Source organism: Hermetia illucens, chromosome 2 (genome assembly GCF_905115235.1).
Source record: "Hermetia illucens chromosome 2, iHerIll2.2.curated.20191125, whole genome shotgun sequence".
NCBI classification, from domain to species: Eukaryota; Metazoa; Arthropoda; class Insecta; order Diptera; family Stratiomyidae; genus Hermetia; species Hermetia illucens.
Window position 1 is genome coordinate 115,534,888 of NC_051850.1, and position 67,031 is coordinate 115,601,918.

At 42.0% G+C, this 67,031-nt stretch overlaps 3 protein-coding genes and 1 long non-coding RNA gene across 4 annotated transcripts; 2 read left to right on the forward strand and 2 right to left on the reverse strand.

The window, feature by feature from the left end:
- Nucleotides 1-17,659: 17,659 nt before the first annotated feature.
- LOC119648175 lies at nucleotides 17,660-18,474 on the reverse strand. Its single transcript, XR_005249029.1, has 2 exons — nucleotides 17,966-18,474; nucleotides 17,660-17,918 (listed from the first exon to the last, which is right to left on the reverse strand). It is a non-coding gene; the product is annotated as an uncharacterized LOC119648175 (long non-coding RNA).
- Nucleotides 18,475-18,751: 277 nt separating this feature from the next.
- On the forward strand, nucleotides 18,752-60,660 carry LOC119648539 (serine protease 53-like). Its single transcript, XM_038050306.1, has 10 exons — nucleotides 18,752-19,135; nucleotides 25,005-25,180; nucleotides 25,253-25,351; nucleotides 25,421-25,739; nucleotides 44,387-44,829; nucleotides 44,894-44,992; nucleotides 45,050-45,255; nucleotides 53,850-54,288; nucleotides 60,113-60,211; nucleotides 60,281-60,660. Exons 1-10 carry the CDS (start codon nucleotides 18,825-18,827, stop codon nucleotides 60,604-60,606), a joined length of 2,517 nt encoding a protein of 838 aa, XP_037906234.1. The 5' UTR covers nucleotides 18,752-18,824; the 3' UTR covers nucleotides 60,607-60,660.
- LOC119648174 (brachyurin-like) lies at nucleotides 25,743-33,457 on the reverse strand. The gene is made up of 4 exons (XM_038049754.1): nucleotides 33,170-33,457; nucleotides 31,662-31,834; nucleotides 31,504-31,602; nucleotides 25,743-26,355 (listed from the first exon to the last, which is right to left on the reverse strand). The coding sequence occupies exons 1-4, from the start codon at nucleotides 33,430-33,432 to the stop codon at nucleotides 26,039-26,041; spliced, it is 852 nt and encodes a 283-aa protein (XP_037905682.1). The 5' UTR covers nucleotides 33,433-33,457; the 3' UTR covers nucleotides 25,743-26,038.
- On the forward strand, nucleotides 44,365-45,443 carry LOC119648173 (brachyurin-like). Its single transcript, XM_038049753.1, has 3 exons — nucleotides 44,365-44,829; nucleotides 44,894-44,992; nucleotides 45,050-45,443. The coding sequence occupies exons 1-3, from the start codon at nucleotides 44,394-44,396 to the stop codon at nucleotides 45,373-45,375; spliced, it is 861 nt and encodes a 286-aa protein (XP_037905681.1). The 5' UTR covers nucleotides 44,365-44,393; the 3' UTR covers nucleotides 45,376-45,443.
- Nucleotides 60,661-67,031: the final 6,371 nt, after the last annotated feature.

Here is a 67,031-nt window from a genome sequence, read left to right on the forward strand (position 1 = left end):
CTTCCGGAAGCCAAACTGCATATTTGATAAATAACCACCACCATAAATTATTGGATATAGCCAACTATAGATTACCCGCGCGAGCACTTTGCCTAGTGTATTCAGAAGACAGATAAATCCATAGCATGTTAGTTCACCTATCGGCTTTCCTGTCTTCGGTCTGTCTATCTGTCTGTCATGTGCATTTTCCCGGAAACCAATTGACACGAAATTTGCCGAGAAGGTGGAGACTGAACGCCCGCATATGTCGTAAGTTACATCTTTCTACGTTGAGTTTCTCACACATGCAACCCCCCTTTAGTTTATCCTAAAGTCACAGAGTTGTTGTACATTCAGGAAAATAGAGTTCAATCCTCATTGGTTAAAGCTGAAGAATGTTCATATTACGCATTGTTGTATTGAGAGATCAATGACTGAGCACTTAATTAGATATATATATCCAATCGGTTGAAAATTTCTCTTAAGGTTGCTTTGCCAAATTTGTCTGACTTTTGAGTGAATGAGGACATCATCAGCAAGTTGTATCTGAACTCATCAACTTCAATCATTTAATTTATAGTCACTCATCAAATTTATTGCCTCCTCCGTAAAATGTTTGGTAGTTGGGAATCTGTAACTATTGAATTACGGGGCGATGCATACTTGGAACTTCACACTAATAACCTCCTCTTTCCTTTTTGCCTGTGCACCACACTATACAGTTCTAATGATCTTCAGTTGCGACTGCAATCTCGTAATATCAAAGGATAAGGATATCTGTCGCATCAATTATACAGTGGAATCAGAGCTTCATCCAGAGTAGGGTTTACCAAACCTCAAATCTACCTCAGCCATTCCAGAAAAACGAATCACCTTTGATTTATTGAATTTGCGAAATTTGGTTCGAAACTTAAAATATTTCTTCATTTTAATTACTTTTTTTAAGGCAACCTTTTTGCTTGAGAAATCGAGTACGAAAAATTAACCTTTTCCATGCTAGCCACCAGATGTTGCTGCCAAAAATCTTCCAAATATGTTTACTCACAAATTCGGTAGATGGCGCGGAAGTACCTTCCCAAATGTTGGGCTTAAACTAATCCTATCATAATCAAATTATGATTAGATAAGTAATCCGAGATATTTACAATTGTTTAGATAATTTCATTAACGAACCGGTTCTCTGTAATCAGTTTTCCGTACAAAAGGCAGTTATAACTGTTTTATTATCATTAGAAGCCATAATTTGATGTATTATTGGACAGGATATTAATGCGGAGAGAATGGAGAAGTAATTATATGATAGTATTGCTTTTATGACTTGATAAATCAGTTTTTAATGCTCTGGCTAAACCGAATGGCACAATTACTACTCTTTTGTAGGTGAAAACAAGTCGGGAAACCGGAAGCTGGACGCTTCAGGTTTTGTGTATTTCCTTTATAAAGGCATTTGAGTGTGAATTTGTCCCATTAGTACGTAACACGTAATATAAGCATATATTATGTGACAATTTCGGGTGATATTGACATTCAAATCTTGAATTTCCAAAGAAGTGACAACTTTGACCTATCATAACTTTATTAGTAATAGTGCGATTTCCACCAAACCTGGTAGGATCAAGCTCTATATTATAGCCTGCATTGGTGATGAGATGAACTTAAGCGGAGTTCTGCAGCCAATTACTGAAAATTATAGCAATACTATACTACTATATACTATTATTATATAGTATATATATACTATTATTATATAGTATAAATATACTATGTATCACAATCTCGGCAGATGCCGGATTTTACCTAATACTAGCACTAAGTGCCAAGCATTTAGGCTCGGACGATCCTGCCTACTTAAAAACTAAAAGGGGCACTGGTGGTGGTGGCCGGTGGTAGGTCAGTGGGAGAATCCGTCGAGTACTCCCCGCAACATCGAGCACGTATGCAGAATGGTGTACTTCTGCATGGCTTGAACCAGACTGTGCGAAAGTCCCAGGACATCAAGGGAAGCCGTCAGGGATTTAGGTACAATACCTGTAGCTGACAATATTATGGGAACTACAACCACCCGCTCGAGACGCCAAATTTCTTTGATTTCCCGAGCCAATGGCTCATAGTTCACCTTCTTCTCCACGTATTTCCGTTCAATGTTCCTATTATGGGGGATAGCAACATCAATAATATACGCGGAGCGACCCGTCTTGTCAACTAACAGTACGTCAGGCTTGTTGTGTGCTGTATGGCGATCAGTCAGAACTTGCCGGTCCCAATACATGCTGTAAGCAGAACTATCAAGTACTGCTTGCGGCTCATATCGGTAAACCGGACATGTCCCCGTGATCAGCCCATGCTTATATGCAAGGTTTTGATGGATAACCTTACATACAGCATTATGCCTGGTGATGTATTGCACCGGTGCCATAACAGTACAGCCAGAAATGAGATGGTCCAACGTCTCTAACGCCGAACCACACATTCTGCACTGGTCGTTCTCCACCCGTTCGTTCATGATGAGCTTTTTATAAGCTCGGGTGGCGACCACGCCATCCTGAATGGCACACATAAACCCCTCCGTCTCAGCAAAGAGCTCTCCAGCACACAGCCATCTGTTCGACAGATGCAAATCGACAAATGGCTGCCAAAGACAATTCACGTGTTTACCGTGCATTGCCTTCGACTTTCATTCATCGATCCGCTCTTGGTCCGACTTCACCCCACTCAGAGGATTGAAGGATCGATCCTTCAAGTTAAGTGGAGTCAGTCCACAGTCTGCCTTACAGACAGCCGCATGCAAGGGACTCGCCTGCTCTTTGCTGTAAAAATAAGCGCGTAGTGAGTCGACTTGGCGATGATGTTGTGCCGCCACGTCAACCACGCCTCTACCTCCAATGTCACGCGGCGGGTTCATCCGCTCCACGGCAGACTTTGGGTGATGCATTCGGAATTTGGACATAGTTGTCCGTATCCGCCGCTGGACGTTTTCCAGATCGGTCTTCGTCCACGGCAATATTCCGAATGCATAAGCCAGTGAAGGGATGGCGAATACATTCAACGCGCTTATTTTATTCTTCCCCGAGAGATGCGATTTCAGCACCAGCTTTACACGTCGCAGGAATTCGGACAGCAGAGCTTCTTTCAGATCACCAACTCGAGCATGGGTTCCTTGCAGAATTCCTAGGTACTTGTAGAAGTCTGTCTCGGTCATAGCTTCGATGTGGAGGTCACCAATGCTATGTCCGGCATGTGGCTCGTGATGACCTTTGCGGATGGCTTGGATTCGACATTTGTCTAATCCAAACTCCATCCGAATATCACGGCTGAACATGTCTATTATTCGCAACAGACTTCTAAGGTGGTCGTCAGTACCAGCATACAGCTTGATGTCATCTAAGTACATCAAGTGTGTCAGTTCGCACTTAGCACGTAGGCCATACTTTATTGCAAAACCATGCCCTCTAGCATCATTCAGTAGCCATGAAAGGGGGTTCAGTGCCATACAAAACCAAAGGGGACTCAATGAATCCCCCTGGAAGATGCCCCGCCGTATACGGATGGGCTCTGAGGTATTAGCACCCTCAGATGTACGGACTGATAAGGTGGTATGCCACCCTTCCATGACTGTCGCCAAAAACTTTATTAGTTTCGGATCAATGCGATACAGATGTAGGATGTCGATTAGCCAGGTGTGCGGAACGCTATCAAAAGCCTTGGCATAATCGATATAGCAACTGAAGAGGTTTCTCTGGCCTCTAGTTGCTTGTCCTACAACTACCGAGTCGATAATGAGTTGCTCTTTGCAACCCCTTGACCCAACTCGGCAGCCCTTCTGCTCCTCGGACAGAATGTTGTTGGTCTCGAGGTGCACATTGATCCTTCCACTAATAATGGACGTGATGAATTTGTAGAGGGTTGGTAAGCAAGTGATCGGTCTTGCGTCTGCGGGGTCCTGCACCGTGTCCTTCTTAGGGATAAGGTAGGTAATCCCTGTAGTGAGGAAAGGTGGAAATTCCTCCGGCCGACTCATGACCTCATTTATACTGCGTGCCAACCGACTGTGTACGCTGGTAAATTTCTTATACCAGAAATTCTGCACCCGATCCAGACCTGGGCCCCTCCAGTTCTTCGAGCTGTTTATGGCTCGTCGAACTTCCTCTTCGGTAACATCCGCGAAATTCATGCCAGGTGTATTGGCATGGCGGGTGCCTTCGGCGGTGATCCACTCAGCATGCTCAGCATGCTGGGCAGGTAACCCCCAAAGTCCACCCCAATACTCTTTCGCTTCCGTCACCGAGAACTGTATTGTCTGGGCGCTCTGTTGGGATTCGTTGAGAGATCTGAAAAAGCTCCGCTGGTTCCTCGCGTATGTTGCATTCTGGACACGTGTGGAATAACTTTCGCCATACCGTCGTAACCGACTGCACATGACAGAAAGTTTTTGTTTTAGTGTGTCCAGAATTTCAACAACGGGTGTCTCACAGGGGATGGCATAGTTCCGGTAAACCCTCTGCACTTTATTTCTCACCCGTCGACTGGCACTGCCAGTGCTGATCTGAATCAGTCTAGCAATGTCCTGCCTTAGTGAGTCCCGCCGACGTTCCAGACGAATTTTCCATGGTGGATCTCTTTTGTCACTCAAACCAATAACACGAAAGCGAATCTTCTGACCATGCAATCTGATAGCCGCAACTGCACTACAATATACAAGTGATTGTAGTTGCAGCAGCGACATATCAGCACACAGTCGAGATGCAATCTCATCATTGATTTGAGATAGAATTCCCGGAGTTGCTGGAGATGCATAGAGCCTGGGAATACCTGGTCTATGCAAAGGATCCATATCCGAGAATTCCATACACGCTCTTTGGAATTCGTCCCGAACCTCAGCGGAAACCTCAGCTGGACGGTGGAGAAGAGTGCTTCGGCGAGTACTGAACCTGTTGCCTGCAGTGCGGCGTGGTGTTGTTGATGCCGCCGCCTCTGCCCCCATCGACTCTCGGTCACCAGTTTCCCCGATGACTTCAAGTCGAACACGCTCCCTGATGGTGGCTGGGATTGTGTCGCTGCGAGTAATAAAGCGGTACTGGTCTGCGACTCGCTGCACAGTCACGTGCGCGAATTGCGGGAAACGCTCGACGAGTCTCGGGTGCAACAAGGGGCGGTAAGATGTTGTACCCGCCCCCGCCGTTATTTCGTAGTAGGAGCGGATGATGAAGAGGTTCATTTCTTCAGTCCATTTCATCCGCTTCCTACGCGAACCTGCTGAAGTGATCGCCACAGATTGTGGCGAAATAGCTGCAACAGGCGGAGCTGTGCTCCTGGTCGTCGTGGCGCCTAGACGTCGAACCGCCCCACGACTAGCGGTTTCGACGCCGTGCTGTCCATTACGAGAGCCCGACCCAGTCACCAAGTCAGACGACTCCCGCCGGTTATCCGTACCGGACCTGAAATTTCTCCTTCTTCTCATTGTTGGTGGTGCATTTTATCCCTAGCTGCCAGGTGTTGAGATAGCTTCCTTAGTGAGTAATCTGCAAGACTGCAAAGTTCCTGCACTTTCCTCACCTACCCCCTGAGACGCTGCGATGGCGTACAGCCATTCAGACTGAAGCTATCTATCCCTCCTCCTTTCACAACTGGGCTTGGGACCGGCTTCGGCGGAGTTTATTATATTACTATTATTATTATTATTATTAACTTTATTTGAAGGAATGTCGGTATGGATGATATTTCGGAGTCTAGCCACCATATAGTGGCAGCCTCTTGATTTTTAGGTTGGGCAGTTTTTGACAATGGGCCGTTAAATAAATGCTCGCTTTCGACTCCCAGAACTCCCCACGTTTCCAACAAATGTAAAAATTAAGACAAGCTTCGGAAAGTACTAATCGAGACTTTCCATTTGATATCCCACATGACTATATTTGGTGAAAAAAAATTTACACCTCTCTTTTGCATGTATGGCGACCTCCCCTTAAATTCAATGTAACAGGACATAACTAACTGTATACGTGAGCGTGGTGTCAATCGCTTCTACAGTCTTCGAGAAAAATGCGTGTGACGGACAGACAAACAGACAGATAGTAAACCAATTTTAATCAGGTTTTGTTTTACACAAAACCTTAAAAAAAACTAACTAACTTGATTAGATCACCATTGAGCTAAACTTAAAGAGTAGAGTTCAAATATTCTTTCATTAATCGACAAGGCAAACTGCGAATTTCGAAACCGTTTTGCTACCAAAACATAAACAGCGCCCCGACAAACCTCACTGGTTGGTTATCGAGAATGGCTTATCATTGGTTTCTGAAATGTGTATACCCTCATCGAAAACGGTAGCGAGAGTCCCCAGAACGTTTGTTTTTTCCAACTCGACCGGGAATTCCAACGATATGAGCTGCTCACTCTGGACCTAAGCGGAGTAAGATGGTGGGACTCTGAGGAGTACTCTTTTCCCTTTTGGCACTGTACTCTTGTTCTTTGAAAAGTTTAATGATAGCAGACGTGAATCCAGGGTACTAACAGGTACAGAATTGCGTGCTGTCATGACCTAGGAGCTTATTTCTGACAAGGTATTGAATGTTAGATCCCGGTGCAAATGAAAGACATCACAGTCATACCATACTATGCGCTAACGGGGATTTCCGATATAGAAAACAAGGACGCTTTCTATAAGGAACTATATGCTCTGGTAACGGTCGAACATGTAAGGGATAGACATGGGCTTGGCAACCTGAAAATAAGAGTGAGATATGTTTGTAGATTTCTACAAGTTTCAAAGCCTCGACATAGGTGAAGAAAGCCAGTAATAAGGTCAGCTAGTTTTCCCGATCAGCAGCATATTTATGAATTATTTTCCGAGTACGCATAAAAAAAGGGTTTTAAAACGGTTTTAAATATTATATTAAATTATCATGCACGCCAAACTCTACAGTATCAAAACTACTAGAAGAATAGAAAAATCATACTAGAATTTATCCAATGTTGTCTGCGGGATCTACGCCGCAAAATAAACAAAGAAGATACACATACAGCAATTATACAGGTATCATGTTGCTGAGTATATTCTTCCCTATCTCGGATAACTCCATACGGCCGAAAGGCACTCCTGGCAAATCTGTAACGGATCACCCTGTGGCAAGTTAAAATTCACTGCAAAAACTGTTGGAATATGACAATCAATAGGACCTTCTCTTCATTCTTTTCAATGCCGCCTCTGGTAGCATAGTCAGGGTAAATCACGGATATGAGAGAATTGTGCGAGGCCCGACAAAAGTGACAGGATTTCTCTCGAGTCCTTCTAAAACCAGACTTTCTAAACGACCTTTAAAAAAAGTAATCCGTGATGCTGATATCAATATCGGGATTATAGGAAGAACAAGGAGAACCTTCGGAACAGTTTTGGACCCCTGCAAAAAGATGGAAAATTCCGTAGCGTAACCAGGAAATTTAGGAGCAATACCTTCTTCACCTAATCTATATGAGTGAGACCAAGACGCCAGACAGTTTTTAGTGGCATGGAATTGGTGGCCCTCGGTGCAAAACCGGGATATCTGGAGGTCCTCATTAAGCAAGCCTAGACTGGATCCCAATTGTTCCGCCATTGGTGATGATAAAAAACAAAATGATCTTAGACAAACACAATCGTCTCCTTAGCGTGCCTCAATATCCAAGACTTCTCCTTATATATTATATAAAACTGATATATCCACCGAGAACAGCTTGGTGACTGTGACGACTCCACACAATACAACAATCTTTGGCATACATTCAGACCCGAAAATGGAAGCGCATTTAAAGATACTTAAACATCGACCCAAGATCAGACCACCCTATCTATGTAGATTATAAAATTCGCGCACTTTCGGTGAGATTTCCTTGGGAAGAAACTCACTCTTATTCCTCCACCTACGAGTGAAAAATTAAAATCCTACACATATAAATTGCTAAGTAAAATTCTAATACCCCGTTTAAGTAAAGTCAATTTATTACATACCATCAATATTGACAATTAAATCAGGAAATCACACATTATCTACTGTTTTATCCCACATAATAGTTCTAGGGCGACCCATTTCTCCTCCCAATCTCAAAATGGGATAGTGGTTTCCGTTGCCTGGCATAACGCGTAATAGGGTTATCACTCTTTCTTGCGTGTGCGACCCATCCATTGCCACTTCTGCGTCCACAGGCACAGTAGATCTACTATAGGCAGTACCCTTACAAAAATGACCCCAGTTGCAAATGTGCTTGCAGAAGCTTATCTGTACACATCAGAGACGCTAAACAAGGAAAAGGCATAATCTTCGTCAAATCGTATTGGTAAGAGAGAGATCGGTGAGCTTTTGCTATTCTGGTACTACGGCGTGCTCACCCATATAGCAAAAAGTTGTTTCACGTATTCACTTATACATAGGCAAAAACTTACCAATCTCATCAATACATTGGCAAGTCCGGGCGGTATGTCAAACACAGCTGATCGGGTTTTCGGTACATCTCGCTCATGCTCAAGGGCAAAACAATTTGAAATCGTGTGTACTCGCACTGATTTCCCCCCTTGAGGGGCAAGGGGGAGTGAGGTAGCTGTCTAGTATCTAACTGTGTCCACAGGTATCTGTCATTATCTCAAAGCTGAGCACCAAGAGGAGAACACGCAGACATGTGTTGATGAAATCTTTACCCTTCCATCTAACAGTCTTCTTCTCTTTCTTCAGCATTTGGTTTCGCCATTCGGCAATCTGGATACAGTCGCGAGGCTTCTAAATCCCCATCCAGCGTATAAAGCCACCGTTGTTTTAGCCCGCCTTTTGGCCACTTACCATCGACATGGATGCTCAGACCATCGACCATTGGCGAGTGAATTCTCGTTAATGCGAATTATGTGACCATCGAAGAAACTTTCCATCTAATAGCAGTGATCAGTTTCAATGCGGTATTTCCTCTTAGCACTAAAAAATATTGACGCAAAATAACCTGAACTTGATGTTGCATTCCCAATTTTAACAACACAGCTCAAGCGGATTGGGCTCTGTTGACACATCGAGTGACATGAAATTCGGTGCCGCCTTCAGTAGAAGCAACGCTACCTTGATATTCATATTGATCAACCCCTTCGATCTTTCGTCCATGATTGCAAATAAGAAGAGAGCAATGATCCGCAAGACTGAAAACTGATTATTTTGGTGTTTATCTTCAGCCCGATTATGTTTCCCTTCTTCCCCAAACCGAAAACCATTTGACCAAGTTCCCTGACTCGATGAGTGGGCGAGCAGATGCCATCAACATAATCGAGGTGCTCGAGAAAGAACTTTTTCATTCATCTTCACATCTCCCGGACAAGGCAGAATAACTGGCATCTACCATGACGAGAAGTAATAGCTGGTGGACTCCACTCTTTCTACTGTCGCCCTAATGAAGCTAATAGTACATCCGAAATGCCCCTCCTGCGCGAAAAATCCCAGATGCACTACCTGTTCATGCTATGGAGCTATGGTGTAAACCCCACACCCAAAACCTACCCCGAGCACATGTTTTACTGGATGACTATTCTCCAGGAAACCGGTCCCTGTCCATCGCATCTCTTGCAACGCAGCTACATCAGCCTTATATCGGGAAAGGGTCAGCAGCTTTCGGTCTTTACAGGGAGCGCACGTTCCATGAAAAAATGCGCAAATTGTTAATCCGTTGTCGTTGTCGGGTTCGTCGTTGTAAAATCCATCCTGTCCGAGGCTCCTTTCGTGGCTTCGTAACATCGGTTTTCAGCGTAGGGTTGTCAGCCCTAGCCAACGCCCAACCTGAAGGACCAGATGGTACATTTTGTCCCGTTTTTAGACTCGGGAGACTCGCCTTCATCCTCCGTCTGCAATTTTTCATGAGGGAAGAACTCCCAGCGATCACCATGTGGAGGTGGAGTTAGGGTTTGGTAGGAGAGCTGTTGGTGTTGATTCAGCGGGCGTTTCCCAGATTTATGCTCCATCGTGGGTACCAATCCAAGTTTCGCCCTGGAACCTATACTACCCTTTGACCGCTATATTAGTATATATATGAGAAATGCAGAGAATATATATATTTGAAATGATGATGATTCTAGGATAAAGCTTAGGAAGGTTCACAGTCAATTTCTGGAATATATACTTAGAATAAATATAAAACTATACCATGTGCATGGACCAACATATTTTGGATTTCGTAGTTTCTCAGAACGACTCCTGGAAGTAAAAAGCCTTTTAGACCCTCTTTCCTCCCCTTTTTAACAAATGTCAAAACTAATACCGGTTTCGGCATTTCACACCCCATATGACTTTGCCTGGCGATAAAAAAAATGCACCAACTCCTTTTGAGTGTACGGCGACGCCGCTCCCCTTAAACTCAACGTACAACTATGCTACTTACTGCATGCACTGAGATTCACAGGCCGGACCTAATTTCATATCAATAGGAGTAACCGTTTTTGAGATATAAGGTGGGACAGACAGACAGTTGTTATGACACACAACACAATATTTTAATTCACTCGAAAAACTCACGCGCAGGTGTGCAAGAATTCACTGGCGATGCCCGGAAAAGTGAGGTTATATCCAGATTCCATTTGACCATAGACAAGATAGTTGCATTTTATTATTGATAATGATACGATAAAGAATCCCATCAAAATTTACCTGACAGTTTTTATTTTTTATTTTAGAATAAGTTAACTATAAACATGTCAATCCATGTATGGTTAAGGTAGTCTTCATACCGTAACCCGCGAAAGATGACTATTCAAACCCGAAGAACTTCAGACAGATAAACGGCACATCACTCTCGCAGGAATATCTGGAGAGACTGGTTCAGGGTTACAAAGAAGGAGCTAGTTCGCATTCAACAAATAAAAACCGACATGCTCACCAACCTCTGGACCAGTTTTTCATTCCTCTGTGTGCTGAGCTGGGATAAGGTGAAACAACAGATCTATGTGGAAACAACCGATTTGAGGGGCACAGCGCATTGGAAGAGTTGTCCTTCAATCTAGAGAAAACCGGGACGAATCAAATGAATGCGTGGTGAGATATTCTGAAATCTTCTACAGCGATGACTCAAAAATTGAACACGCTTTTGGAACAGGAGTCTACCTTTGTCTTCCAGGCTGAAGTTTATATGATCCTAGGGGCAGCAATCTGGGTGATTTACGGGCGGTTCAAAGGCAGGTACATAGCAGTCTGAAGAAATGGTCACTGCTGTTAAGCAGCTCTTGAACCTTGAAAATCTTTTCGGGGATGTAGAAATCAATTGAACTGGAAAAAAAAACAAAAAAGTACTACCGGTTTCGTCCAGGGCAGAGGCAACTCTTCTGATGCTGCCTCACCTCTGCCCTGGGAGCAGCGTGACCGAAAGTGGCAATAGGTCGAAAAACGCTCCTTTATATAATATAATCGCAAAAACACGACAAGGTTGCGAATTATATGGAATTTAAACCACCAGTAGTTTGAGTTTTTTTTGGTTTTTGAATGCTTGGGTACTATGCTCCAAACGAGGGATCCGCGGACCAAAAACGTGTGGGAGTAAGTTGCTCTTCATTCATTCCATAACCTAAACAACTGAACTGTACTTCTAAATTCGATACGGTGGAAGTGCTTTGGATGACTGGAAATTAAACCTCAGATGCTTTAGCAAAAGAGGGTTTACTTTCCTCATGGCGAGACCGGAATCTGTAATTTAAGTGTCAGTAGCATTAGCTAACGCTGCTACTGAAAACTAGGAACAAACTTCCCAAAATAGCAGGTGGCAGAGCCTTAATGCTGCTAGACACACCAAACTATTTCTCTCAGAATCAAACAAACGTACAGCAAAATTTAACCTGTCGAAAAGCCGAAGGACTTGTATAAGTATTGTGGGCATTCTGACTAGCTGAACATATGTTCCGAATAGGGATTCTCCAAAATGATACATGCCCATCCTGAAATCAGGAAATGGAAGCCTACGGACGCACCACAAATCAGATTTTTAGTGTTGCAGGAAGTAACATCACATCCACTAGCGGAAATGTGCAATGCCTGTTTGCTCAGAGTTTTTGCATCTCCCTGACTTCTTACACATCAAACACAACCCATCTCAAAGTCAAAATGCATTCTACTTTTGTACAGTCGAAAAGAAATCCATTCTACTGATTATGTGATCATTCTGATTCTGAAATTAAGGTCACAGTTATGGGCTTCCCGAAATTGTGATTTATAATTGATTGCTGTCAATTGTCGGGCTCAACCAAAAAGTTAAATTTATAAAATACCAATCCATCTCAAAAGATAATCTTTTCCGCTAGTCATAGCAGAACTCTGCAAAAAAACAAAGTCTGAATTGTAATCAACAGTAAATACTATAAACTCATTAATTAATGTTTCTAAATCTCCTCTGATATCACCTGCTACATTTCATTTCTGACATATATACCTGAAACGAATGATCCCATATCTGATCGAAAATCTAAAGCTTCCACGAAGCGATCATGTTCAGTTTGATTCAGTTTAGTTTTTCGAGTTGAAGCGGTGTAGATGCAATGAAGTGCTCAATTCTATTGGTGACGATCCTTCTGGGGTTAGTGGCAGCCCTCGCGAGTGAGCCGCCTCAAAAAGTAGATTGGAGCAAGATAAAGCCGATAGATGTTATCCCAGGAAAGTATGATCAGTGGAAAACAAAGCCTGGAACCTTAGCGAGAGGTGCAGGAGGAAGAATTATCGGTGGCGTAGAGGTAAAACCAGGAGCATTTCCACATCAGGCAGGACTTCGAATTAACGGTCAATCATTTTGCGGTGGATCGTTGATAAGTAACTTATACGTTATAACCGCTGCTCACTGCACAATTGGGTAGGTCACATTCTCGAAAACAGAATGTTAATTGTGTTCGAATATGATCAGAATGATTTTTAGGTAGAAAGAAAGTGATGAAAAATAAGTGAAAGAGTTGAATTCACTGAATAACTTTAACCATAACAGTCGAGCTAAAATGTTCTTTGCTCTCATGTCTTTTCCGCTTTTCTTAAAACCAAACGGCAACTGTCAGCCTCATAGAATTCTCTTTCTAAAAGTCCTTTTATAAAAAACTGGATAACCCCCAACTGTTGTGAAAAGCTTTTCCAATGATAGTTACGAAAATATAAGCCAAGGGATCATTTCTAAAAGTAAACAACTTTGCTTTTAATTGTTTTTAATGTTCTTTAAAAAGTGTCACAAAGTTATAGCTGGAAAAGGTTTATTGTCAAAATAGTGCTGAAATGACTCGCATTACTCCAGAAATATAATGTAGAATCGATTGTCAGCCTATATTTTATGTGGGAAAAAGCTGATTTGTCTATCTGAAATGCATAATTAGCCTTCTTCCTTGTTAAAACGGAAATAGCAGAAAAGGGCCCTGAACTCACAAAACTCCAACTAAGCAACCAAACCTTACGTCACAACTCTATCATTCACTTGGGCGAACCTACTGACATCCCACGTTCGGCCGACTAGCCAAATCTCGAATATCCCCGACTTCCAACATTTTGCAAATACTTCTAGCAATTCATCCAATTACTTACCGGAATGTCGTCGGGATTCACTAAGGATTCAAATGCTAGCAGATGGGTGAAACATAAAGGGCAGAGGTTTTACAAGAACTATGCCATCCCCAGTGAGGCAACCGTAGTTGAAATTCTGGACACACTAAAGCAGAAACTTTCCGTCGCATGCAGGCAGTTTCAACGGTATTGGAAAGTCACTTCAGGCGTGTTCAGTATGCAACTTACGCGGAGAACCAGTGGAGTTATTTCAGTTCACTCAACGAATCCCAACAAAGCTTCCAAACAGTGCAGTTTTCAGTGACGGAAGCGAAAGAATATTGGGGTGGACTTTGGGAACTACCCGCTCAGCAGGCTGAGCGGAGAACTGGAGGGATACCGGTCTGGATCGGGTGCAGAATTTCTGGTATAAACAATTTACCAGTATGGCACACAGCATAAATCAAGTCATAAGTCTGTCGGAGGAATTTCCATCCTTCCTCACTGCGGGAATTACCTACCCTGCCCCTAAAAATCACATAAGACCGATTACTTGCTTACCAACTCTCTACAAATTCATTCCGACCATTATTAGTGGAAGAGCCAATGCGCACCTCGAGACCAACAACGTTCTGTCCTAGGAGCAAAAGAGTTGCCGAGTGAGGTCAAGGGGTTGCAGAGAGCAACTCATTATCAACTCTGCAGTTGTAAGAGAGGCAGCTAGAGGCCAAAGAAATCTCTTTAGTTGCTATATCGATTTCGATGTCCTACGTCTATATTGCATTGATCCGAAACTGATAAATATTTTATCGACAGTAATGGAAATCTAAATGTAATCTCGCGGTGTTTCTAACGATAAAATTATTTTCAATAATTGGGTTTACTTTTCACTAGTATTATTTATTAACCTTGTAAATACCGATATTTTGGGAACCACTTGTTCCCTTCGTGAGCTACACCTTCAGCATAAAAAAACACCACTTCGATTTATGCAAGACCCGTCCCTTCATCACCATTGAGATCCGAGTTCAAACAGCATCTGGTGGTGATCCGAAACCAGTTGGCTTATGATGAGGTTTCTGTTTAATGCTTTTGTTTCATATTCAAGACAGGTTCAGATGTTCGACCTTCAACATTCTGAGAAAACATTATTCTGCTGTCAATCGAATTGTGTATATGTTTGCTTGGACGCTATTTTTCTGATAATTTGTTCCCATTCTATTCTCGGGTCTTCTAAAAGTATCTCCCTTTTAGGGTGAAGTAATGGTGAAGTATTAGTGATTTTTCATATTGTTCAGAATGAGTATATTTTAAAGGCACCAACTGTGAATTCTGCCATGCGGGCTATTTTTGAAAATTTTCCAATACTTTCAGCGGTTTGATTGCCTCCAAATACTTGCGTAAAGACTTTCTCATCCTTTAAAAACCATGACAAACCACCAATAACCGGAATACATAATGAAGCGAAAACTAAAGTGTAGTCTCTGGGACACTTTGCTCCAATGGACTTCTTTTTAAGAATAATATGGGCCTTCACCTCCTATAGCACGTCAAAATTAGGATGATCACTGGGTTCTGGCTATAAACAAGGCACATGGAAACTTGATCGATGTCCTTAAATACAACGAAACTAATTTGGTTGAGATATCATTTCGGGCTACCGCTTTTTTCTTTTCGACCGACTTCAAATTGAGTCACACTATCTAGCATGTCAAAGATCAGTCTCTGCATGGAAGGTTCGAGTTATTATCAACAGTTATAGCTCCCCCCTCCTCAGTGTAACTCCTACTACGTAAGCTGTGGACTATTTCGCTAAGTATGGCCATAAGCCCTATATAGGCCATAGTACATCAACCACACCTACTACACTGTTAATGTTTTTCAACTCCCAATAATGTCTTCCATGAGGCTTAGACTCTTTCTCCACAGTTCTTCGCCATGTATGCAACTATAAGACGACCAACTGATAATTGTGTTTAAACAGTGCTTCTTGCATTCGGCCCATCTTTCCTACCTCTATCTTTGTCTAAGTATAAGTTTGTGCCTAATTGGGATCGCTCGGATCTTGCTTTTGTAGAGTTCATATATTTTTTGTTAACCATTCAATGCTTTGGTTCTTCTATGGTAGCCCTACTTCGTCCTACTTAGACCCTGAGGCAAACATCTGTGCGCCTAATGTCTAAGGCAGACTCAGACATTTGTCTGATGCAGAAGCAGACAGCAAAAGACATTTATCTGAAACAGACATTTGTCTGTCTTATATCTAATACAGATATAGCTATTTACCTGGGACAAACACAGAAGAAAAAGATGTCTCCGCTTTCAAGTACTTTCTCCTTCCCAAACAGTTCGTCAGACTGGGAATATCTTTCGAATTTATATGTATGATATATACTTGTGGCGCGGCAGGATTCGCGGCATTCGAAATTTATTTCGAATGTTGCGAATGCGAACGAATAGATGGCGCGGATCTGTCCACTTTGCGGAACACGCCACGGGAGTGGGGGACCGGCGAGAAAAGTGTGCCATGAGTTGGGGGCAGAAAAGAAACAGATGAAGCGAGACTTCTTCTTCTGCCTCTAAGGTTTTTGATGATTAAGTTGCCAACCGCTGACTAAGTCGGTCACATTCATTTTACGTTTCATTTTCATTTGTACAGTTGACTTGTAACCAAACATATCATCTTAAAGTAAAATTTGTATTTCAAATATATATTATAAAGAGTAAGCTCGAAGGTAAATTTAATTACAATCGCCCGAAATACAGAGAAACCTTTGCCTTGTTTGAGTGTGTTTTGATTTCAACGCGCGTATCTGCATTGCACAATTACTGGCACTACCAGAGCAGTTAAATACTTTTCTATCTACACCTGCCCTTTGGTTTTCTTATTCCCTCTATTTCAAACTGAATTCTCCCGTACGGATGGCATTAACACCCTCCGAATCATTGTAGAACATTATGCGAAGTCCAGATCACCATTCCATCGATTTCGAAATGGCCTTCCGATAACATGAAAAGGGATTATAAGTGGAATCCTCTATTCAGAAGTGAGAAACTAATAGCTATTATCAGAGAGACATATGTCATGGCAAAATGTCAAGTATTCCAATGAGGTAAAATCTGCGGAGTGGCTGCAAGAAATGATGTATTCTTCACCGATAGCTTCTCTTATCATTATCGGTACATTCTCCATGCTGCCTTAGCTGGAGGACATACAGGTATTTAATGGATGAAGTTATCTTTCTTCACACACCTCGACTACGATGATGACATATGCTTCGTATTTGATCGTGTCATAATTTTTGGACATATAGTTCTGGATCTCGGGAAGAAGGCAAAGAAATTTGAGCTAAAGATAAACACTACCAAAGTCAATTTTCTCAGTCTAACAGGCTATCCCTCTTTACCTACATTAATGGACATAACGTCGAAGATATATGCCAACTTGATGTCAACCGATGTATTAATAATGCTAAATGCGTCTGAGCTGTCAATTCATGTCGGCGTCCTATCAGCAGGATATCCACGCCTAAGGCAATAACTAACGATAAAATTGGTTAGCGTACGGACCAGATACCCATGAACGTATTGATCAGAAAACAGAAGTGGCAGTGGATAGGTAGCACATTATGGAAGGAGATCAACTCCATTATGGAATACGTTATGCAATGAAACCCATTTTTGCAGGATGGCCAACGAATGAGTTGGACCGTGGAGAAGTAATGCAAGCTTCCCAGATTATTGTGAGCCCTTTGCCGGGAATCGACAGCAATGGCGTATGTGTGGGCGACGCGCTATAGAGGGTTCGATAGTAGAACTTTTAATAGAGGTTCTACAGTTGATAACAAAGTTATGTTAGATCAAATTTGTTTTTTATTGCACCCAAGGACATCACAGACTGACAGCGTTATATCAAAGTAAATATTAAATGAGGTACTATTGATACATATGCCGCTAGCTATAAAGTACTGCAAACCATTCCAAAATGTCAAAACTGATCCTCACCTATGTATTTGCTAAAGTTAAGTGTTGTTAAAAGTGGTTGATACTTAACTGGTGACCACGCCTTATCTTAACTCTTCTCATAAGCAATAAAGATTTTTAAAGTGTTATTCTTAACTCCATGCTATTAGCTACTATTGTGAAAATATTTACCACCAAAGGTTCTCAAATAAAAAAACTTCACCAAACATCAAAATTCCATTTACTTCCAGAAAGTTTGTCATAGTCCAATATCAGAAAAAAATACAGTTCTCTGAAATTTTACCATCTTACCCAAGGAGGAGTTAGCTCAATCACGCTGGCAAAATTAAACTGGAACAACTTCAACAAGGAAACGGATGTTCGGTGCTACTGGCCAACGTACGAAAACTAGTCCTTATTTACTTTGTCTGCTAAAAGTGATACTCGCTTGCTGGTTTCCAAACCTCTCTCTCTCTCGTGGTGCTGGAATTGCAGTCTCAGTAGGTAAAAGGACATTGGAGGAAAATTACCTTCGGATTTGGAATCGCTCGAAATTTTAAGAATTATATAAAGTTATTGTGACCTGAAACCATGCCCTCATCAAATATATTGCCGAGGAGTAAGTTTTACCTGCATGTTATTATGATGATCATTCCACATGGACTTTCGAAATGTTTCCATTGTTCACTAAGAAGTATTGAGTATGGACTAGAGTTAAGACGTGAACTAGAAGGTTCTTGTCGGTTTTCACCATGCTGTCGGCATTCCTAGAACTAATCCTCGCATCCACTAGTGAGAGTTCTTCCATTGTTCAATTCCATACGGCAATTTTTCCCCTTCCATGGTGTTAAAGTCATTAAGTTTTACGTCAGTGCAAATCTGCTTTTGACATGTAAGGTGGCAACTTTCAAAGGATGAATCACTAAAATGGCACTTTCTGGATATACTTCTGAACACAGTATTGAGAAGCAGGAATGATGTAAGTGGCTCACTGCTGAAATTCAACTGGTGTTCAGGTGGGCTTCCCAATATTGCAATTAATGACATTTATATAATTTATAACCAATTAATGTTCCTATAAAAACCCAATTAAAAAGCTGTCTTACTTTTATTTCTCCTAATAAAATGTTACCCTTTGCCATCAACCTTATCTTATCCAGCATTCCTCATCAACCGCTACATAAAACCGTATCTAAATTACACCAACCAATAAAATCGATCAAGTTATTAATTAGCGCTTCCAAATTCTCCTTGATATTATCTACTATTAAATCGACTTTTACTCAAAAATAATTATTGCAAACGATCAAATATCGATGAATCTATAAAGCGGTCATTACATTTTTAATTCACCTTAGTTCCTTAAGAAGTTGAGGCGTTTCAAGTGCCATGAAGTGTTCAATTCTACTAGTTTATATCCTTTTTGGATTAGCTTCAGTCCTTGCTATTGAATCACCTCGGAAAATAAACTGGAACAAAGTGAGGCCAATTGACGCCCTTCCAGCCAAATTTCATCAGAAATGGAATACGAATCATGCAACCCTAGCAAGGAATCCAGAAGGAAGGATAATCGGTGGTGAAGAAGTCAAACGGGGAACATACCCACACCAAGCAGGATTGATAATAGATATTTTTTCATTTTGCGGTGGATCATTAATAAGTAACTTATATGTTATGACCGCTGCTCATTGCACTTATGGGTACGTACTAACTCGTTAGTATAACGAACCAACAATTTTAACTGAAACTACAAGATCTTTTGTAAAACAACAAAAAAATGTATTTAAAAGTGGCGAGTTTCGCGAGTGGATTCGTTATCGGTGCAATCCAGACCTTTTCCGAGTCGACAAACTCGATGTAGATCAAAATTTCTATCAATATTATCTTATTTCCTACTTCATATTACTCCATTGTATAGGTGTAGAGACTCATTTTCTTCAGCCAGTTACATCCAAGCGGATTTAAAGACCCATGACAAGCCCCAATCTCCATCAGAATGGCTTTTATTTGCCTAGTCATTTATCATCACGAATAAAGACCTCAAATTGAAAACAAAAAATTGACAAATAGTGATCGAGAGGTCCACTTGCTCTTTAATACAATCCCCCAAAAGCGTCAATCAACACACGTCCTGATACCACTCTGTGGGTACCTTCAAATAGAGAGATAAATGAGTCGGAAACGTAGTGACTAGTTACTCATACAAAGCAGAATTAGTTCAAAAACTCGAACGAAATACGCAACACTGCACCGTCGTTTGATTCGTTCCCGTTCTTATCCTTGGATATGATAACACGCTATCCTGAAGTAGTAGTCCGAAGAAGTATACCATCGTCATGGATCTTGCTTACACCTCGTCTTTGAGTAGGAGGGTGGGGATTCTCCTCCCGTCCGTACTCGTTACATTGACCTGACTATTGGAGTTTTCGAATCTTAACGTGGATAGTGGTTTCTGATTGGTCGTCAAATAGGTATCACATTGACTCTCACTTGACATAAAATTCTCCGGAAGGTCCGAAATTCCAAAGGATTGATTTTTAGATCTCCGCCCGGGTTCACGAGACGTGGGGGCGGCTCATTACTCTAACCCAAGACAGACAGGATCAAAGTTTTACAAATATGTTGTGAACCTTGTTTTTCCGTGTTTTACATTATTACTGACAGCACATTGCAACATGTGCACAACATCGATCTGCTTTTTTAGGCCTCGTAACAGAGTTTACGAACTTTTTTCAACAAGGCTCATCATAATTAACAGCCCAAGAACCGGTTTCTGTTTATTTACCTCAGAAACGTTGTTTCTGCTAATTCAACACCGAGCTCGATGTTATCAGGCACATTAACGGTACTCGATCCGCATTCACTGTTTTGCCAAAAATTTGGAAAATCAGATACTTCAACTTGAGATTGTCTTACGTTTTTTGTATGTTACTATATTGGAACAATACGTAGAAGTGTGAACACCACCGATACTGGAAAGCTTCAGGTCTTCATTAGCACCTGCCTCCGCTGTTTTATAGGAATACTCTGGCCTGAAGCAATCTCGAACTAAGAATTACTTCGGTTTATGGGCCTGGTACGGTAGCAAGTTAAGAATGCAATGAAATGCACTATCCCACGGACAAACAGATCGCCTTGAAACACATACCACAGAGCACGGGAGATAGAGTAGGATTTTCAGTAAGGCCTGAAGGGAGCGGAACCACATCTCCACAAATCCCCCTTGGTATCTGGCTTCATCCATGTACATACACTGCAGGCAAGTAGGTACATACATTGCAAGCAAATACTGTGCTACTCTCCCTAGATACTCCCTAATTTGATTGCGGATAATATTTGACCCTCCCCACCCTTCTGAGCTCTTCAAATTTTGCTAACATATAAGGCAGGAACAGTTTTATCACTTCTCACTTTTTTCACTCCTAAGCTCTTATCTTACTGTAGATGACAGTTGCCTCTGGGCGAATTCACAACCCTCTGAACTTGAGTTCCGTTTCTGAGAATTCCGCTCCTAAAAGGTGAGCGCAATGCTCCTAGAAGATCCTCTACTATTTTGCCAATTTTACAGTTTGTCTGTCTGGGGTGTGGTCATCGGGACAAAAAGTTTCTATCTGTCTATCCGTCCATGCAAAACAAATTATTCTCCGAATAAAACCGTCTGAGATTTCGAATTGAAAATCCTGGTTAGTAATTTATAAAGAAGGTTTTAGTTGGTTGAGTAAGGGCTAAAACCATTTTAAAAGCGGCACCCATTTTCAGAAACCAACTGGTAAATAAAGTCAATAATACCTTATAACTACATTCTGGAAGCTTACTGAAAATTCCAGCCCAAATTCATCCCTGAGCACAATAGGTTATATAGCAAAGTTTGGTTTAAATCCTTATATTACTAAAAAAAACTTAAAGAAGGTAAAAATTGTGTTTGTAGCCTGGGACGCCAAAGAACGTCAGTATCATATCAAAGTGAAAATCGTATATCTGAAGAACCGAGCTTCCGAATTTCGACTTGTAAAAGTTCTGCGTAGGAAAAAGTGTCTGTCTGTTTATCTGTCTACCTGTTTTCTTTTTTTTATTATTATTTTTATATAAAGATAAAAAGCTCCGAAAGCCACATAGTGGAACTTTAACCCACTAAAACCACCTCTCCTCACCCACTATACCACACGGAAGTATATAAAGGTATTACATCGTGGAGCGAAACTCCTCCTACATACCTACCTAATTTCCGGTGGGGATCCGAGCATTTACAAAGTGATCGTCTCCACGTGTACGGGTCTACTGAAGAGAAGTTCAAGCTGTTCAATCTCACTTACAAATCTCAAGCACACGAAGATAATATCCTCGGCGTCCTCATATTCACTTACACATTCAGGAACAAAAAAGGAATCATTATATCCAAAATGTATCCGCCATTCCCGGTTAAAAAGTGGTTCAAGTAATAGTGGACATCAACGACTGCGCATTGTCCAGTCTGTCCATTCACCTGCCTCTGTCTGAATTATCCCAACTTTTCTGCCGCAGCCTGATTGTGCACGTTCTCTCCTCCCTTACAGCTGTACAATGATTGCATTTCCCCAGTCAAAATAAGATGACATACTCCAGATAATTTCCTCCTATACGCATGACCATTAAGGGCATTTATCCAAACGGGTGCTTCAGACAATAGAATCGATAAGCACGTTGTGGCTAGTTCGGGTCTTTCAATACTAAGCATCATGCCAGTTAGCGCAGCTACAACTTTCCCTGCTTTGTTAATCGATGATCCAGCATAACACCGCGGTAATTGATGAAATGTTTCCACTCTATCACACGCTCTCCTACGCAGAACCTTCGAACTTTTTTCAACTGCTGATTAGTATAACCTCAGACTTGTGCCCCGCCAATTCTAGTCCATGTAACAGCCGTCATTCCCCGTCATTCCTTGACCAGACAACATCCACAAGATGTTTCTCTACTATGACAACATGTCTACTATCGCAATGTTGTCAGCATAGCCAATAGGATAGCTGGTAGTTTGATGCGTAGCACATGGTCATACATCACGTTTCAGAGTTTCAGTTGGCCAGCACCGATCTTTGAGACACTCTGCCAGTTACCAAATATTCAACTAATTAATTGGCTTCGGGACCTTATCATGTGCTGGTATTGCACTATGTTGAAAACACTCATCATATCGGGGTATTAATAGCACAGTATCTTTTAATACAACCGTTTAACGGAACCTTGTTCCTACAATTGCTTCCTCGACTAGGCTGAACATTGCGTTAATAGCATCCACCGTTGATCGCCCAACGCGAAGACCGTATTGTATCATGCCTCCTGTTTCCCCTACCTTGGCATAGAGGCACTACAGGCTGCGACTACGTTTCTGGCAATCTTCTCAGATATTTCGCTCGCTGAACTTGTGGGAATGGAGCTTTCCTTAGAAGGCTCAACAAATATTTCCGCATCATCTTGAACTCTCCTGCTTCGGCCGACATGACTTTGTACCTCTCGGATACCCCATTCTCCTGCTCTCTATTAAACTAAACAATATAGCTCAATGGCCGCTATGCATGTGGTGTTCACTGACCCGCCAAGTAATGTCTCTCATCAACACACTACTTACCATGGTAATATCTACCACTAAGCTTATTCCTCCCTTTAGGGAAAGATATATCAATTTAATCTTATTTTTGACATTCTTCAGAAGGGAGGGAGTGCGGAGGCTATGATCATTTCTTTGAAGGACCCATTGCAATTACCCATCTCAAAATTTGTAAAAATCATTAAACAGCCCTTATACGGTGCACAGGCCCCAAAATACCCTACTACGATTTCTCGTAAAATTACAATATAAGTTACTTATTAATATGCATCACATACCTATGTCCAAAAAATAAAACCAATTTTCATTTATTTAAAATGGATTTTTCATCTAAATATGTTTGATCGCCTTCAAAGTAATCCCTTCTGAACACACTTACGCTAACGTATTTTAAAATCCTCCAAACAAGCATTAAAGTCGCCTTCCAGGATGGCTTTCAGAGCGCATAGCAATCCACGTATTATCCCTGCTATTGTCTCAAAACGATTCCCCGCAGTGATCTTTTGAGTACAAACTGCCTTCATCCAGATCGAGCGGGCAGCTATCGGCGCGAGATCTTGGGCTGCATATCAATAAAGGCAAGACAAAGTATATGGTGGCAACGTCAGCACCGAAAACCAACCAACCAACGACGTCAAATGCACTGGTCAAACGGGAAGAATAAAGAAAGGAGAATACAACTTTGAGACCGTTGATAATTTCTCCTATCTAGGGTCGAAAATCACAACCGATAACAGCTACGATGATGAAATCCACGCACGGTTGTTGTCAGCCAACAGAGTCTACTTCAGCTTGCTGTTCCGCTCGAAACGTCTCATCATAGGGTCAAAGCTCTTACTGTACAAGACAATGATGTTGCCAGTCCTCATGTATTCCTCGGAGACTTGGGTTCTTAGCAAGAAAAATTGCGAACTCTTGATCATCTTAATCCGTATGGATGAGGATGATCCATCCCGGAAAGTCTTTAAGGGCAATATCTATGTTAGAAAAAGGAGACGAGGCAGACCCTGCCTAAGATGGAGCGATGGCGTAGGTCAGGACGCCAGACAGCTCTTAGGGATATCGAATTGGTGGTCCTCGGCGCAAAACTGGGATGTCTCGAGTCCCTTATTAAGGCGGGCCTAGACCGGATACCGGTTCTTGCGCCGTTGATGATAATGAAACATCAATCCAACTCTCATCCGTTCATGACCAATTGATAGTCAAAAAGAATCTCTTCCCTGATCTTAGCCGCGACTTAACACATTGAGGGCCCGAAATATCATTCAAAATGGTATTAACACATCCTTTCAAAATATCAACAGCATCAGCAATCTTTCTGTCATTCGGCGACTGACAAGCACAAGTTCGCCGATTTTCTTGGGGTTCTGTTCATCGATAGAGGTTGAAGGTCGTCCGGAACGCTCCTTACCTTCACCACTTCCACGACCTTCGTTGAACTGTTTATACCGCTTGTGAACAAGCATGGTCACCGAAAACTTGCTGAACGTTTCTCCCCCCCCCCCCTACATTTCATTCCAACGACAAAATCGAATGCAGTGTTTTTGGGCAATATAATTTGACATTGCAAAAATCGCCGAAATCACCTTTAGCGCTGTAGAAAACCAAGTGTAATACAAAAAGTAATGAATACTTTGGCATGAAAATTGCCACAAACCAGCTATGTTATCTACAAATGGAGAAAAAAACACACAAAACCTTTCATACCTGAAGCGTTGAACTTCCGGTTTTGGTCTTATTTTTCACATTCAGAGCCTCCAGTTTTCTTTACGGTAAACTATTTTTCTAAGCTTTACTCAACTACAGGTTTGGGTGACTTCACTCCTTAAATTAACGCATACACTCTCTACCGCGGGGAGATCCGTTGTGTGAAAAGAATATGCCAGTTGATCCAATGTGTAACATGGATCGGATAATAAACTTTTCAGAAAACATATAAAAACAGAAGTAGAATTCAATACTATTTTTATGTCGGATTTCAGCGCTTATACGGTAGATGTTTATCTGGGAGCGCATAACATTTATGAGGATGAAGAAGAGGGTCGATTGGTGTTAACATGTCCTTATGAAAATCTGATCGTTCATGCTGCCTACGATCCTTACTCCATTTCTAATGATATATCGCTGATCATGCTTCCTCAAAGAATTACTTTTACAGGTAAATTGTTTAATTATAGTGTTGTTGAAACTACTATTTGAAAGAACGTTCTATATTGTTTTAAATCCGCAGATAGAATTCAACCCATTAGATTGCCAACTAGAAGCGAAGCACTGGACGATCTAGAGAATTTGTACTTAACAGCTTCTGGATGGGGAAGAGATTCAGACAGTAAGCATTTTTATGTCAATATTGGAACCTAAAGGAAGACCCACTTATCCCTTTATCCTCCTCTTTTAGGTGCAACGTCTATCTCACCAGTCTTGAGGTCTGTCGAATTGCAAGTGCAGCCCGTACCTATCTGCAAACATTTCTTTTCGGACATAATTTTACCATCTAATATCTGCACAAATTCGGGCCGAGGACAAGGAACCTGCAGTGGAGATTCTGGTGGTCCACTCATATTCAATAAGACCAATACCGACAAATATATCGTTGGACTAACATCATTTGGCAGCTCAATATCATGTGTCGATGCTGGCTGGCCATCTGTTTTTACATATGTTGGGGCTTACCTAAATTGGATTCGAGACAACACAGATATTATCATTGAGAATTAGAAAACTGAACGTAATGATTCAGATAATAAAGTAATTTATTATACCTAAAAACTTCTCTTTAATTATGTCAGTATATATTGCGTAATTTTCAAATAAGAATCATCTTTTACCGGGAAAATGTGACGTCCGAACAATCTAAACCTAAAAACAAAGAATTTATTGCCTTCTTATGTAAAGCCATAAAATCATAAATTAAACAATAACAGAATTGCAATTATTTAGAATTTTATTACTGCTCGCCGGGTAACAAATACAATTTTATATAAAAAGATTAAAATACCGATAAGTTCTATCGATATCAGTGGCTTATCGTTATGTTCGTGACTTCTTCAATCCAATCCAGATAACGATCGAGCCTTGTGAAAACGTCAGGCCAACCAGAGGCACAGCCCATTTGACTTATGAACGATCCAATTCCTATAAGTACGGAGGTACCATCACTTCGTTGGTAGACCATTGGTACGCCCGAGTCTCCGTTGCATATCCCTCGACCTAATCCAGTATCTGTGCAAATGTTCGTATCTCGTATCCTTTCTGTATAGAAATGTTGACAAATTTCCGGAGGAAGTATTCGAAGTTTCACATACTGAAGTGTAGGAGTTAGCCCAAAAGCATCTGAAAATATAATAGAAATAATCGACTACCGAATATCACTCAAATCATTTACTGAAGTTTGCCTTAATCCTTTATTAAGCAAGAACAAAGATTGGTAGCTCAGGTAGAGCCTCTCTCAATCAGTTGACAAGGAAGAAAGTCACTAGCAAGCTTAAGATTCTGTTTTACACTTTCCTCTATCACTTTCGAAATTCATGCCTTCCTATGTATGGACCAACTTAGTAAAATCTATTGTGAATCTATCTAACCGTCCTGTATGGAGGTATTAAATCTGCCATCAAGGATGTTCCTTCATGCGGATAAGGGAATGTTCTCCTCGGGTCTCGCACCTCGAGAGGCGATACGGAATATAATATCGGAGTTGGCAGAGCAGCTCATCAGGTTATTACAAAGTGTGACAAGAGTACACATATCTAGGAATATGTGGCGTTCCTACAGGGAGGGAGATTGAGGGTGTTGAGTCGTGACGGATAGTCCACCCGGGAAAGGTTCTCTTTGAAAAAGAGAATCCTGGTGAATTTACGTTGTGCAGCTTCTAAAGCGCGATAATCTAGATTGCGAAAGGGGGACCAGAATACACAGCAATATTCAGTTGAAAAGTGTTCAGGAGGGCTGAATTGAGGTAAAGTCGGAGGAGGAACGCAGAATAAAACCAGACATTGGAAGCTAGGTTGATGATGTCAATGAAGTGAGAACTGAAACGAAGTTTTTTACAACCAGGTCTTGAACGAAGATTGGTAGTAAAAGGGGTTGTCCGCCAAGAGAGTAGGGAAAAGATGTTGGCGAGAGTCTGCACTTGCCGACATTCAGAGCAAGCTTGTTAACCAAGCACTAACGGACCAAAGAGTAAAGGTTGGACTAGAGGAGAGCACAGTCCAGTGGATTCGAAACAGAGGTGGATAACTTAAAGTCATCAGCGTCCGGCTCCGTCGCTACTTGGCTGTTAAAATCCCCAAGTGTGATTTTTATATGATACTTTTGGGCAAGCTTCGAGGGTTCGTTCTACTGCCTCGTAGAAGGTATCCTTCTCCGACTCTGCAGTCTCCTCTGTAGGGGCGTGAACGTTAATGAGGCTTATATTTCTAAATTTGCCTCGCAAGCGAAGAGTGCATAGCCGTTCGCTTATGTTTTCAAAACCGATAACAGCAGGTTTCATTTTGTGGCTGACTAAGAAACTGTGTCCGAATAGCTCAGTGGTTAGAGCACTGAGTTATAATATCATACTATAAACTAACTATAAAAACTCAACAGGGAGGTAACACATGTTGGAATGGGGAAAGATTCATGTACTGATCATACGGAACTCTATTGAGGCGGGATGTTTTAAGGGTTTACCACAGGGGGAGGTTCTTTCTCCTTTCTTTTGACTCCTAGAAATGAACTTCTTGCTATGGCTCCTGAACTATACTAGGTTTTCGGCACAAGCATTTGCTTCCGTGGCATTTTACGCCGCCATATGTCATACTGATAATATTTTCGGAATGATCCTCCTGGGTAACACAGATGTACCTAATGTTCACGCTGTCGAAATCGATCAAGAGCGAATGAAGCGATGAGCCAAACTTTACCCATGGCTCTACAATGATTCGGCAGGTGTTAATGTAATCAATACAGAGAAAGCTGAAGCCGCGGTGATCTTTCATGCTCTAACACACTTCAAGGCCCTGATCCAACATGGATTGTTGCGCCAACGATTATTATTATTCTTTTGAACCTTTTGAGCATCTTTGTACTGTCATCAGCGTGCAGTTAACTTAAGCTTCAAAGCTTGGTTATGGAGAATGCTAACTATTCTCCTCTGTTTTACTAAGTTCACGTTCTATCATGGTGGGCTACCGTTTTTTGTCATACTGTCGGTGTAATGGTGGTTTGATATCCATCATTTCCCATTTATGACATCGTATAGTTCACGTCGTAGATTCTTTTGCTTATCATCCAGGGAAGAACTTTATAGACTACCACCCTCCCCCTCCCCCTCTCGCAGCGCCGTCCTCCTTTACTCCGGAAAGCCTAGTTATTCCAGACCGCAAAGTCTATTGACCTCGGAGTCTGTTCCGCCGGAAATGCCGGCTCTTATTAGGGAATGTGACAATTGTGCAGTACTACACACCAACGGAAATTTTTATTTTAGTAGAAAAGAATGGTTCCTACGAGCAATTGCGCGCAGTGTGGGAAAGGTTTACTGAAAGTGATATTTTAGTCATGATCGGTGATCCCAACACCTTTCTCGGACATGCGAAGGAGAGGTATGGACTTGGCGACAATAACAGTAACTGTGAAAGGGATGTAGATTTCTACGACTTTTATCGCCTCATCTCTGGGCGCACTGTTCGAGGACATGGTATACCACGAGGCCACTTGGGCTTCCACTGCCCAAGAACAAACAAAGAGAATTAAGGAGTTGTCTTCCGAATTTGGATAAGAAATTGACCTCAAAAAGGATTTTTGTTGATGATTTTTCTCACCTAAAGCAAAGAATAGTCATTAAACACTCACAGATTCTTTTGGATTAGGGTTTTTTACCGGAGGATCAGTCATAGAAGAGGGATAGGATTCAAAAAAGTTTTCTTTCTTCTTTTATTCTAAGGGGCCATCTATGATAGCATAACCAGGTAAAACTGTACACAGCCACCAGAGAATTCAGTATACCGACAAACCTGATTAGACTGACTAGGCTAACCCTGGTCAATGAGGCAAGATAAAAACAGTAGGATTACTTTTGAGATGTTTCACCTGAACAACCACTTAAGACAAGGGCTGCTATATCTTGCATCCTTTTTAATATGGTCCTGTAAATGGATCTGTGATGCCGATGTAAATGCGAGAAACACTTTCCTTTTTGAGTCCAATTCATCTCCGGCCGGGATGCCTACTCTCTTTCCATACCGTTCTGCATCAAGTGCACCTACCTACTCGTCTTCTTAATATGGGACCTATTCGCTTTCACTTTCGAGTGAAGGGAAAAGCTAGACTCCGCGCAGTCTTCCAAAATTATCCATATTGTGTTGATGTGATCAACGCAAGAAGGTCTGCTACGCCAAGGAGCACGCAGATCCCCCTCCAATTGTCACACGCAAAACAGGTGTCCTTCTTTGGAAATTTTAACGATCAGCTCCTTCTTCCACTCTCTGGAAAGGTTCCATACGAGCGAAAGTAGCAGATCTGCAGTAACTGCAGATGCAGCGATAAATAACTCTGCGAAGAGACCGTCAAACCCAGCGGCTTTACTCCGTTTGAGTGTATTGATGTCCGAAATGATTTCACTTCTACTTGGGGAATAGTCCGCATGCTCCTGCATTGGTTAAGCTACATTTCATTCACAAGAGGAGGAACTTCACAGGATGTGATACGGATCAGAACCATCGTGAAGCGTCCTTTCCACTTCTTCAACTGCTCGTTATCGTTGACGAGGAGTCAACCGTTTACCGAAGGTTTACGACAACATGCCACTTCTTTTGTGATGCGGTATACACTTTTGAAAGTATTGCGTTCTGTGGCATCTTCCGTTTCCCTGACCAGGAAAATAACATATTCTCTTTTGTCACGGCGCACTTTTGAAGTTCAAAGCTGTTTGAGGTGTTGCAGCGTGCCATTCCTACCACGACTGGAAGTGGTCAATAAAGCGTTCCATCCCTTCTGTTTATTGAAGGTCATAGCTCTCCCATCCCGTCAAAAATAGCGAACGATAATGATAAGGCAATAGAAGCTGCGCGAATTCACAAGCCTCCTACCATTATCGTTACTCTCGCCAAGACCGTGCATCCTGATAACATACCTCAGTAAAGTGTCAGATCCCACCTAGGCGTTCAGATAAACTATCACGAACACAATGTCACCTCATAGAAAGCAACCTTCTCCACTATACCCAGTGGTGCGTAGCACTGTGCAGTTGGGACGCTCCTTAATGTGGACCGGAATCTTGCAGTCAGAAGTCTGTCAGAAATCGGCTCCCAATTCAAGAGAGCGCCCCTTGCGGTAGCCGTCAGAAACGACTCGACCCAGCAAATTTTACCGACTATTACTTTGTTAGTATTAGTAGGATTTCCAAGAAACTTTTCAGTATTATTCGCCGTGATAATCCGGTTACTAGGATAATTTTCGAGTGGGTTTCCCACTCAATTTAAAAATAATAGTATACTATTATCTTATATATCTTATTTATTCAAGTACCAGACATCGAAATGGGAATTACATATTGGAAGTTGCGTCACCATCAATTAAACTAGACTTTCCAGTTGGGTATTTCTGGAAATGAGTCCTGTCTTGGTTCTTTTCAACCAATATCATATCTACTACCAAAAGAAACCTTTCATTCGTGAAATAAATCTGTAAAATAATGTTCAAGGTAGCCATAATGGAAGATCAGACTGCGGAATATTTTCATTGAAGCTAACAATGGTCTGTTACAGACATAAACAAATATGGCGAGCGTTCTCCTAGCGGAGAAGATAAGCATGGGAGGATCGCATCGTTTGAATCTATTTCGATAATTCGTTAGCATTATTAGCATTAAACAAAAACACCATAGCCTGTTGATGTGAGGTACCAGATTCTACTTAAACTCACTCAACTCAAAAAAACATTACTGATGTCAATACAAGGTCGCTTGGGCATCATCAGTAATGAAGGGGTGATCAATTGGTTCGCTAATGGCTCCAGAGCTAACTTTCCGCATCAAGTCATCCACTGATAAGAATACTCTCAAGGGCAAAGTTGCAAGGTTGCTCACCATCGAATAAAGGAAATTGAACTCATTCAACAGGCGAAAATCTTTCTGGAAGAACATGACGCCAGTAGAACTGAATTTTTCCTGTCCCTTTAAAGGAAGACCTTGAAAATATTAGTATAGTTTCCAATGCAACATTGCCCCCTAAACTATAATGGGAAAAATCGGGGTAGTGCCCTTAGTTATCTACAAGGAAGGAAGTCTGACTGCTTTGAGCTACAAGTCCTTGCTCGATAGCCTATATCCTCAGCTGTTATTTCGTTCTTTCCACATTACAGCTTGATTTTTTTTCACGAGAGTTATAATCACCCTAAATTGAAAAACAGCTCTATTATGGATTATGATTGGTGGGGGAGTCATGCAAAAGTAGTGCAGTAACATATTGTAAAAAAATATAATGTAAATTAAAAATCATTACTTACCATCGTCATCATACCCCCACCCCGAAATCGTTACATATTCACTGGAATAATCTACCTTTTGATCCTGGCGGGATGGTAATGCAATAGGGTTTATATAACCTGTAAGTCCACAATTCCACAAATGAAGACGTTCCTAAATTCAAATGCGATTAAATTACTATTCAATTCGATGGGCTCAGGAAACTCGATTAGAGCAATATCATTGGACCTAATTTCTGCATTCCAGTCTGGGTGAAGCAGGCAAGAATCACGATGGAGAACCCATTGTACCCAGTTTTCGTCCTCCTCTCGAATGTTATGAACCCCGAGGTAAGCAATCATATAGAAGATTCTGAGTAAGAAAACAAAAAGAAATTGTTATCAAACAAGCTCCATGCGATTGGAAACAATTGAAATATATTTCTCATATTGGAAGAAAAGGAAAAGTATCCGCCTTCATGTGTCCCACATTTTGTTTAGTCACTAATCTATTAGGTAGTTGCATATGAAATGACCGATTTGGCAATCAAGTGAAGTTAGTTGCGATTTTGCTGTATCAAACCAAGCTGGCGCTGTTGGTGGCGAATAATGAAGTATAAATACTCCTACATTTGATCAAGAAGTGATTTGAGTTTTGATCATCATTGTGATAACAGTGGATAGAACATTAACAGCGCATTTGGAACTAATACGGTAAGCGAACGACCACACTGCGGTGGGTCGAAAAATTCATTTCAAGCGACGTAAACCTTCAAAGTGAGCCACGTGGGAATCCAGGACCATTGATTGACAACGACGAGCTGCGTTTGCTAGTCGAATCCGACACACGTCAGTCTGTGAAAGACATTATTCAAAAGTTTCCCGGAACTTGCAACAACTTGGAAGGGTGAAAAAGCTCGACAAATGGGTTCCGCATGCCCTTACGGAGTAAAACATGGCGCTTCGAATGGAAGTGTGCAGCTCTTTACTCACCTGCAACCGGAGCGATCCCTTTTTGCACAGAATAGTGTCATGTGATGAAAAGTGGATATTATACGACCATCGTCGCCGATCAGCACAAAAGCTAGATGCTGATGAGCCACCAAACCATATGCCGAAACCGAGCCTCCATCCGAACAAGGTAATGGTGACTGTTTGGTGGTGTACAGCTGGAGTTATCCACTATTCTTTTTTGGAACCTGAAGAACCGATAAATGCACAGAAATACTGTACCCAACTCGAGGAAATTCACCAAAAATTGAGTATTCAACGGCCGAGATTAGTCAACAGAAATGGTATGATACTCCTTCACGACAATGCACGACCTCATGTATCCAGAGCAATGGTTCAAAAGTTGAACGAATTGCAGTAGAAGACTCTGCCTCATCCACCATAATCACCGGACCTTTCGCCAACCGACTACCACTTTTTTAAGCATTTGGATCATTTTTTGCCGGGAAAACAATTTAGGAACGAAGAGGCTGTCAAAATTGCCTTCGACGAATTTATTAACACCCGACAGTTGGACTTCTACGAAACTGGCATAAATGCTCTTGAATCTCGCTGGGAAAAGTATTTTGAATCGACTGGCACTTATTTTAATTAAATAAATAAATTTTTGTAAGCTTGACACTCGTTTCAAATTTTAGTACCAAAACAGCCATTTCATTTGCAACAACCTAATATTTCTGCTATAGTTTCAACTAACCCATCAATGCAATGCGCTACACTAAGTGCGAAATTCTCTGACAGTAATATGCCACTGCAGAAAACCCCAAAGTCGTTGATAATGGCAATCTGATATGGAAAACGGCCAACAGCTGCTTCATTCCCACCAACAATCCTTCCAATGGGTCCATTTTTCTTAGGCTGTGAAATAATTCCGATTTGCTTCTTAAGGAGTCTTAATTCACTAGAACTGCTGCTCCCAATTGCCACGACCACTAAAATGATTCGACTAAGCCACTTCATCCTGGAGACTTTTGTACAACTAATACAAAACCCACAATTTCAATTGCTAATAAAAATTATTGCATCGGGGCTGATCAAGTCATAAATATTAATTGCAAATTTTTATCTTAATTAGGTTGTTATTATGATCGGCAATTATCTACTAATAAAGTGGCTGGTCTAATAGGTGTGTAGCTAGATTTTTCAAAATCTACGATGAACACACACACACACAAATTTGCACTATTTAGCCACTTATCATCCCAAATTTGTAGCAAGTAGTCAGGACGTCATTTTTACCGGCTCATTTGGAAAGGAAGAACGAAAAGACACTCTATTGTGATTCGCCTAGCTGTCACCTAGATCTTTCAGGAATTAAGTGTATCGTAATGATTCTTCAGCCGCCAGTGGTAACCTCAAAAAAGCATTTAATCCATTTAAAAGATCACATCCGCCCGGCACTATCATTATAAGCTATTGGCTTCATGAGTCCACCATGACCTAAGTGGCCTTCCTTAATAAGGAACTCCAGACATACCAGTTTCGCGTCGAGGCCCACCAATTCGATATCCCTAAAAGCTGTCTGGCGTCCTACGCCATCGCTCCATCTCAGGCAGGGTCTGCCTCGTCTTCTTTTTCTACCATAGATGCTGCCCTTATAGACTTTTTGGGCTGGATCATGCTCATCTATCCGAATTAAGTGACCCGACCACCGCAACTAATTCAGCCGGATATTATCCACAACCAGACGGACATGATGTCGCTCATAAATTTCTTTGTTATGTGGGCTACGGAATCGTCCATCCTCATGTAGGGTGCGAAAAATTCTTCGGAGGATTCTTCTCTTGAAAGCCGCCAAGAGTTCGCAATTGTTTTCACTAAGAACCCAGGTCTCGGAGGAATACCTAAGCACTGACAACATCATTGTTTTGTACAGTGAGAGTTTTCACCCTATGATGAGACGTTTCGAGCGAAACAGTTTTTGTAAACTGAAATAGGCTTTTGTTAACCGTACACGGATTTCATCGTCATAGCTGACCCTAGCTAGGAGAAATTTTCAACGTAGCTGGGTGGACTTGAAGAGCATGGTGTCTCTCGCATTTACATCTGTATTGCAAATCACTTTCTCCAGGGTCAGGTTAAAGAGGACGCATGATAGGGCATCCCCTTGTCTTCGACCGTTGTTGATGTTGAATGATCTCGAGAGTGATCCTTTTGCTTTTATCTGGCCTCGCACATTGGTCAGGGTCAGCCTAGTCAGTCTTATCAATTTCGTTGAGATACCGAATTTTCCCATGGGCGGGTATAGTTTCATCCTGGCTATGCTGTCATAGGTAGATGGTGCAACTGATGATGATGATACCTCTACAGTTGCTGCACTGCGTGACATTCCCCTTTTTATGTACGGGACAGATAATACCTCATTTCATTCATGTCCCATGCTTTCGTGACTTATGGTTTTTAAGCCGGTGGATTGCGCGGACTGTTTCTTCTATGCCTGGTGGTGGCAACATTGGTTCGCTGTCTTCAGTCGACCGGACCTCCAACTTACCGATATTTTGATTGTTCAGCAGTTCATCAAAATACTCAACCCATCGCTCCAATATGCCAATTCTGTCGGAAATCAGATTTCCCTCTTTGTCTCGGCAGGATGAGCATCGAGGTGTATGGGCTTCATCCTGTTGCCTTATTGGTCAAACTTCCGCGCCTAGTGTGATTGCTCCCTATTCTTTTCTAGTTCACAGACTTGTTGATTCTCCCAGACTTCCTTTTTTCGTCTGTGAAGTCGCTTCTCCGCTCACGGAATTCGCTATAAGTATCTGCGCGAGCCCGCATTCTTTGAGAATGCAACATTACTCGATATGCAGCATTCTTCCGTTCCATTGCTAGCTTACATTCATCGCCGAACCAGCTGCTCCCATTTTTCTTCCGGGTTGGACCAAATATGTTTGTGGCCGTATCAATGATAACGTTCTTCAGGTAGTTGTGAAGATCATTTGTTGATACTTCATCTTCAGGATATCCGTTATTGTGGCAAACATTTCCCCCTTGTTGTCCGGATAGCTGGGTGGTTAGAGCACAGGACTATAGTACGGAAGGTCGCGGCTCGAATCTCACTGGCGGCAGTAAGATTTGTATCGTAATTTGATGACCAAAAACCAGTCGACTCAGCTGTGAATAGGTACCTGAGTCAAATCAGGGTAATAATTTCGAGCGAGCGCAATGCTGAACACATTGCCTCCTACCGTGTACTGTAGTGTACCGTTACGGTATTGAATGAAGTGCTCTAACACACTTCAAGGCCCTGATCCAATATGGATTGTTGCGCCAACGATTATTATTATTATTTCCCCCTTACAGGTGTTACGGAGGACTGTGTTGTGAATGGTTTCAGTATTCACTCTCTGATTGTCAGAGGGGATTGTAGGTGGTGTTCTAATTCGAGCTCGGGGAACCATGCCAACGAGATAGTGATCCGAGCGTATGTTGCCCCCCCCCCCCCCTATATTTTCTGACATTCATCAAGACTAAGAGGTGGCGGCCTTCGATCAGCACGTAGTCAATTTGTTTGAAAATAATCCCGTCTGGAGAGGACCACGTATGTTTGTTGGCCGCTTCCCGCGCAAACCATTTCGTGCGATACTGCTAACTGAATAATCCGCAGTGCGTTATCATTGGTATCCCTATGTAAGCGATGGGAGCCGACGCATTGCCTAAATACGGCCTTCGTCCCTACTTGGCTGTTGAAATCTCTATTATTTTGATATCATATTTGGGACAAGCTTAGAGGGTCCGCTCAACTGCCTCGTAGAAGGTGTCCTTCTCCGACACTGCAGTCTCGTCTGTAAGGACGTGAACGTTTATGAGGCTTATATTTCTAAACTTGCCTCGCAAGCGCAGTGTGCATAGCCTTTTTCATTGGTTGACTTTAAATGCCAGCTGGGGAACCAGTCGGGGGCTATACTGTCAGTAAATTTTGAAATATATGAAGCCAAAACTACATTAGTATAATCTGACAATCCGCAATGAATTCATAAGTTTTGTGATGAATTTGTATCCTATATAGTCCGGTATATAATGCTAATGAGAATCTCCCAAATGCTGCTTCTTGATCTGCGCGGTCATCAAAAATATTTTATAAATTGGCAGATGAGTTGTCCGCTTCTACGTCCGAACAAATCCTCAAATTGTCATGTCCAGGTATCCAATTATCTGACTTGTTTATTTCGTATAGGTTAATAGGTAGGATAAGAACTTTGACCCGCTAATACGATCTATCCCTACAGAACCGTCATTAGACATTACTTAACGCAACATGTAAGAGCGCACTTCTTCTCAACATTGCCCTAGCTTTCTGAGAGGAATAAAAGCTCCATGAACTTCATTCCCTTGCGTGTGTGGATGTGTATGTGTGGGGGGCGAGACAAAGTACTCAGAGTGCTCCCCCGGCAAACGGAATATCCCGGATTCGTTTATATATCGCAGGTTAGTGAATGTGATGCTACCCGCTGCCACTAACGCATACCAGCACAAAAAAATTGATTCTTGCTGCGTCGATAAGCGAGGCACTCACAAAGAAAATGTTAAGTGGGTTCCGTTTCCTCGTTATATATCGGATACGTATCATCCTGGAAAATTCAGAACATATGCTAGTGAATTATGCCCAATAAAAGTGCTCACAATACTCATGTAAGTCAACTTGCTCTTAGATAAGATATACTTTGCAGTATATTTGTTTGGTTTTGACAGGGAAAACTTGTTATGTCTGACATCACTAGGCCTCTGCCACCTACCATTATGGGAAACTTGTTCCCAGGTTTTGATAGTTGCTGGTTCCTGTCAGGACAAACAAGAGAATAAAACTCCCTTTGCCAAATCATCCAAGATTTCATTTCCCACTACACCACAATTGCCAGGTACCCCGAGTAGTTCTACCGTATTGAGTCTAGAAAGACAGTTCAGTCGATTTCTACTTAACTGAATGCCTGCATTGAGCAGCTTCATTATCGGTACCAATTGCGATACGATTGCCCTTCAACCGCTCGTTAATCACCAAGGTTGCTGCCCTTAGGATCGCATACACTTTAGCCTGAAAGATCGCTGGATGTTGTCCCAAAGGAATAGCAAATTTGAATTTGCTGCATATCAAGACCTCGTTTTCTCGCATTTAATGCGGAATATTAGTAAATGTTAGATAACTATGCCTATCATTTTTACATGTCATTTGAAAGCTAACAAAATGAGGCATCTTTTATCAACTTTGAAGATTTATAAGTTTAAAATTACAATAATGCCTATTGAAAGTTAGATAAACATCAATTTACAAAGAATTGATAACCTTTGCAATTGAAAAAATATCCATTTATAAGAAATTTTATGTAGTTTCCGAAAATCGTATAAATTGCACCCGTCATCTCTAGACGGCAAAGACCATTCAGTTTCTTCCTTTTTGCAAATAACACCATTGTGGTTTCACTTGGGTTAACTGAAAGTCCATGTCTGAGGTACCAACTGTCAATCAAATCAACGGCACGTTGTACATTTCTACATAACACTCCGAGATATCGACCAACAACTAGCGCAGCCACGTCATCCGCATAGGCTCGCACGCGTATTGACTCAACAGAAGCGCGATCCCACAGCTCCATGGAAGCAGCCTTTCGTCGCCTCCGTTATTAGATAGCGATCAACACGCACTTAATTAAAATTTCATCAACACCAAGCGCTCTGGGAGCATCACAAAGCTCCTGGAAAGGCCCACAGTCAAACGCCCCTTCAGTATCCACAAACACTCTCATCCCGTACTCGCCTTTCATAGTTGCGTCCTTTATCTTTCAAACCAAACAGTGCAGAGCAGACTCACAGGACTTTCCACGCTGGTAAGCATATAGGTTTTCACTTAGTTGGTGCGACCTTAGCGTCTTCTCGTGAACCAACGTCTCCAGACATTTCAGCGTAAATGATGTTAAGCTGATTTACCTGAAGTTCTTTGGATTTGAATAGTCACCTTTCGCAGGTTTCGGTAACTTTCTGCCAAAAGGAAGGCATGTAGCCCAGAGCAAGACATTCTCGAAAAATATTTCTTAGAAGTTGCTCTAAGGGGTCAATACTCTCCTTTAGCACCGTTGGATAGATACCATCCATGCCAGGCGCTTTGAAGTGTTCAAAAAACGGTGTAGCAGCTCTCTCCCCTTTTCAATGGTAACCATCACTCTGACTCTGAGTGTCCCAATTTCTCTGGCAAAACTATCGTGTTGAAGGATTTGCAGAAATTGCCAATTCTCTCCCTTTCACTTCTGTCATCTGCTCTCCCGGATGATGTACTTCCAAAGGAGCCTTTACGCACTCAACTCTGGAGTTCGTGAAAGTTCCATCCGGTTTTTTAACAGGGTCCAACTTGGCCGGTTCTTCCTTTCTAGGGATTCTGCACAGCCTTGAAGTATCTCTTTCACCTTCCAGCTTCTAACCGTATGCTGTGTCTCGTTTCGACCGTTTTAGGAAACTCTTATATTCGCACTGCGAATTCCGGAAGTTTAACAAGTCTTCATTTTTACTAGTTAGTCTCCTGCGTCTTGGCAGTTCTCAGTTCCGCCAGTGTACTGTTTTCCCCTTTGAACTCACATAATAGACAAATTTCTTCATAGTGCGATTCTGAGTTTCCACTCAATCTTCTATCACCAAAAGAGTATTCGGTCTTCTATAGAGCTGCACTTTATTGCCAAGGAGTTTGTTGAACTTTTATCCCGTCCGTTCTCCAAGGGTTCCGTTTTTGTATTATATTCTGTTCACTTGCAATAGTCCCAGATCGAGCAGGCAACCATCGGTATTGAATTGCACACCAAAGTAGACAAGGCGAAAAAACCAACAGTATCAAATGAAAACAATAAAGATAGGAGCGAGCGATACAACGACTGTCTAGTTGTGGATAAAATCTGGCTCAATAGGTTCCGGTGGGTACGAATAGGTGAAGATGATCCAGCCCGGAAAGTCTATAAAGGCAGTATCCACGGTAAAAAAAGAAGACGTGGCAGACACTGCCAAAGATGGAGTGATGCCGTACCCCAGGACAAACACCGACATCTTTCAGGCATATTGGATTGAAGGACAAACTCCATACTAACCAGGCCTGAACCTGTTCTCTTGGTCGTTTTTTTTTTCTTTTTGGGAGTAGGGTAGATGCATGCGTTTACGCACAAAGTGTTCGACTCCGACAACAGTACGCTGTCAGACTACCAACTAAACGCCTCCCTATCATCAGAGAACTAGCCTGGACACATTACTTAGGGCTAGCCCTCCCGCTCTCCCGGCTTAGGGAGCCTTCAAGTCAGGGAATTCCTTCCATCAAAGGGAGGGGAGGGGGGAGGGAGTTGTCATTTCGTGTTAGTGTTCGACTCCGACAACAGTACGCTGTCAGACTACCAACTAAACGCCTCCCTATCATCAGAGAACTAGCCTGGACACATTACTTAGGGCTAGCCCTCCCGCTCTCCCGGCTTAGGGAGCCTTCAAGTCAGGGAATTCCTTCCATCAAAGGGAGGGGAGGGGGGAGGGAGTTGTCATTTCAGGAAACCCCTTACCGTCCGATCCGTCCGCTGGTCGAGTTCAATCTTCTTCGCAATAAGAAGAGTTCGAACATAATGCTTAATACGATTCCAGCTGCCAGCGCTCTTCAGCATCTCTCTGACAATGTCATAATGCTGCGGACGAAAGCCGTCGCACCTCTCGCAAGAGAAAAAGGTGTGTTCAGCGTCGTCCGCTACTCCATTGCAGAACACACAATCAGGAGATCGCGCCTTCCCAATCCTGTGCAGGTAAGACTGAAAACCTCCATGCCCGCTTAGAAGTTGGGTAAAGAAGTAATCAATCTCAGCGTGCGTTCGGTGCAACCACGGGTCTAAATTGTCGATGAGCCGCGAAATCTATATGGCTATTGGCTCATTTTGACAAGAAAGTTGCCACTTGGTAAAGGTGCGTTGACGTTCTTCACGGGCAACTATCTCTCGTTCTCTTTGTAGTGGGCACACTAAATCTGTACATTCGTCTGTTTCCTCACAATCTAATCCACGGGTAACTGGCCAATGTGCCGACCAAGCCGTTTGTTCGAAATCATATCAGACCAATGACCTCAATGACATATCTCCATGGTAATGGCTGCATTTTCTGATTTTAGACAAGACAGCGAAAGTGGATCTATTAATGTGTAGAACGACAATTTTCGAGATATTCCTTGATGCGTTCCAGGATTATGTAAGCTACTACCTACCCCGAAACCTCTAACCCTGCGAGAAATGGCTGGTGTACCATGCAAGTAACCATTAGATGGTGATCCTTTTCGAGACTGATGACGGCGCCTCTCTTTGAACACATATCCCGGAAATAACTCCTAAATCTGATTGGGCTTGAAATATCCGTCAGTTGAAAACCATAATCAGATTCGCATCTACTACCACTTACTCTAGCAAGAGGGGGAGCTTACAGACCAGGAATGTTCATTACTATCGACGATCATGAACCGGATACTGGCTCTACTACGAACATGGAACAGTTACGGTACAAGTATCAGCTCCTAAGAGTTGCCGCCCACGGCATTTTTATCTGAAGCGTAGATGAGGCGCCATATTCCTCAAATAAATTTAGGGTATTGTAAAGCGGCCACTGCACTAATCAGTCGTTAGATCAATAGCCACAAGACATTTATTTACCTCATAGAAATCAAGGAAATCACGGGCTTAAATTTTAATCACAAAAAAGCAACAAAGAGATAAGGAGAATTTTCTGCTTATTTTCCCTATAACGAGGATGAAATTCCAAGTAGAACATCCAACAGGCCAAAAATAAAGGCATGGGGTTAATAGCAGGATGTGGTGTCAATGCCCACCATATATTTTTCAGTATCAACGCAAGAGAATCGACACTATTAGATTACCTGGTAGCAACCGAAGTGAATATCCTCAATTTGAATAATTACCCGACTTTCTTCAACCTCAATGAGGTGAGAGGTCATCGACCTCACTGTAGCACCCTCTGACATTGCGAAATTCAGTGTATTAAACGATATCGCGCTCTCGCACAGGCGGATTGATTTCATAATAAGTATTGATCTACCTCGATTGGGCGACGTACAAAATAGAATTGGGCGCCTGAGTTACGATCCCTGGAGACGCACCAAATCCATTGTTGGAATTGCGGAAGCAACCCAGATGATCACAACGTGTATGATTGAAGCTTTCGAAGGGAGCCGTCCACTCAATATACCAAAGAAGAGTAGCCTTCCTTGGGGGAAGTCGAATTTAACAAAGGATCGACTTTTAAACCCTGATTCAGCCGTTAGCTAGAAACGGTACAAAGTGGCTCAGAAAGCTCTGATGAAAAGCAAAAGCCACATACTTTCGTTCTGAGATAGGGTGGCATCTACTTAATACCAGACTTCACTAATGTAACTTATTCCTTCCTAGTAGTGCACTGACCACTCTTATCCTTGAGCGAATGCACAATATTTTTAAAAAATGTTTTGGCTAATCGGTTTCAGCAAACGACGGCACTATGGCTGAGTGGGTAGAACGTTATCCTCCCAATCTCGTTGCTCTGGGTTCCAATCCCAGCCGTCATGGGTGTCCGTGTTCGTCCTGTGTTTGTCTCGCTGCTGTGAGCTTATCACACCCGAAGCATAATCAAGGAGTGAACAGGAAATACTAAACTGCCGACTTTGCAACCTTGACTGGTTACTGCGTATCTACTTTTATAGAGCGGGAGGTACACAGGTGCACTAAATCTACCGCTCTTTCATTTGAAATTGAAACAGAAAGCACCTAATGACGTATATACCCTTTATACCATGAAAAAGCGACCAATCATACGGTCATGCATCCATTTGGAAATTTCTTGGCAAACATCTGGTGGCTTCAATGCTTATCAATTATATGGTTTCTATATTTGTTTTTAAAAGGACATACTCAGTCATAATCAGCCAAAGAGAAGAATGGTCGATAAATGGTCACGAATATTTTGAAATTACGGAAATAATAATTTTCACTAACAATTGTTCGGTCGTGGAAGATGGATCTGGCAGAGGAAGGTCTCAAAAAATCTGATTGGGAAACTGGCCCAGCCTCTCGAAAAAATGGCGACCATATTCCAGTCGGAGACCTTCTTCTTTTTCTTCACCCTTTATCCCGTTCAGAATCGGGGTGGACTCGTCTTGATCGGTTGCGCCATTTTACTCGGTCATATGCCTGATCTTAATGGAGTCGCAAGGCCCTCAAACCACCATATAGTGTATCAAGCCAACCTTATTTCGGCCGGCTTTTTTCTCATTTCCCATAGACTTTGATGTTCAGACCAATATTGACTTTTCGTCAATTGAATTACATGTCTTACCACGCCTCTCTCGCGATTTTTCTACGATCGATGCAACGCCATACCGATGGCGCATGTCCTCATTTCGGATGTGGCCGTGGCGACAAAAATGGTCGCACCATCGGAATTTGTTCTGACGGTCGGGCAGAGCTATCAGCATTGAATAGCAACAACAAATCAAACCAGTATGTGTTGAATTGCCACCAGTTGTTGTTGAAATTAGGCGGACTGAACAAAGCTTTCCTTACGTGGGTGCCAGGGCACTCGAACATCGCTGGTAATGAGAAAGCTTACGAAGTGACTCACCAAGATCTAGATTCCTAATGTCGACAGCAAGCATTTAGTATCTGCCCACTGTGAAGTCTTCTCTGAAGGGGGAAATTGTAAGGATTCACGCAACCGAATGGAGAAATTTGAATTCCAGTCGCAGGCGAAAATCTTATAATAGAACCCGGGACCGCTTGAGCAGTATTTTTGTTGACCCTTAAGAAGTGGGACATGAAAACACTAGCAGGTCTTTTAACAGGATCATCATTACAACGACGCAACAATCGGTATTCGGTTTAGGCCTGCCTCAATAAGGAGCTCCAGACATCCCGGTTTTGCCCCGAGGTTCACCAATTCGATATCCCTAAAAGCTGTCTGGCATCCTCACCTTCGCCATCGCTCCATCTCAGGCACCCCTTGCATTTACCTCAGCATCTGACGGTAAGCATCACGAATCACTTTCTCTAGGGCCAGGTTAAAAGGGACGCATGATAGGGCATCCCCTTTTCGTAGACCGTTGTTGATCTCGAATGGTCTTGAGAGTGATCCTACTGCTTTTATCTGGTCTCGCACATTGGTCAAGGTCAGCCTAGTCAGTCTTATCAATTTCGTCGGGATACCGAACTCTCTCAGGCCGTGCACAGGATACTCCTTATTAAACAACAGCATAGAAAAAATTAGTTGGTGGCTATATATAGCGAATGCCGAGGAAGAGAGATGCCGAATCTGGGATTCATATGCAGCTGCCTGGCTTACTGAGATCTCAGAAGAAAATACCTCAGAATCTGCGCACTTTCTGTCACTAGAATATGTTCTCAGATTAGAGGTGAATGCAGGTGGCCATTCAGTAGGCGATTTTAGAGGATAGTACAATGGGCCTAGACTTGAGTTCCTTTAGCTGTGACTAACCTAACTTTTAGTCTTTTAATAGTACCAGTTCCGTTAAGCTGTTTATCATTCTAGGTTTTAAAAGCATAGTCAGTTACTTGTGGATGACGGGCTGCAAGTCCGTTGTCCAAGTGTCTAAGATTCTGTTACGTAACTACATATATCACTGTTACGTAACTACATACATCACTAACCAACTTTTATCGAGAATGGGCCCTGAAGCATTTTAAAAGATCGTTTTCACCTTGGCACCATAAAAATTGTGACACATCGTTCTAATACCATTAGATTAGATTAATAATTGAGTGTTTAATGTAGTTCAAAGTTACAGGAATATCGCATCAAAGAGGGAAACTCCGATAAGATATCAAATCTGTTATTAATTAATTTTTCACATGATTACCTCATTACACAAACACGCAATTTTGATAAAATTTCATCTGCTCTGAGCAATTATTCTCAGTCGAACCATGAAGTGGTCAACGGGTGTTTCTGTGCTTATCCTGCTCGTGGTTGCTTCCACCACAGCATACTCGGTTAACAAGCAACACTTAAATACCCCACCAGAGAGTCGTATTATTGGTGGTGAAGTATCCAGTCCAGGACAGTTTCCCTACCAAGCAGCCCTCAGGATCAACGTCACAGATCGTCCCGGCTTTTCAACATGCGGTGGAACATTGATTGCCGTAGATTACACTATGACCGCTGCTCATTGTGTGCTCATCACCGGCGCTAGTCATATTGAGGTTCACTTGGGAGCTTATGATATCTATAACCTCGAAGAGGAGGGCCGTATATCTGTCATCGTACCTAAAGAGAACTTCATTCCTCACAAAGGATATGACTCGAGATCACTTGTCAATGATATAGCTTTGCTCAAATTTAACGAGAAAGTCACTTTGACCGGTACAACTTTTCATTTTAGACATTTTAAGGACTATGCCTCTATTGTCAACTACTAATGTTTCAGACAAAATTCAAACTCTACCTCTGCCGACCCGCTCGGACGCCAACATAAATTTCGAAGGAAAAATAGTGGTTTCTTCGGGCTGGGGCCGTTATTCTGACGGTAAGTAGATGAAGACCCACATATCCAAAAGCTCAATTATTCTGATTACATTTACAGATGAACAAGTAATCTCTCCTGTCATGAAGTACATGAACGTCATCGTTGAAAGTCAAAGAATCTGTCAGCACTTCTATGCCAATTATGAAGTGGTCACAGCCTCGAATATCTGCACCTACACTGGCCTTCGAGATGGCGTGTGCAACGGAGATTCCGGTGGTCCCTTGAGATACACCGACGAGAATGGTCGTCAGATAGTTATAGGGGTAACATCATTCGTTAGCGATATTGGGTGCGTGGTTTCTGGATGGCCCTCAGTATTCACACGAGTTACATCCTTTTTAGATTGGATAGAAGAAAACAGTAATATTGTAATTAAACCATAAATATATCTATAACTGGCATTTATACAAACATTTCATATTCAATAAATACAAAAGCTAGAAACATCGTATCTATTAATTTTCTTGTTTAAAAGTCCAATGATTTAATTGGCTCCACTCCGAAATAAGTCAGAAACTCGGTGCTTCAGGTATGAAAGGTTATGTGTATTTCCTATATAAGAATATTTTGAGTTTATATTTGTCCCATTTACACCTAACTTGTAATCCTTTCGTATTTAGTATATCAGACCGTTCACTTCATTGTGATACTGACATTCGGTCCTGGATTGCAATAAATGTCACAAAAGACACAACTTTGTCCTATAACAGCTTTGTTAATAATATTGCGATTCTCATCAAACTTTGCGGTACCATGCTGTAGCCTATATTACTGAAAAATTATGATTCTATAATTAATTCAAGAGAGGTTTCCAGTCAATATCTAAAAAAATATAGTACTAATAAATTAAGTAATATGCTATTATTCAGAGATCACGTGCCCTATCCTTTTGTTGGAAATCATCCAGGGGTTATTACACCACCAGAGAAGAGCACTGATCGCTTCCACCGACCTGTGAATGTGACGGCGATTCCTGCAGTCACCATAGAAGAGTTGCTGAAAATCTGTGCTGGTAGAATAGGCCACAGTGAAACAAGTAAGCACGAGATATCGAATAGGACCCTTAAGCTTGTGCAGTCCTGACGAGATATGTTCGCCGAGTTTTTTGAAGCGTGGTTGTCTGGGGAAACATTTCCTGCAATTTGGAAGCAGAAAATGCACTGCTGCCTGAGAATGGTAGACCTCCAGTGAACCATCCTCATACAGACACATATGTCTTCTGGACACTGTGGCGTAACTTACGATAGATTACTTCCTGGTGTCGACAACCAAGGAGGACTTTCATATCGACAGTATAGATTTTATAGAGCCAAATCAGTCATTGATGCCATCAAATTGCTTATTGGGTTCGCCGAAGATATAATTCACGGAAAGGGAAGTACCAGCAAATATTACATGGTGGTGACTCTGGACGTGAGAAATGCTTTCGATTCGGCTAATTGGCACCCAATCCCTTGCGGACACTGGTATTGCTGCCTACCTCACTGCTGTTGTCGTTAGCTATTTACAAAAATTGAAGCCCAGGTATAGCACCAATGACGGGCCCCAGGAGTAAGGGGTCCGTAAAGAATCCTCTGCAGTGAAAAATGTTGTACAATGATGTGCTTTATATTGCGTTTACGGAGGAATCCACGGTGGTAGTTTTCGCTGACAACATAACGTTGGTTGTGGTTGCAAAGCAGCTCGACGATCACCAAACCCCGTAAAAAACATGTTGTCCGCATTCCAATTGGAAATCACATCATCACAACCAAGCCAACCATAAAATATTTAGAAATAATGATGGGCGCGAATCTCAGTTATAAGCAACAAGTGCAGTATGTTGGTGACAAAGCACTGCAAGTATGGCCCTAGCAGGGGTAATACTGGAGGAGAGATATAGTTCTATGTTGCTTACAGCCTGGGTGGTCAGCTCGAGTTTGGGAAAAAGCATTGTAGAATTCAGTTAATGCTCATAAATTGTACCCAGTGTATAGAAAAGACGGCCCTAAAGGTATGCCCTGCTTTCAGGACTGTCTAAGGTGGTGCAGTATTCGTCAACTCAGGAATGATGTCGATTGACATCTTGGCAGATGAAATGAGGAATATATACGGTGAGAAAACAATCGCTACTTTATCGCAGATGAAAAGCGCCGAAAGCATTGAGAATGATCGGAGAAGGGTCTGTGAACACACAGGCTGATCCCTACCATCATGGAGTGGATGGAAAAACGGCACGGTGAAGTCAATTATAATCTTACTCAGTTTCTCACCGAGCATGGATCTCGGCAGTACCTGTACAGGTTTAAACTAGAGGCCTCAAGTCCCAGAGGATCAGAGCACGTATTCTTTTCCACAAATAGTTACCTAAAGAGGACTCTAGGAAAGCTGGTGGTCCCTCAAAAGCTGTTGCGAAGAATGCTAACATGTCAGGTTGGGATGCGGCCAACTCCTCGATCGGATCTATCTAGGGCAAACTGCGAGAGACCATGAAAGCGTGATTATGTATGCCGCGTTGAGGAGAAAGGAGGCCAAGCTTATTCCGCCATGTGATGTAATGCCTTATTGGAGTTCCACGTAAGGGAAGAAGTTGGGTTGGTTTAAGTGTGTAAAAATCCAACATATTGGGCATGTACTTGTACGCATCAGGAAGCAAGCTTATACAAGGTCGTTTAGATGCCAGCAAATGTCCATCCGTAAATAAAACATGGTTTTGTGGAGAATATCCGGAAATCAAACCAAATATGGAGGATAAGAAAGGATATTTTTTTAAGCAAACCTAGTACTCCTAATCGTCGAAATCCAATGACCGCAGTACTTCAGTAGTGAGAAACTTGGGTTCTGTGGCATCTACAAGAGATAATAGTAGAGTAGGAACGAGGTACACACCGAATCCTTTTCGTAAGAGCTCTAAGCCTAGAAGATCACCACCAACCACAACGTTACCACTCCACGGTCAAGATTCGTCGCGGGACTCGAAAAGGAGTACGGCTAATCGGGGATTGACATTAATGCTCCTGTTGTAAAAGATAAAAGCAGAAGACAGCAATCAAGAACGACGATTCGTTCACTAACATATAAATCGACTCTGTAAAACTATCACGGAGAAGCGGAAAATTCACCACAAGAATAAGATTCTAATAAAGGACTATATATAATATTTTGGCAATAAGGGATAAAAACGGCTAAGCACTATATGGCAAAGTCAAGCGGGAAACGCAGGTGACACCTCCTCAACATAAAGTGGGTAAGAAAGGAGGAGTGGGGTAATATTAGTGAACCGTTTGGTGTGCAGCAAGTGGTCAAGAAAATAGAAACCTCTTTACCGAAGGAAGCTGTCCCTTCGAAAGTTCCGGGGAAAGTTGGTAGTTCCTCGATTACGGTCTCAACATTGGCAGTTTACAAATGCGAGGAATGAACAAAGAGAGGCAAAAAGTGGCAAAGCGTGAAAAAGAAAATCTATCCGGAAATAATCATTATTTTGAAGATTTTTGAGAGATATGTCTAATGCCGATATCACTCAGGAAGTGAAGGCACATACAGAATTGACAGACTTAGATGAGTAGTAGGGTGATTGATATCAGGCGAACCTAGAAAAGGAAATTAGATTCCTTAGAGCTAAATGAATTCAACGAGAAGTCCACGGATAGTTTTCGCGCAAGCAGAAGTGAAAGCACGAAAGCAAAAGATAGTAATCAAATGCAAGAACCTAGACGAGGTTCGATGACGGACGAATATCTGTATTATCCTGAGGGAACAATTTAAGCTAGCGGAATAGAAAAAAGTGAGATAGAGAAGAAGAAGAAAGCTTAGCTTACCGATGAATAAGCTGGGTCATGCCCCAACTTATGGAACAAGTGTTACTCAACAGATATTTTAGATGCCCCGATTTTGGTCAATTTGATGTAGAATGCACTAGTCAACACAATAGATCGAGAAGGTGCAGAAAATGTGGAGAAGAGGGCCACCTCTTTAAGGATTCGAGATCCACGATGAATGTTGTGCATAAAGAAGGATGGTGGAAAGGGCGGCACTACAATCTGCGAACCTTATCGAAAATACGGTAGTGCTATATGGGTGAAAGACGCATCTGGAAACGCGACGACATGGGCATGCAGAAACCAAGCCATACAAGAAACAATGGCATTTTTAGGAGCTAGCTTTGTGAGAACAAAGTCAACGACGATTCACGGGAGCCGGGAATAATTTAGCTCCCGGTTTAAATGCAATTCAATTAAACTCGCATGGAAGATCAGGCCCGACGGATTTATCAGCGAAGCGGAGACTAGTTTCGCAATCGAAACCCAATGAGCCACCGGATACCTATCGTCGTACTGCCCAATCTAGCTTGTAGACACTATGGGGAAGATGATACCGATGGTCATCCATAACTGGCTTTTTAAACACCCAGCCTATTGGAGCGACAATTTGGTCGGATTGAAACTAGCTCGAGGTGTGTACTGCAGCAAATGTTTCGCCGTGGACGTCAAAAATGCGTTTAATTCTGCCTTGGTAAATTTTGGATAAAGTAACAGTTCATTGATTAAAATAGCCTAGTGACTCTAGAATTACCTCACTGAAAAGACATTTTGATATGATACGTATTAGGGACCTAAAAGCCACATCTTCACGGCAGGAATCCTTTCGACTCCGTATTGAATCCTCCTTGGTGGTGCGGGATGCCCAATAGGATACGAAGGAGCGAAAATAAATTGTTTTGCTAATGGTTTGGCTACATTTGTCTTAGTGAAACAACCTAGGCCACCAGCACCAGGAAAACATGATTAGAGATCATCAAACTAGACCTAGTTGAACAAAAGACGAAGATGGTCTTGATCACCAACCACTGGAAAAAGAATACAAATAATATTCGAGTTGGTGCCCAGTTAATAAGTATCTGATGGTTCCGATTCCAGACGCAGAGACGCACGAAATATCACCATACTAAGTGATGTGATATTATATCATGTTTCGAAAACAGTGATTACAATGTAATTATTACATGATATTACAATGTAATATCACAATTATCAATTACTATGTAATATCACGAACATCACCTCTCAATACGAAAAGCGACATTATAGTTTAATGGCTAAAGTAATATTAGAAAGTGTATATTACGTTGCGTTGCTTGACATTGTGTTTCTTTGCGTGCAAAATTTAGACAAAAAACTAGAAATATTTTCTATTCGCTACCAAGTTTTTAAATAAGTACAGGGTGCGGCAGCTTAACTTTCTTTTTTCAAAACTCAATAAAAACTATTGTATGCATCGGAAAATATTTATTTATATTATTTATAATGTAGGTACATGTCTAAAGTTTTTATTCACATTGTTTTGAAGATCAAATCTGTTAGGTGACGTCCCCCATTCTCCATACATTGCGTAAACCGATTCCTGGCGTTTGTCTTGACTCTTGTTAGCATAGCAGGTGTTATGTTGGCAATTTCTTCTTGGACGTTGGTCTTCAAATCTTGTAGGGTTCTTGGACGGTTCACATAAACACGGGATTTCAAAAAACTCCATTGAAAAAAATCACAAGGGGACAGATCGGGAGAGCGTGCCGGCCATTCCAAATCGCCTCTAATTGAGATGAGGCGCTCTGGAAAGTGTTCCCTCAAAACAGCCATCGATGCTCTTGAAGTGTGTGCTGTTGCACGTCTTGTTGGAACCAAGTGTCCCCCAAATCCAAATTTTCCAGCCCTGGCAAAAAAAAATTCTGTAGCATGTTTACATACCGGTCCGAATTCACTGTCACTGTAACCTCATTTTCCTCAAAAAACCAGGGACCAATAATTCCAGCTGAGGAAATTGCACACCACACTGTGACTTTGGGTGAATGCAAAGGCTTTTGATGCAATTCTCGAGGGTTGGTGTCAGCCCAGTAGCGCATGTTTTGTTTGTTAACCGACCCACACAAATGAAAATGGGCTTCACCGCTAAAAAAAACAATAGCACCCTCAGGAACGACATCAAGAAGAAGCTCACACGCGTTCATCCGAGAATTGAAGTCACGTTCTGAAAGTTCCTGCACTATCGCCATCTTATGGGGATGAAAATGAAGATCATCACGAAGAATTCTTCTCACAGAACGATCGGATAGTCCAAGGGCAGATGCGTGTTTGCGCGCAGAACGCCGTGGCGATCGCAACATTGACGCTCTCACTGCTTCAATGTTCTCAGGTGATCTAACGGGCCAAGGGACTCCAGTTCTTCCTCCCTCCTTTGTCGCACTTACAGTTTGTCTGAATTGATTTGCGGTCTGGGACGGGAGCCAACGGGGCTAAATTAAAGCGATTCCGAAATGCACGCTGTGTTGCAATAACCGAACATCCGCTTGAAAAGTAAACCTGAACGGGACAAAACTTTACAGTATCCCCTCTTAAACGAGACCACTAGCGCTCCGCTATGACATCAACTAACTGAGTGGCGCGCATTTTAAAAAAGGAAGTTATGCTGCCGCACCCTGTATAAATGTGTTATGCATCATGAACCACCTAACATAAGAATCGTGAAGTGCAATAGATAAGAACATAGAACTTTTAAACAGGATATATCATGAAAGAGAAATTTCTTTTTTCCTCTTGCTTTGTCCCGTTCACAAGCGGGGTCGACTCGCCGTGATCGATTGCACCATTTCGTTCTGCCAAAGGCCTGATCTGGATGCAATAGCGAGGCTTTTAAACCCCATCCAGACTATCAAGCCATAGTTGCTTAAATGTTCAGACCAATCTTGGCAAGTGAATTTTCGTTAGTGCGATTATGTGACCGTACCATCGAAGAAGCCACTCTCGTAATTCAACCCAATTCAACCCAATATTGATCGCGGATATCCCCATTTCAGACGTATTCAAGGCATGCCGCGCCACAAGTCCAACGCAACATCTTCGTCTCCAATATCGCAAGACGCCGTTGTTTATAGTCGGCCAACAATCAGAACCATAAAGCGCGACAGGGCGAACGACATTGCGGTAAATTTTAGATTTGAGACATTCGTTGATACGTCGACCAGAAAGAGCACCAGTTTTGGAGCGCCATTGCATCCAGGTTGCGCTAATGCGTGAAGGAATTTCATAACGCAGTTCTTCATTTGCTGATTATTCGATTCGATCGATCCGAGATATTTAAATCGATCAGTTCTGGGTAGGTCACTCTCATTGACAGTGTCATGAAAAATTCAGTTTCATTCAGATTCGATCTGAGACCGTGTTGCATAAAGCGATCATCTTTGGAAAAGTTGCTCGAGATCATTTTCGCTATTAGACGCTTGAAAAGCATCATCTGCTTAAAGCAGTGTATATTACGCTAAAAGTTGGATTTCCCGTGTGACAGTGCCCATAATCAGAAAAGGAGGAGTGGTGGGAGGGCACTGCCTTGATAAACACCGACAGAAACACGAAATGGTTACAGTGGATACACCCGCCCGTCACACATTTTCGGATCATGATAGAGCAATTTAACCCAGCGCACGAGTTCTTCTAGTAGTAGGTGTTGTCATAGAGCATACCAGATAAGTTCATGTGGCACACGGTCAAACGCTTTCTCCAGATCCAGAAAGTCAATGTAAAGGTGTTTCTCCATGGGTAACCGCGCAGCGTCAGTTCCTGACATGCCCGGCTTGATTCAGGGTTATTTCAAAGATTTCGCGAATACGGTTATCAAGAATGCGTTCAAAAATCTTCACGGTATCGACAGTAACTGGATCAGACGGTAATTTAACGCAGAATAACGTCAACCGCTACATAAAAATGGTGCTTTAAAACCCAACAACCCAATCATCCGGACCGAATTTGACCATTTGACTGAATTACCTTTCTTTTTCCTTGGGGTGTTCATTAAATCAAGTCGTTATCAGGCGTTTATTCTGTCCTATGTATATTTTATTACAATCGCTGCACGTTATTCGGTAGATCCCGCTTTTTCCTCCGCTGCCAAAGGATCCTTGACGCTTCTCAGTAAATTCCGCAAGGTGGACGATCGGCTCGAACCTTCGACTTGAACCTTTTTTATCCAATTCCTGATGTTAACAACAGGAAGGAAGCAGTAAGTAGTTTCCGAAAACAAAAGTCGTGCATAAGATCGTCAGTTGCAGCGCACAAAGTCAAAGAAGTTCATACCATTCAACAGGAAAACCTTGAGTTCTTGCGTCATGCAAACCGAACGACAACCTTGGACCCTTGGGAAAGTTTAGAAATTTTGGGAGGGGACGCCACGCGATTATTAAACACAGATTCAGGTAACTGTCTCTCCAAATTAATAATACTGGCCGCGGTAATTAATTTAAAAGTTTAAAAATTTTAATAATAATTAAATAATTACTGAATAAGTATAAAAGAATCTTTCAAGAGTACCTGAGGTGACTTATGACGACAGCGACTTTTCAAGGTTTCTACCTTCGGTTAAAAAAAAGAAAGAGGAGGGGGCTTTGTTTTATACCAAACCTTGAAGACCATCAATTGACTTCTGTGGCGCTGCTCTTTTCTAGAAGGCGAATGGAGAAGCATTTGATTGATTTCCGCCCGGTGATGGTGGATTAAATTGTCGGTTCTTTCCCATTGTTAAGATTCCAGACTAAGTTTTTCACAATCCAATTCAGCCTCTTGGAAACCATTATTGCAGACTTGATCTCACAAGCGACTTAAGATATTGTCTCAAAATAACGCATATCGCATAATCACCACTTTCAGATTAGATAAATTCATATTAAATTTCGAGAAATAAGTAATCTAAGGATGATTCTGATAACATATCAACAATATTAATAATTATTCATATCACTCGAACCGGCACACCCGAATCACAAATTTGAAATCTAATCTTAAACCCTTCTAATCAACGCCATATTTCTGCGTATTCAATTTATCGTTTTCTGTAGTTCCTCCATTTCGTTTCAATCATGAAGTGGTTCACAAGTATTTTCATATACCTCGCGTTGATATCCGCGGCCGCGATAGCATTTTCGACTGATTTTATCAATGGTCGTATTATTGGTGGTCAAGAAGCCCAGAGAGGACAGTTTCCATTCCAGGCTGCGCTAAGGATCAACGTTACGGATAGACCTACTTTTTCAACATGTGGTGGCTCCTTGATTGCCCCGGACTATACCCTAACTGCCGCTCATTGTGTGCTTATCAAGGATGTCATGAATATCGAGGTGCACCTGGGGGCTCATGAAATTCTAAACATCGAAGAAGAAGGCCGACTTAGAGTTGTTGTCCAACCGGAGAACTTTTTTGCTCATAAGGACTATAATTCCAGATCAATTGTAAATGATATTGCCTTGCTCAAGTTCGACCAGAAAGTGACGTTTACAGGTAAGCCAAAGAATTCCAAAAAAAATAGTACATTATCGCTCTCAAATGAACGGATTTCTAACGCATTTACACGAATGCAGGCCTAACAATTCAATGCAGTTAAAAAAGAAATTAATATCTAATAAGCTGAACGTTGGCTCCTTTGGGAGCCCTTTATTTATATGATTACTAACAAAATCTACGCAGTTTATCTGATGGAGTTCCATGCAATATTTCATAAAGACGTTCAGAAATCCCCTCTTAAAAGCAAAGCACTTTCCTCATTCCCATCATATTTCCTGCCAGCACATCTAACCATTTGCGAAGAAAAAGAGTAAGATGAATGTACAGGCAAGCGAACAGCAAATACATTCTCTTTTTTTAATCAAAAATAAGAGAAAAATGAATAGTAGGACCCCCATAAATAAAGCGAAATATATGATAGGGCCTACTTTTTCAAAACTATTTAAATTGGCTGGACGTTGAAAGTTCTGCTTTCACCAAACAAATGGTAAACATATAAAAGAGTGCGCTTCCCACTTTTTGCGGAAATAAAAGTTTTGTGGGAGCCATCTTACATCTCTATATTGCCTTACACCCAGTTCAGAGAGAACGAAACTCCAAAACCATTTCGAAGAACTCTCTCGCGACTGGACATATTAACCATAGGCAGTATTGAACTCATATTGAGGCAATCAAAAACAGCCGGGCAAGAGGCGGACCTCCAAAAGTTTTACTTTATAAAACCCTGACTATCTAAATATGCCAACGAGGTGGAAAAAGCAAGAATCAGTTATCACAGGATTTTAAAGCTAGCGTGTTTTCAATTGAATTAAATTGCAGACACTTACCACTCATGACCTCAAAAAACTCCACGTTCTTGTTAAAGTAAACGGAAAATTGTCATTCTTACAAATATTATGTGGCCAGGAATTTGGAGCGGACCTGTAATAATATTGACTTGCAGTTGGGTGTTATGCTCAGTGAGCTGAGAGCATCGACGTCCCTAAAAGTAGTGGTACAAGCTTTTGGTATAGCGCCGCGCCTCTTTGGGGTTTGAAGATGTTGGGTGCCGAATATGTAACACTCCCCCAGGTAGGCTTTCGTAACGGCGCCCTGCGTCACCAATTTCTCGCAACTAAGTGCCCAAGCGAGAGGCGAGAAATTAAGTTCCTCCAAACAACCAGCAGGAGTTCCATGATTTCTTCCCGTAATTCGGGAACGACCGTTGCTGAGGAATAGCTCGCTACGTAGTCGAGCTGCAAAGATTCGTTACATCCTGAATGGGGGAGATTACTACAACCATTCTGTGATTCTTCAGCCGCCTCCGTATCCTCTCAAGCTATAAAATTAGTCGTAAGCAAGTTCGAAGTTACGGAATTCCTCTTCTTGATCGTCTACAACTGACTTCGATGTTCAGACCCATCTTCCCCAGGGCGTTCTCGTCGGTGAATTACATGTCAATACTATTAAAGATGCCTTTCGCGCAATTTTTCCATCCATTCATCCATGGTCGTTTCCCATAGACCTTGATGTTCAGACCAATATTGGCGAGTGAGTTTTCGTCAATGTGAATTACATGTCATGCAGGGCTGGCTTTTAAGACTACGTCGGGTTAACCAAAATGGTAAGATAAATCAACACAGAAATGCGGTAAGGTCAATGACTCGAGCGGAGATACAAATAAAGAAATTAACATTTGCCTACTTCCTGCCATCAACTGCAAAAATTGGTTTGAACATCAATTTTATAACGGGAGTGCGGGTTTAAAAAATTGTTACTTCTTTCAAGGATCCGTTCTCAGAAAATACGATCATATATGATAGCTGAGTGGTTAGAGCACAAAGCTATCGTACGGAAGGTCACGGTTCAAATCTCACTGATGGCAGTGGGATTTGTATCGTGATTTGACATCGGATACCAGTCGACTCAGCTGGAAATGAGTACCTGAGTCAAATCAGGGTGATAATCTCGGGCGAGCGCAATGCTGACCACATTGCCTCCTAGTGTACCGTTACGGTCTTGAATGAAGTGCTGTAACACACTTGAAGGCCCTGATCCAATATGGATTGTTACGCCAACGATTATTATTATATATGATATTTAGGGTTCTACATTATCTACACCCCGATATGCACCTAAATAAAAATAATAACAGGTCATTAGCACTTAGCATATTCTCTAAATTTACCGCAAACTGCTTTAAGTGCATCCATAGTAACAAAAGCTTGCGATAATATTTCCAATTATGAACCGTAAAATGGAGCACTAAGCTGAACATGGGTTCTTTGGACATTTTCGCTCAGATCTCTTAGGTCGGGATCAGCTTTGAGCTATTTGACTATATCCGCGTAGGAAAGATCCTGCTGGAGCTGCCAGTCGTTTCTAGCCGAATATGCAGTTTTGTTTTCTCTTTCGCGTTGTCCTGATGGCCCAAGTGATTAGAGCGCTGAGCTGTTGTAGCAGAAGTTCGCGATTCAAGTCTCACTGGTCCCACAGGGATTTAATATCATGATTGGGTGTCGGATACCAGTCGACTCAGCTGCGAATGAGTACCTGAGTTAAATTAAGGTAAAAATATCGGCCTAGCGCCATGCTGACCATATTACGTCCTACAATGTACTGTAGTGTACTGTTGCCGTTACGCGCTCTAATACACTTTAAGGCCCTGATCCAATGTAGATTTTTGCACAAACGATTATTATTGAGCTGAAAAATTTGGTGGAAATCCTACTATTATCAACAAAGCACAGAGTATGGAAGGATGCAGTGAAATACTTGAACAGCTGACAAAAAACCCAAAATTTTTAGACACAGTAATTACTGACGAGAAGTCACCAGTAATTCCCCTAGCCCTGACGTGGCACCCTCTGTCTTATCTGTTTTCCAGGCTGCAAAAATAGGTAAACGACAGCGTTAATGAAAGCTGGTGGAGGTTCAGGACAATCCGATACGAATCCTCGGGCCTATAAAGCTTGGAAAACTCGAGCAAAGCGGCTGATTGACGCAGAAGGAATAAAACTGTTAACATTTTTTTTTGTTCTGAGTTTAGTCAGGATACTTTTAGACTACACCCGCGTAGACGCAAAGTGCAAGACCTTTTACGTACTAGTGAAGTACTGAAAGGATCAAATCTACAATTTATGCACCACCATCATTTCAAACTTTAGAAAATTTCCTAGCGAGCCCCTCGCGTTCGTTTCTCTACTTTCCACGTCGAGGCCCACACGTTGAAGTCACCCGCAATTAGCTTTTCGTTCCTTTCCATAATATGGAAAGTGATCGATTTTATTTTTTATTAAAGTCAAGTTTCAGAAATTTATATCTTCCGACATTAAACTTGATATCCAAACTCTCCTTTTGAACTGTGTGCATTTGGTTGCTGCAATCCTTGGCAGTATGCACTTTGATCGATACCTCCTACATTAATTGGGCGGATCAATGCCTCTTTTGCTTGACTTATCACTTAAAGCATTCATATGGTCTAATCACTCAAATAGCAAGCAACCATAAAGTGGGTCTTTTCCGCCGACCAACAAAATTTGTTCTTCCGATAGTATTTTTGTACTAATTACCACCAGTCAATACATAGAATAGTATATGTTGTATATAATAATAGTATAGTTTAGGAAGGGTGTTGATGAGTTTCCAGCACTCATCTCTTCTGTCAGGACCATTGTATTGTCCCCTAAAATCGCTTATTCAATGGCTTCACGCCTGTGACACTCACAGGCTCCTGTAAATATAAGCAGAAAGCAGAGAATGTGCCGATTCGTCATTAAAGAAAATCTCACCGAGGTATATTCGCCTGAGGCTTGAGAAGGCGGGGCAGTTGGAGATAAAGTGTAGAGCTATCTCCTCCTCCTTCCCACACATGTATATAGCGAAGAACGCCACTCAAATTTTCTCCATGATTTTCATGTTGTACGCAGAGCGGTAGTTAGCTGGTGAAAGGTTCCGTTGCGGTTCTCAGCCTCGGGCTGATTCCAGTTAACCCGTTGGGGAGTTCCGCCCCCCCGCGTACTCGAGGAGGGCGATCAGACCCGAGTCTGCAAGGGACTTATCTGAAGTGGCTCTGCCACGAGGCCTCACCGGAGGTTATCTGGTACCATGGGAACCGGGATGGCCCTCTGAGAGCATATGCTCCAGGAGAATTCCTGGAGGATGTGCTCCAGGCCCGGTTATTTGCGGTTGGCCCCCTAGTGGAAGTTTCATGGTGGTCGTGGTTATGCCTACATCGCTGGCAGAGCTCCTCGGAGCTCGAGCGTGGAGTTGCACTGTACGACTCGGGTACCGTACTCCTTAGTTGCGGCAGAGGTGTTAGATAGGCCTCGCATCCACTGGTATGAATGCTGAGCCTGCACTCAGTATAAAAAAGAAACCAAGGATTTCACCCTTCTGGGAGTGGATGGCGTGATTCCAAATGCTGGCTCTGGTCGTACCATTGTAGATCCAGATCCTTGACGAGCCAATCTTCTCATTACCAGCGATGTTCCGTGTCCTGGCAACCAAATGGCAGTGAGGCCAAGTGATTACGGCAGATTATGTCGCTTCGAAAACAAACCATATGATCATCAGAGCCACCTGATATTTTCCAATTAATTTTCAGATCGCTTTCCCACGCGCCAATAGCATCGAGCCTATATGCGATATTAGCCACTTTCTGGTTCACCTCCCACACATCATTAAGGGAAGAGCAGTACTGCCTGAACCAATCGTCCGTGCTTTCACAAAGCAAAACATGAAGCCTTTCAAAAATGTAGTCCTTACAGCTAGGAGGAGTTTGTACCGCTGACTATCGTAACCAAGTGGATTAGTGTCGTAGTACAAGTCCCATCCGTTGGGCTCTAAATTCTTGGCTGCAAATGAAAACTTAGCCATTACTGGCCGAGCCCCCTTTTCTGTTCTTTGGCCTAAGAAGTTGGGTTCATCGATGGCGCCGTCTGGAATCCGAGAACATGAGTGCTGACAGGAAGCTTTGTTTTACTGGGAGGAAGTAAATCAATCTCAGCAGAGCCACTTTTTGCCAAGATAGGGTTAGTTGAATCGCCTGGGACCAACAGTTTACTGTTCATGGCTGTTTCTTAAAACCATGTGACCATTCAACCCTCGGTACGGTAATCAAACTTTGACTTGTGGTATTGATTACTACTTAACTTCTGGGTTCCTTCCGTACAGAATTTTCCTTACTGAGCACCTTACCAAGTCAATGTATGGAAGCAAAGTGAAATGATTTTTTCATAGAACTAATTATGTCGAATTCTGTGCCAAAAAAAAATATTTTGAGCTACTACTTATCACATAATCTTATGCTTCTTTATTGGAGAAATATGATGTATTTAGCATAATCTTAAAATTACTTTTTACAATATATAAAACACGTAAATAGTCTTATTAAATTCAGTTGCAAAAAGGCTATAACTGCGGATTGGTAGATGCTCTCTGCTGTTGTGGGTGGCATAGTTTTAATTAATTCCAATTATTTTATACTATGTCAAAATAGTTGGCAAAGGTTTCTCTTTTAATCGGCCTCGTGGCGAATTCAAATATGCCACGGAGAGCACCGGTGGTGGCATCTGGCAGTGGAATTAAATTTCGAATGTTGCTAACCCTTCTGCGCCACATATTTACGAAGAATTTCGCTTTACTGGTTTATTAGGAAAACAATGCGCACCTCAAGCATACGTTTTAATGATGTAGAACGCCTTCACTCATCGAAAAAGACTGTCCTTTTTTCAAACCTGGAAGCCTACCAGAAAGATAGAATAAGAAGTGATAACGATAAACAGTACATTTCGTAACATGAATTTATTCAACATCTTAATGAAATCTAATAAACTTTCAGATAGAATTCAACCGATAGCGCTTCCATCCTGGTCGGATGTTAATGTCGATTTCGAAGGCAAAATCGTAGTCGCTTCCGGATGGGGCCGTTACTCAGATGGTAAGTAAAAAAACTATATCTTAAAACTATTTCCAGATTGCTAATGCTGCATATAAAATACATTTACAGATGTACAAGGCATTTCCCCGGTCCTGAGGTATGCTGAGACCCCAGTAGAAAGTCAACGAATCTGCATGCACTACTATCAAAACTATGAAATCGTTACCGACTCCAACATATGCATTTACACAGGGGTGGGAAAAGGAACTTGCAATGGAGACTCTGGTGGACCTTTAACATATACAGATGAAAATGGGCGGAAAATTATTGTTGGGCTTACATCATTTGGAAGTGATATAGGATGCGTGGAGCCAGGATGGCCATCTGTATTCACCCGTATCACATCTTTCCTGGACTGGATTGAAGAAAATAGTGATATTAAAATTAACCCATAAAGAATAACATACTTTAAGAGATTTTATTTTAAAAGATATGGTCTATTCAACATCTTTTAGAGTTTTTCAGTTGAGAATAACTGTGAATTTACAATCATTTTCGATAGCTGCAACTATTTAATGATTAATAATAATTAAATCCATTTAACTGCATCTCTTTTAATTCACTGTCTTTTAGTCTGTCACACTTAATTGAGCGGGTAGGATTTATCGGTAAGGACTCTGTCTTTTATTTCTAAAAGAAACACATTCTCTACAAAAATTAAATAATTTTTAAATGAAGCACGTTGTAGAGTCTAATGAATAGAAATCAATATCAAGAAAATGTCCTACATCACCATGTTTGTTTTGGTTCCCATTTTTGCACAATTCTAGTTGCTGACGTCTTGGGTCTCCTTTGAGATTTTAATTTTTCTGAGCACACATTTCACGCCTTCACTGACACCCCCTGTATTCTCCTAATATCAAAACTAAGATCAGTTTCCAAAAGTACAAATTGGGCCGTTAGATTCGATATCTCATGACCGTATTCTGAAAAAAAAAATTGTGCAACCCCCTTCCGCATGTATGAGGAGCCTCTTAAATTAAACACTCGCTGGATATAAAGAGTTTCATACTCTGGACATTCTCACCAAATTCCGCAACAACAGCTTCAGCCCTTTCCGAGGAAATGGAATATAGGGAAAAAATAGAAGTAGAAAGACACGCCTGCAAAAAACTGCATGTAGGGGTTCAAAAAAGAAGCGAAAGAGGAACAAAAGGAAAAAACAACACCCAACACTGTTAGAAAACCGTTGTTCAAAGGTAAGGTGGATACGAATGGATTACCAAAATAAAAGACGAGGAAACCGAGGAAAACTAGGCCGTCGATACTACTCATTAAACCAACGGAAGGCAAGACATTTTCTGAAGTTCTCTGCGACAGCCACTATAAGATCAAGGCCGAAGAACGTGAAGCAGGACTGTCTTCCATGTACGGAGAGCAAAAGGTGGTGGAGTTCTTATTGAATTAGGTCCGAAGACGTCAAACAAGGGTACATTCTATAAAGCGGCTACTGGGTGAGGGGGCGTTGGTTTCTAGTCTAGAAATCCGAGATTTTGCCTATTTCACAGAAAAGGTCGAAGTAAAGGAGGCCATCTAGCTGAGGGAACCAATGCCCAAATAAGTATCAACTTTCCGAATTCTCGAGGTCAAAAACTCGCTACAGTGGGAATTAACGAACAACGCATCAAAAAATTCCTGAATTACGGGAAAATGGTTGGATAGTATGCAGGGTACGCATTGCCCCCACCAAGTGTTTCAGGTGGTTAGGGACAAAGTCAGTCAATCACAAACCTGTAACGAAAAGAAGAAAGCCCTCTGCGGAGATTGCGGCGTCTGATAAGAGCGTTCCGCACTCTGACGGCACAATGTCCAGTTTTCAGGCTGGAATTGGAGAGGCCTGGGGTGTAGCAAACATGATCCGTATCCTACAAGCTAACAGATTAACATGTACTGGAATGCAACTGCTCACGAATTGCTGGCGCAGTTCCCTGCGAAGGTAAAAGTTGATTTAGTATTAACCGGCTTCATTGCATCTCGACTTATCGAATATTACTACCATCTGGGTTCGGGACGGCACCCGACTTGGGGTTCTCATCCAAGGTTAAATTCGGTGTGAAGGAATAACGTTCTTCAAGGCTTATTCAATTCCGAATGAGGCGATGCCGGACTTTCGACTCAGGATCAATGCTATAGAAGAGCCGCTTTTGGCACAGAAGGGCGGATCATGGTAATTAGGCCCTTGGATGAAATATGTCTCCACAGAGCTCGTACTTTTAATCGCCGGATCCACGCCAACGTTCTGAAAACCAAGCTGCGAATGAAACATCGCGAAGTAACTTTTGCTTTGGAATCATTGACGCTATCGGTGGACGGATGACGAGTTCCGAAAGACTTTCCGACAAGTGACTACTAATACATTGCGTTCGAAGTGGTTGACACTATTTATCGACGTGCACACGCCCAGCGCTCTGAGTGCGCATGAAGCGTCATCTTTGATGAACATCGAGAGATTCGTCGGGACTCTCGGAACAAGAGGGGTTATACCAGAGGGCCCTGCAGGGTGGTGGCGTTGCAGCTGACAATGCCGTAAATTCTGTGATGAACCTGATATCAATAACCTACAGAGCTTCTATGCCACGGCGTTTACTCAGCCGTGTTAAACCTTCTATGCATGGGTGGAGGGTGAAGATTGTTGACTTGCGGAAGGAATGTCATAGGCTCCTTCGGGAGGAGAAATGCACCACAATGATAAAGCATAGATCAGCCCAAAGCAGCCTCAGCATCGCGTATCGTCGACGAGATAAATGGGGTCCAGGAGAACACGGTTGTAAAGTTATCTCCCGGAAAATCGGGATTCTGCGAAAAACCGCGTCACTCAATGCCGAATAGATGTTCATCTGCTCGTATTTATAGTCATTATTCCCTAAACATCCCGTATGTTCCCATTATGAAAAATAAAAATTCGTCAGGTGCCGATAGTATTCCGGCAGAAGTATATGAACTATTGTTCCGCCATTGACCAGACTTACTGCTCGATGTTTACCTGAAGGAGAGCCGCCGAAAGGTGGCGAGGCTTGCACTGATTAGCCAAGAGAAACCCTCAGTTGCCGTTCGACATTACGACCACTCTGTATGCTTGGCACGACTACGCTAGACATCTACGAGACCGATCCGTGTTCTGTGAGGCACTACAAGGCCAGAGGAAACAGGAATTTTGGAACGCTTTCTATGATAGGCTGATAAGACTCAATATGCTCAGAAGAGCCGCCAGTCGGTTATGCAGATGATGTAGTGGCAGTTATTACTGGACGCACTGTTGAACAGGCGCAAAGCAGGCTTGACACATTGATGGGAAGAATAATTGCATTGATAGCTGCTCCTGGTTTCAACCTTGTGCTAGAAAAAATAAAACCCTAACCTTGGTCTTATATTTACCAGCCAGTAGATTATAGAGTCGCAAGAGTCGAAAACTTGGATTAATACTTGATTCGAACATAAGCTTTTTCAAGAAAATCAAAACAACAGTGGACAATGTCTATAATTTTCCCTTATGTCGGCTAATGATGAACGTTAGGAGTTCTATACCTACCCCCAAACGTCTTCTTATAAATGCAACCAATCCGTTCCGCTCTAAGGCACGGAAATAGAGCAGGGGGTGCATCGTAAGCACCTTCTCGGGAAGCTTTCCGAGTAATCGCAGGAGTGATCACCATTACCCCCTTGATATGGAACGTAAAGTCATCTACAAGTACAAAACAAAAGACTGGTTGGTTGCTCGTGAAGCACAGCAACTTAGACTAAATGAATGGCATCTCGCTTACCAAAATGAGTCTAGGGGCAGTTAGACTACGCGCCTCATCGAAAGCTGAATCGAAAAGCATTTAAACCTTACGATCCCCTGACTGTGTCAATTGCAGCACCTCAAAGTCAGTGGTGGGCAACACCAATCACACCTTTTTCCCTTCTGGAAATGGGATAGGATTCATCAGCCACTTTATACAGAAACACAAACAACGTTGTCAGAGAGACGCTCATGGCGTCGTGTTGCAAATTGTGTTCGGGATCTTCTTGTTGCAAAGAAGATTGAAAACGGGAAGGTATTTAATTGGTAGTCCAACAGCGTACCACTCCGTGGATAAATGCATTCACCTACCATATCCATTAAACAAGTCGGAATATCGGAAGGTCGTCCTTCGGGTATAAAGGTTTTATGTTAATCTTATATAAGAAATTTCAACGCACATTTTTCTACCCGTATACAGCTACAAAACTACGAGACATACGTGTATATTACAGCCGTAGATGTTACGCTCACCCTAAACAAACAAACTGCCTATTTTCGAATACTGTACACATATATCATATATACGTATATAGATTGATCGTACCCATATTTCCGATTTACTTCTTATATCTATCTGAATTAGGTACTACCCGCAAAGTTCATTAGCACGCATTTACTATATACCTACATACACACATGTCTCGTTGGAATAATTGATATTCATATACAAATGATTAAAGAACTAAAACAAAATAATTCTTTTCCACCCAATTTATACGAACTTACTTCGTTGTGGTATGGACGAATTGATATGTGATGATGACGTCGTGCAGGTTGTAGAGTGCACGAAATCCATAAAAAATTGTAAAGTTTTACCCTTTATAACTTTATTAATAATAGTAGGATTTTCTTCAAACTTGACCAATTGTGCATTATATTCTTCATTATATGCATGCCAAATTTTGTACTTCTGGGATGAACATAAGGGGGGTGCCGGGTAAATTTTTAAAATGTGGAAATATACTAGTATTAACTTTATTTGTGCAGATATCAGAACCGGATATATTTTGAAGCCTGGATTTCGTAGAGGTGCACTACTGAGATTTTTTTCAGATTTTTCGGTTGGATAGATTCTGAGAACGAGACCTGTTACACTTTTTGGGGGTCATATTTTGAGTCCTCATTCCCCTATGTTTCACCTAATATCAAATATTGAACCAGTTTCGAAAAGTACTAATTGAGACTTTTCATTTGATATCCCACATGGCCACATTTTATGAAAAAAAAATTTGCACCCTCCTTTTACATGTATGGGGAGCCCCCCCTTAAGGTTAACACAAAATGGCGTCAGTTGCTGCATGTAAAGGGAACGGCAGATCACATACTCCTACCAATTTTCTTGACAATCGGTTCAGCCGTTTCCGAATAAATCGGCTGTGACAGACAGACAGACAGACAGACAGACGGACAGACAGACAGACAGACAGACAGACAGACGGACAGACAGACAGACAGACATCGAATCGATTCTAATAAGGTTTTGTTTCACACAAAACCTTTAAAAAAACCAGAGTATTGCAATATACTAGACAGACTAGCCAATATGCCAAAGGTTATTGCTGGCGACTTCTACGCCTAAAAAAGTCAGGGACTAGTTGATCTTCAACTTGATGATGATGACATTTCTTGATGTATTGCAATTTTACTGGAAGTTTACATATCCCCCCAATTGTAACGCCCTCAGCATCATATCATGAAAAAGAAAATGATGAGCTTGCAATGCTAGTTAATGTAATTGTTAGATTCGATTAGCATAAGTCTGTTTGTAATTGAAACCTAACTTTAATATAAAATATATTTTTTAAAGAAAATTAAACCGGAATTTTTTCAATAAGATAAAGTGTCGCAGCTGTCCCAACAAATACACCGAGCATGTGATGCTTCCAAGCAACGGAGCGCACAGAAGCGCTATCCTAACTACTCATAGAACACTGAAATAGCAAACGCCATACGGAATGCCTACGACGGCTACTCAAATATAACCACGAGCACAAAAAGATGTGATGAGCCATCGTGAAAAGTAAAACTATTTCCTCACGGTACTAGGGAAAGAGGCCGATAATATCGGCAAAAAAAGATGAAAAGTCCCATCTTATTATATACCCTAAATTGCTGTGGAAGATATTTTCGACATTGTTTCCCCTAACATACAGGAACTACTACCACGACGTCAACAAGTACAGAGGGTGCCCCCAATATAACCGAAGACGAAGTCCTAGATGCGGTGATCGCATCCTTAACAAGACGCTAAAATTGGCAATTAGATTGGCATCAAGAATGTTTGCACAAGTGTTCCAAAATTGCTTAAAAAAACCTTCCGTACAGAACGAAAACGACAAATGCTTGGTATGTCGGTGTGTCGATGGCACTTAGATGATTTCCCTTTATGTGTTTCTCCACCCCATGAGACAACCCTGTGCTCTCAACGATTGCACTGCATCACATATACAGCGCAAACACCAGACCTTTTGCAGATGCAGGACACGCTTTCTTCACTTGCCCCAGATTTGAAAATTTAAGGAGGAAGCTCGAGACTGAACTGAAAACTCGTTTATTAATGCAAAATCTGGGAAGTTACATGGTGGAATCGGATATAGAGTGGGACGCGGTAATTGTAACGATCAAACGCATGCACCAGCAAAGAAACAGGAGCAAAACGGAGCCATAGAAGGGAAGCTACTGCAATTAATACCGGGCAAAACAGTGTGAGATGCCGTCCGCCCTGTTGCTCTCTATGGTTCTGATTGTTGACCGACTATAAAAGACAATGAATGGCGTCTCACGGTAATAAAGATTTTAATCACATCGGAAATGAAAATATCCGCGATCGATATGGGGTTGCACCGATCGTGGAAAAACTGCGAGAAAGGCGTCTTCGCTGGTATGGCCACGTAATTCGCGCTAACGAGAATTCATTTGCCAAGATTGGTCTGAACATCGATGGTCACCGACCAAAAGGCCGGCCGAAACAATGGTGACTTGATACGTTGGATGGGTATTTAAAATCCTCGCGATTGCATCCAGATCAGGCGTTTG

Bases quoted from the DNA above. Each gene is read 5' to 3' on its own strand.
- LOC119648539 (XM_038050306.1), top strand. From the start codon at position 18,825: ATGAAGTGTTCAATTCTACTAGTTTATATCCTTTTTGGATTAGCTTCA. The intron at 44,993-45,049 runs GTAAGTAGATGA...TTACATTTACAG, and splicing joins CTGGGGCCGTTATTCTGACG to ATGAACAAGTAATCTCTCCT. The intron at 45,256-53,849 runs GTAACATCATTC...CGTTTTCTGTAG, and splicing joins GTCGTCAGATAGTTATAGGG to TTCCTCCATTTCGTTTCAAT.
- LOC119648174 (XM_038049754.1), bottom strand. From the start codon at position 33,432: ATGAAGTGGCTTAGTCGAATCATTTTAGTGGTCGTGGCAATTGGGAGC. The intron at 31,835-33,169 runs GTTAGTTGAAAC...TTTCTTACTCAG, and splicing joins GTAGCGCATTGCATTGATGG to AATCTTCTATATGATTGCTT. The intron at 31,603-31,661 runs GTAATTTAATCG...GTGGACTTACAG, and splicing joins TGAGCCCATCGAATTGAATA to GTTATATAAACCCTATTGCA.
- LOC119648173 (XM_038049753.1), top strand. From the start codon at position 44,394: ATGAAGTGGTCAACGGGTGTTTCTGTGCTTATCCTGCTCGTGGTTGCT. The intron at 44,830-44,893 runs GTACAACTTTTC...CTAATGTTTCAG, and splicing joins CGAGAAAGTCACTTTGACCG to ACAAAATTCAAACTCTACCT. The intron at 44,993-45,049 runs GTAAGTAGATGA...TTACATTTACAG, and splicing joins CTGGGGCCGTTATTCTGACG to ATGAACAAGTAATCTCTCCT.